This window comes from Ambystoma mexicanum, chromosome 1q, assembly GCF_040938575.1.
Source record: "Ambystoma mexicanum isolate Mex_15411 chromosome 1q, UKY_AmexF1_1, whole genome shotgun sequence".
Lineage (NCBI taxonomy): Eukaryota > Metazoa > Chordata > Amphibia > Caudata > Ambystomatidae > Ambystoma > Ambystoma mexicanum.
The window spans coordinates 1,322,259,270-1,322,331,358 of NC_090922.1; positions in this window are offsets into that span (position 1 = coordinate 1,322,259,270).

Consider the following 72,089-nt stretch of genomic DNA (forward strand, 5'->3'; position numbering starts at 1 on the left):
ACTTAAAGCCTTTATTTATTTGTGAGGCAACTGTGGAGTCCATTTTCAAATGATGAATGTCTACTAAATGTGAAAAACATTCATATTTAAACACAGTGTGGTCTAATGTCTTATGTTATGTATGTTTGTACAAAATGGAAGCATGCTTTTTATATCCCATGCACCCTAAATAAGTATGCACAGAGACCGCTATTTCCAATGTACTTTTAAATTGAAAAAGAGCAGCTTAACTTACATAAACAGACAATAATCCTGATTTTTAAAATGCTAAACAGAATAGTGAAGTATTGGCCCTAATAACCATATTTTTCTGTCTACCATAAGAGGAGGTATAGACCTCCTCTACATTACCACGCCAGAATTTCTGCTCATGGTAATTGAGCCAAAAACACATAGACGACTAACACTGCCTTACTACCACTTGTAATCCCATGGTACACCCACAGGACCAGGTGGCAGTAATGGTAACTGCTTTTGGGAGCAATTTGACAGATTTACTACCAAATTACCGCCAAACTTGGAATGAGACACAAAGAAAGGTAAGTGTTTACACACTACCCTTGCACTTTTCCCGTCCCCCCTACCCATGCACTTGCGCGATCTGAATGACACCTGGCCTATTAGGATCGTTGTTTGTCTCCCCTTGTTCCCCCCTCCCTGCCTCGTCGCGCCTTGAAACACTTGTGTATAGGTGCGTTACAAATGCCATATCATATCATATCAGGTGCCCTTCACCAATTGATTGGCCATGCGTATGGGGACACTGGGGAATTTCCATGCTGGCATCAGCATTAATTGTGATACATGATGTGTCCATTCCTGTTCACGGTAAGCTGTATTACTATTGCAAGGGCCTTAATCCTTTCCAAAGTAGACTACTGCAATGCCTTGTACCTAGGCACCAGCAAGCACAACGCCACTAAATTACAGACAATCTAGAATAATGTCCTAAGAGCGGCTCTAGGCATACCAAAATCCCACCACATCTCTCACGTGAGACGTGATACCAATTGCCTTTCCATAAATGACAGAATCAAGCTCAAATCTCTCAACCTTACTCATAAATGCCTGTCCAACAAGGCTCCCCTATACCTCACGGACAGATTCACCAAGCACACCTCAGCACGTCCCATCAGAAAAGCACAATCCAACCGTCTCAGAATACCCAAGTTCCCAAGTTCAAGCTAAAAATAACAAGAGGTGCTAGCTTTCCAGTCCTGGCTGCGCAACTTTGGAACTCTATCCCTGACTCATTAAGAGCCATATCTTCTTTCCATTGCTTGAATAAACAATTACAATTACAATGATGTGTCTTTTTGGATTTACATTACTTCACACATAGTCTACAGATATGTATATATATATGCTTAAAAATCCATCACTGCAACACAATTATTTGGGGGTCTTATAGAAACTTTGCACCATTTCAAGGGCAATTAGCACTAGGCGAAACATTTCCCTAGTGCAAAAACATATTCTTTCAATGGATTTTAGCACCACAGTCTTAGCTAAGCACTAGGGCAAAAGTTTCCCAGCCTCAAGAATGCACTGAAATAATCTGTTTTCTACACAAGATCAATTTTGCTAATGACATTAAGTTTTAGAATGGCAATTCGCACCACTGTGGAATCTAAAACATTAAGTGCCTCATTACACAGTCGGCGGTAAGGGTTAACGGTCACAGTTAATGGTACCGGTGACCGTTAACCCTTACCGCCTTACTACGAGGTCCCTTTGAGGGTTGGAGACTTTAACGCCTGCTTTTTGCAGGCGTTAAAAACCAACCCGCAAAGGGACCAGGGAGCTTATTACGGTACCGCAATTTGCGGTGCCATAATTAGCATCTTCCCCATTCCCATTATGCCCTATGGGGCAAAAATGGGAATGGGGGAAGGGGGAATTACCGCCCCACCAACCTTGGAATAGGGCGGTAATTCCCCTTTCCTCCAAGGCGATGCCAGTATTTTACCGGCATGGACCAAGGTGCTAATAGCACCTTGGTCCACCGCTGTCCGTGTAATGAGGCCCAAAGTCAGCGTAAGTTCATATGTTGTACAACTCAATGCACTGACAATCATGGCTGGTTATTGAACTACAGTTATGTTTACTGACATAAATTCAATGTGAAAAAACACATTTCCAGTGTTATAATTGCTCCTTTATAACATGCTTAATACTGGAATCCAGGATTCGAACCTGTGTTGCGATGCATTGTCTTGCTTCCAAGACAAACGCGTTGCCCCTGAGCTATGCCAATGTCAATTAAACGGAACAAAAATCTGGATTTTGTGTGATATTGAAACTGGACCAATACTGCATTAAACCTTTCTTTGAGTGTGATCAATTTCTCCTGAGCCATTTCTTAAACACATTCTGTGGCCGGAGTGGGTAGGATTCAGACTTGCTTTCACCCACCTATTTGGGTAGTCAAAAAATGTACCAGATGCTACAGCTAAAACCCATTTTTCGACCAATGACATTTTCATGATAGGTACCTCAATGCAAAAGTCACCAAAGAGAACGCAGCCCTCCACTATGGAAAAATCATAGCACCCCAAAGTCTTCACCGCGCCCATTTATAAGCAAAGCAACCTGTGGTGTTACTTGTAAGCACTCAGCAACTTCTCAAAATTGGGTCGTGTCAGATAGTTCAGTAGTACCTTTTTTCTAAATGCATCTTAAAGATAATTAATTGAAACAACACCGATTTCAGTTGTTTGCATAGAAATTGCATTACCCTTCCACCTTAATGAAGGTTGCAGAGAGATTCACAGTAGAACATGTGTATTACAGTGAATCACTGTGCTGAACATTACTTGCCACTGAGTCTTAGACAGGGTGACTACTGCCTGTGTTAGATATGAAACATATCCCTTGTATGGCATATCCCTTGTATGGGTGCTGTGCTGAACATTACTTGGCACCGAGTCTTAGACAGGGTGACTACTGCCTGTGTTAGGTATGAAACATATCCCTTGTATGGCATATCTCTTGTATTGGTGCTGTGCTGAACATTACTTGGCACTGAGTCTTAGACAGGGTGACTACTGCCTGTGTTAGATATGAAACATATCCCTTGTATGGGTGTAAGTGCCATCTCCTTGTGAATCAGAAGTTTCATGTCCAGTAGTGATACATTCAGGTGATAACCATAAAGAGGAGAACATATCTTCATCGACAGAAACATAACTGAGAAATGCATTTGAAATACATGTATTTCCAAGTAATTTCATTGAAAATCATTAGAAAAAAATGTAACTATGCTTGATTATATTTTCATATAAAAAGCCTTATTCATTACATGACTTAAATCACTTGAATGCATTACCAGACATATATTTTCCAGAAAAATAATAAAACAGGCATGTTCGAAAATGATAACATCCATTGAATGTCGTTCACGTTTTTTTTTTTCTTGGTGAAGCCAAATATTGAAGATAAAGCCTAGGTCTTTCAACAGGGAAATATAATAAATCAGAAAGATATTGGCAGTGGGGTTTGGGACAAAATTCAAGATCGCATTTATAAAGACCCCGAAATCATTTGATAGGGGATTGGTCTCCACAGTGCCAAATGAACTACATAGGCTTAATATGACCCAGTGACTGCTTGGACAGCAGTCTCATGGCTGTACTCTCAACATGGAACCCATATACCCATAGTAGAGTGTCTTCAAGGTCACACAGATAGCTTTATAATGGAGTTGGTTGCGTATGGTCATTGGGAACTGAGGGCACAATAGGTGAGGATCTTGTGTTGCACCCAGGCCTACCATGTGCTGCATCCTCCACCGCTCCCTTACTGCACTATATCCTCATTGTGGGGAGATAGTCTTACTATAGCATAAAGTACTGTACAAGCAACCAGCATATGATTAAATTAAGTCAGGGGTCTTGAAATCCTATGACCCCTTCATGATTGACTTTGCTAGCAAATTTGAAGTTGTAGCCCAAAATATCCGCAGAGCCAAAGGTAGCACCTCCTGCCTTATCGTGTGGCATTCATATAGCAAACACAGCCGCCCAACATAGGGACCCTGAGTTGTGTAGCAACTGTACTTTTAGCAGTGCACTTCTGAAAAGACACTCCAATGGCATATGTATCCCATAAAACACCTTTCACACTGAAATGGATACTCCTTCATCTTCCTTCCTTCATCTTCCTTCCTTCCTCTTTCCATGTTGAACTGGTTGGCCTCAGGGCAAACTGTCAGTGATCTTTACCTTAGCTTGACCACCTGGTGTAGGTCATTGTTCCAGTTTCTTGCTTTGCAATTGAGGTGGGGTTTGCTAATTCCAGAGAAAGTGGTGAAGGGTTACCAGAGCAGACACTCCCAATCCCTGGAATCCTTCTCACCCCCTTCTTCATGGATGTGTGGCATTGCTAGCTGACCTAGCTGCAGAGCTTTCTGACCTGTTCCCCTCAGTCTCCCCATTCAGGGAGCATGGGGAGTTTGATGAGGCCTGTGGGATGAGCAGGGGACCGGCTGTTGATGCCAGGGAAATATTACTGATGTCAAGGCTGTGGGCTTCCTTCAAGGCTCCTCTGCCAGAAAGTAAGCTCCAGTTGGATTCATCTCTGGGTATATTATCATGTTGGTTTTTTTAGGTGGTGCTGTGAGTGGGCGCCGGGAAACACTTCTACATATGCTATAAACCTCACTCATTACAATACAAGCAGGCTTGCCCACGGGCCCATTAAATAACAAGAAGTGTCATGACTAAGCCATTGTCGGCTGTGAATTACTTCTCGCCTGTGGGGGTATGCATTGCTCACCCATAAGTGGCACTCTGGACCAAACAAGAGCTGAGTGTCCTCTTCATAGAATAACCATGGTCATCCTGCTTTTTACATTTAATTGTACTTTCATCTCGTCCTAGAATTCTCTAACCTCACTTCGTGGCCCTCCCCTCCCTCTCCTAGACCTTATGTCTCAGCCCAGACTTTCTGACTTAATTATTATTGGTTATTTATATAGTACTTAATGCCATACCCTCGGACCTCTAAGTGCTTGACCAGGAATCGAACCACAGTTCTATGGTTTGGTGCTGATCCTAAGGAGTGCCCATTGCCCCTTAGCTGCTCTCTTACTTACAGCGTAAATCATTGAAATTGTACTCTCTCATAGCACGTTAATGCCTTATCCTGCATGAGCCCCTCCTATTCCTACCTTTGTGTAGTTAATCCTCTCACACTTTACCTTTTGTCATGTCACCCTCTGTATGTGTGGCCATTCCTCCTATCTCTCTCGGTTCCCCTTTAACCCTGGAAAGGTACCTCTCCCTTGGCCCCTCCTCTTCCTCCCTCTGCCAAGAGATCTATACTATAAAATTACAAAGGCCTGTCATTTGCTATGAACATTTATTTATTGATTTGGAAGGCGCCGAAAGCCTGTGGGCATCGGGCCGCCCATAACACTCATGCGGCAGGACGACCACCAAGCAGCAGGACAAAAGTTGCATTTAATTTAACAAAAACACCATTTAAACAGGAGGACTCTAGGGATTTGCATGGCTTATTAAATGCTTACCTTCTCATGATATAAAAGTCTCCTTTCTTATTTCGGTTGATGTGGGGTGCGGGGAGAATGATCCTAGCAGAGGAAGAAGTATTCGATCTGGGGTCTCCCACTGATATTGAGATGTTAAACTCCTGCAGCGTGCCTGATACTCTGCAGGCACCCCATCACTCCTTTCCTGGGCAAACTTATGGAAAAGCTGGCCATCTCCCAGCTTAATCTGCATACTGATTTTGGTTGTCACAACAACCACTAGTCTGACTTCAGAGCTGAAAGAAGCACAGAAACGGCTCCCCTGAACATCCGTGAAGACCTGCTCTCCAATCTTGACTCTAATCTCCCTTTTGTCCTCATTCTACTATATTTATCCTCTGCTTTTGATACAGTCAACTATGCCATCCTGCTCAATTGCCTCTGTGACAACCTGGGTATCATCGATCAGGCCCTGTCCTGGTAGATCCTCTTTCTCACTGACCGACACTGTTAGGTCCAACTGGGGTCTTTCCTCTCTTCTATCTCTCTCTCTACTTGTGGTGTTCCTCAGGGGTCTAACCTCTCTCCCTGGCTTTTCAAATACTTCTTGGCACCTCTTGACCACTGCATCACTTTTTTCTGTTTGAACTTTCAGTGTTATGCAGATGACACAAAGCTCTCTTTCAGACTCCCTCAGCCACCTCTTCTCCTTCTCCCTTACCAGACATTCTGACCGTAATTCAGGAATGGAGTGACACCAACGATATCTGTCTTAATGCCAGTAAGACTGAGATCCTCCTCATTGGGACACCTGCTCATTCCTTTCGTCTCTCTCCCTGGCCACCCACTCTGGGCCCTTTTCCTGCTTCTTCCTGTGAGGCTAGGAACCTTGGTGTCACCTTCAAATCCACCCTCTCCTCACATCTCTAATGTCTCTAAGAAGTCAAACTATCAGCTGCACCTTCTCAGAGGTATTCTTCCTTTTCTCACTTTCCTCCAGAAGCTCACTGTCTCCAGAGCTCTGGTCCTCTCTAGACTGGACAACTGCAAAATCCTCTTTCAAAATCTTCCTGCCTCTACTCTTCAACCTTTACATCTTATCCAGAACAGGGAGGCGAGACTTGTCCTTGACCTCATGCCAAGGGTTTCTAACTCTCCAGCCCAGAAATCTCTTCACTGGCATCCTGTGGCTGCAAGGATCAGGTTCAAGACCCTCTGCATCATCCACAAGGCTTTCTCGGGCCTGTGACCGCTCTACCTCCAACTTTCTCTTCCTAAACATCTTCCTTCTCGAGCTCTCCGCTCATCAACCTCCAACTCTCTGAGGGTCAGCCGCTTCTCCAAGCAGAGAGTTGGGGGCAGATCTCTCTACTCGGCTGGGGCATCCCTCTGCAACAGCCTCTCTGCCTCTCTTAAACTTGAGCGAAACCACCTCCGGTTCCAGAAGCAGCTCAAGACCTTCCTTTTCACTTCCGCTTTCTCTCTTCCTCTCCCCTGCTGACGTACCTGACTGCTCTGCGCATTGGTCACCTTGATACCCTCTGAACTTGGGCCCAGGCTCCTGCATGTACAGCTGCCCTTGCACTACCTGTGGGCTCCCCCAGCACTTAAGGGTCTGTATCTACAACCCTACAACCCCTTCTCTTTGCACTTATGAGCCTTTAGCTGCCTGCACTTATTGAGTTACCTGCACTTCTCTCTTCCCCTCCTGCACTGGCACTTCTCCCCTTCCATCTTCCCCGCTCTTGCACAACCTAAATGACACAAGGCCTAGTAAGAGCGTTGTTTCGTCCTCCCTTTGTTTCCCCTCCTTGGCTTGTCATGCCTAGAAACACTTGTGTACAGGTGCGTTATAAATGCCATATCAGATCACATCACACTACCCCTGGCCTCTTGTAAATAATGTATGCCTTTCCATATGTGCAGATTCTGCCTAGCTGGGATTGAAAGGTCAATGAGCCCTGATTCAGGTGCCAAGTGTTGATGGATGTGCTCTGCACAGTACCCTATAAAACAACTAAAATCAACACTTTTAGGCACCTTGAGTACTCCGCCTCCATCAATAACATCCCATCTCTTTAAAAAGGACTTGGATTTGAAGAGAACTGTACTTTTATTGTGCATTTTAACTCATGGGTTACTTCACCTGCAAAACTCACCTATTTTCTATGACTCAAAAATTAGTCATGGGCGCCCCTCAATGAGAACAAACACAGCAAAAAAAGTGTTTCAGCCTTGTTGTCCCTCATCAGTGAGGTGGAGCTGTGCCTCTCTGAGCACAGTGAGCAAGGGGTCCATGTCTGGATGACCCTAGGACATTTAGGGTGACTTATCTTAAGGCCCTTGAAAAAATTAGCCATGGGCGCCCCTCTATGAGGACAAACACGGCAAAAATGGCCTGTTCTATGGGATGGTACCCACTCTAGAGTCTGCAGCCACATATTATATCACTGTACCGTTCACAGATGGGAAATATCCATTTTCATATCTGTCTTTGCCCTGCCCACATGAGCAGTCCAGCACCGAAAAGCTATGGCAATTCCCTTCTGAACAAGAGTACCAACAGCAACCCCATACATGTGTTTCAGCCTTGTTGGGCATCATCAGTGAGGTGGAGCTGTGCCTCTCTGAGCACAGTGAGCAAGTGGTCCACGTCTGGATGACCCTAGGACACTTAGGGTGAATTATCCTAAGGCCCTTGAAAAAAATCTAAAAGTAGTATGGGCGCCCCTCTATGAGAACGTACATGGAAAAAATGGCCTCTTCTATAGGATGGTACCCACTCTAGAGTCTGCAGCCACATTTTAGCTCACTGTACCTTTCACAGATGGGAAATACCCATTTGCATATCAGTCTTTGTTCCGCCCACATGGATAGTCCATCACCGAAATGCTATGGCAATTCCCTTCTGAACAAGAGTACCAACAGCAACCCCATACATATGTTTCAGCCTTGTTGGGCATCATCAGTGAGGTGGAGCTGTGCCTCTCTGAGCACAGTGAGCATTGGGTCCACGTCTGGATTACCCTAGGACATTTAGGGTGACTAATCCTAAGGCCCTTGAAAAAAAGAGTCATGGGTGCCCACTCTATGAGAACAAACACAGCAACAATGACCTGTTCTATGGAATGGTACCCACTCTGGAGTCCGCAGCCACATTTTAGCTCACTGTTCCTTTCACAAATGGGAAATAACCATTTACATATCAGTCTTTGTCCCGCCCACATGGGCAGTCCAGCACCGAAATGCTATGGCAATTCCCTTCTGAATAAGAGTACCTACAGCAACCCCATACAGGTGTTTCAGCCACTCCATTCTCCTCTCAGCTGCATCATTTCTCTGTATCTGACAAGTCTCCCTACATATCTGTCTGAGTCTGGGAAGAGGAAATGGTATTTCTGTCACCCCGATATACTGACTATGGCTTGGTGTGCCAAAGCCACATGTATGTCTTTGGGAAAGTCTGGGGCAATGGGAATCTGGGATTTGGTATTTGGGATTTGGAGATGATCACACTTCTTCCATGAAAAATATCTGTCTGCAAGTTCTAGATTGTGATTCTGAACTCACCTGAATATCTTTTCAGTCTAGTGTTACTGCCCATGTTTATTATCATCTGCAGTCTACTCATTCAGAATAGACTGGCTAGTGTCAAATTCTCTTGGGAGCCAGTGTTCCATCCGTGTTTTGTACTCCCTACAGCAAAGAATATTTTTCGTTCTGATAAGTATGTATTTCTCCCAGTGACTCTTGGTTAATGGACTGCAAGCTGGCTAATTCATTCTTCAGGTGCTCAATCTGTGACATTGTGCCATTCAGATATTTCATTATTATTTCTGATTTCTCCCTCAAAGCCAAATGTCCTTCTATTCATTACATTAGCTCTTAGAAAGTCACTTCATTCTGATAATTCTGTGTTCATGCCTGCATTCATTACAAGATGAGATGATGTATTTCATGATCAATGTCGTGTCCTTTTCCTGTCCTAAGTGAGTTCCTTGCCTCTTAATGATATTTATATCATTACATAGCTCATCAAGTTCAGCTTGTGAATCTACATTTTCTAGCTGTCTCTTTACTCACTTTAAGTTGTGTTTTTATGTTCACAATTTCCTCTAATAAGGCATATGTATATTTGTATTGATCAGTTATTTTGGCTTTTAATTTATCTTGTATCTGTAGGTACTGGCTTAGAATGTCATTAGTGTTTAAAAGTTATCTTTCTAATCATTTGTTGGCTTCTCTGCTCACTTTCAGGTCCTCTTGTATTGTTTCTCTAGTAACACTTGATTGTCACACAGAGACTCATTCAATTGTCTTATCTCCTGCTCACACTGATCACTTCCTTGTTGGATGAGTAATAATTCTGCAGAAGTCATTTGAGCATTTTATGTAGATTAGTGCAAATGATGCACATTCTGAGCCACTCTATCCTCCACCAGCTTAAGGTGGAAGAAGAGATGGGCAGAAAGTTTAACAATCTTTTTTTTCTACTCCTTTGCTATGGAGGATGGATATAGAATTTGATATGCTTCATCTAGTGGGCAATCTGGTCCTACATTTCTATTTCTACATTTTGCACAATTTCTTTAGCTTTGTTTTTACATGACTCAATATCTTGCATCAGCCATTGCCCATGCAGGAAATATCAAGGCAGTGCATGATCAAGAGCTACGTTCAAATTGGCCCGGATGTTCTGTGACTTCATGGCCATGTTGTATGGCTGATCAAAAGTATGAAGTAATATATATTTTAATCACTGCCCTCCAGTTTAAATAAACAAACCATCTGACCTATTGTTCTAACTTCAAAATCTACTATTTTTCAAAGTATAACTCAACTAATTCTAAGCCACAATCACAGGCTATGCATTATAAGAGTATATGACAGGGACCACCTAATTCCATGAAATAATGAAACTTCACACACATCTTTGGCCCAATGCATATTTTGTGTTACCAAATACATGGGTGCGTGTCGACATCAGTGATGTCATCTACTAAGGATGAGGACCCATCTTGTTGTGATATTTGTAAATATGTCAGTCTTTTCACCAAGTGGCACTACCTTATCAAATGTTCCTTGTGCTTCCCTGAATCCAACACCACCCCATATTTTTTGGACACGATGTAGGCTGTATTTATAGTGAAAACTCAAATTTATTTTAATAAAAAACCTCAGAGGTGGTCCCCATACATTATGCAGGGGAATTCACTACAAAACGATACACAAATGTTGATAAATTATGTACACAATTAAAGTTCTACTGTCTCTGACTGTTTCACTAAATGTAATAAACACATTCAGTCACACAACAGAACTTTTCATTTCTAATTTTAATTCTAATAAGAGAATCTAACTTCAACACAATCTTATTCCGTAATTACATTGCCATTTTCCAGCTAATATTCAAGCTCTCCCCAGTTAACATTTGCATACAATTAGTGTCTTTATAATCATTCTGAAAGTTAAGAATATTTTACTTTCTCCTATATCAAAAACAAATATTGATACCAGAGATACCAGAGAAAGTTTGCATGCCTATCAATGCTATTCTGTTTTAATAGCAATCAGTCTCCCCTCCATGTAAATATGGTGTGAAATTTTAGTAGTATGGTCATGCAACATGCAATTGGAATATATGCTAATTCTGCTGGCTTGGGTTAGGAAAATATTGTTATCAATTTAGAACACTCAGTACATTCATTCACCCATTGCATATAGGAACATGGTTTTATGAATTTGTAGTGCTAGAATGGGCATCTCCCCCACCCCCACCTACTTAACCTCATGAATCATGTCCCACAGGTCCCACAGGTGCAGGGTTTTTTTAAATATTTTTTTTACATTTGTATAGCACACAAACAGCCCTTGGGAATCGTGGTACTGTTACTTGAGGGGAACTTAGTTACTTAGTTACAGGGAAAGTACAGGTTGGATATTCACTTACATGTTATACATTTATATAATTTGAGCACAGGTTTTATAAATATTTGCAGGTTATATGATTTTTACAGTATGCAATCGTGTGTGGTTGGTACGGGGTCTGGTCAGGTGAAAAGCATAGTTTTCACAATCTTTCAGAAAGCCATGTGTGATTCTTCAGCTCATAGTGGTAGTAGGGCATTTCATTGTAGGGATGCTAGATACGGGAAACTAGTGCCACCTGCTCTAACTCTTTTTACCAAGGGCACAGTGAGCATGTTTGAGCATGGCGTTCTGGTCGGTCTTACTGAGGTGGAGGTATGAATCCTTTGTGATAGGTAGGCAAGTACAGTGAGGTGGATGCACTTGTCAGTGCCAAGGTTTTGAATATTACCTGTTCTTTCATTGGGAGCCAGTGGGCTTGTTTCCTGGCAGCAGTGATGTGTTCCCTTTTGGGAAGGCCTATCGCTGCAAATTAGGATGGGTAAACTCCCTTTCACCTCATCATTCGCTTTTTAAATAACTATGGCTTTCCCAGGTCAAAGATTGCCAGGCAATTCTCCTTTTAAGATATGACTCGTGACTATGACCTGATTCAATTAACTAAAATGTTTGACTATACCTGTGAGTACCACATGATTTAGTTTATTTCAGCAATCATTTACAAAATGCTGCACTGTCTGAGCTTGGGCATGTTCTCTATTTTAAAAAATGCACAGAGAAAGCTTTTTTGTTCTAATTAAAATGCAAACTCTCTCAGATTTACTACAGTGAAAGCAGTATTTATCACACACTAGCGAACTACAATAGCCTATTCTCATTCTGTTAATAATAAATTATCACCCTCTGCTCCCTGTGTTGAGACAAATGTATGCATTCTACAAGAAGTCAAATCTCTGTTGTCTTTAAATACAAGAACATTGCAATTCACACACAAATATTAATACATTCTATTTGGAATGCACACTCTTAGTGGAAACCACCTTCCCAGTTCCATTCCACTCCAGTGGCTTAGCAGGACAATTATACAATGAGACGTATCAAATTATACTTGGGAAAATGTGTACAATCAATTTAGAATAGTTCCTTAATGCGAGTCAGGATGAACCCTCATGAGCTTTCAAGAAGTTCTCCGTCATTCTCTTTGCCTGCTTGGAAAGCAGATATGCTACAGGAAATATTCTCCTCATGAAGAGGGATAATGCCTCCAGGTAATATCCACAATCAGCTTTCACCCATTTGAAAAAGGTGTTATTTCTTCTTTGCAGCATTTTCATTTCACAGAGAGCTCTTGATATTTCCTGTGTGTTTCCCTTTATGATGGTTCATATTTACACATTTTTCTCATGAGTTTGTCACACTTGTTGACAGGTAAAATCTTTCCAATTGCTTCGCTCTTATAGCCAAACACTCCCCTATTCGTAGGCTGATGATAATTCTATACAGGTTAAATGTTTTTTCGCGACATGCCACATTGATGAAATTTCGATTTCTTTGATCCACCATCTTACACATGCCTTGATATGTGGCACGACTATGTACCATATTTTTTCATGAAGATATTCATATTCCATCATTTTAAAAATGATTTAAAAGCAAAGGTTATTTGAATTGGTGTCTTATGATAGAGGAATATGTTCTGGTCATAAAGAACATTTTGGTTTGGTTCAAGGTCATAGTTGTGGTTTTGTTAGCAGGATACATTTTTCAATGCATGAATAGTGTTGATTCAAATAGCCAATTTTTATCTTGCAGCCAAGGTCTACACTTAAGCGTAATTTCTAAGAAAAGTGAAACCCTCAGCTTGCAGCATTTCATTTAATGATTAGTCTGGATCGGCTGACAAGGGCATATTTTGTCTGTATCCATTATGATGTCCATCGTGTGGACTTTATGTTATGTTATAGGTCATTTATATAGTGCACTATCACCACCAGAGTGGTCCAGTGGTTCCATGGTACTTTGGCATCACTGAAAGGCAAGCTGACAGGTTGGGTTAGTAGGGCATAGTGGGAGAATGCTTATAGAGAGCTGTGATGTGCTGTTGACAGCTTCAGTTTGGTTATCACTGTTCGCTGAGCATAGGTGCGGATTCTCAGTCAGTAGGTTTTCGTGTTCTGGTGTGCAAGTCTATGTGTTGCTTGTTTTTTTGTTGCAGTGTAGTGAAGTGTGTGCGGTTTGCTGCGCGATAGATGTATTTGTGTTTGTGTAGAGTTTGAGGGGTGTATGCAGAAAGTTGAGATTTTTGCAGTTGGGTTAGTGGGTTGCATGATCCTACCTCCGTGCTTAAGACATCTGAGTTAAGTATCTCTGTTTGTGCCTCATATTATTGTGTTTCATGGGGTCACTCTCCAAATCCTGTATGGTTTGGGCTTGTTTACAGGGCTGTCTAACGATCTTTGTGACAAAATAGAGGAGATGCCTCCTTCACCCATCAGGCATAAAGTAGCGGGTATCTAAGGTTGTTGCCTCTGTGGTTTGGGTAGGCCCGCCATCACCTCCCAGATCTACTAGAGTGGGGTCCCTATCCTCTGATCGAGGGGCACTCCTTGGGTTAAGTTTGGCCATTACTGACTAGTCTTTTTGGGTCAGGGGTCTATTTGGGAGTTGGTGGTTGTTATTCATTTCCGTCTGGTTCTGTGGTGAAGAGGCGGGTTTTGTGTAGTCTTCTGAATTTTAGGTGATCCTTCGTGTTGCGTGTTTCTCCAGGTGGGAGGATGAGGATCCAACAAGTGTTTTCCTTACGTATGATTTTGCTTCCGGGTGAATGTTGGTGCTGGATCAGAGTGTTCTTGTGGGTTGGTAGATCGAGATTTTCTTTTGTAAGCCTTCACTCTATGGGCGTGATCAAATGTTTACAGAGGGACTTTCCCAAAGGTAAAACATGTTTGTAAATCAGGCCTTAAGTGCATTAATTTGCTGTTGTAGCCAAACCCAGTTTCCACAGACTGGATCATCATAAGAAAAATTACTAACCCTTATCATACTGAATACTACATTTTTGCCTTTGATGGATTTTAAAATGTATATACTATAAATACTTCTTCAAAATGGGTGGAATCGCTTTCATTAACTCAGGGGCCTGGTCCACATATCCCTTCATATTTTTGTGAACCTACTGTGTTTTCATGGTAACAGACACTCTTCCCAATGCAAGTTTCCTTGCACACTTAAATCTACCCCCAATGCAAACTGAGAAGAAGCAGAGTTTAGCATAAAGTCAGGGTAGCAAAAAAACAGCCAAACCAGACTTTTCTGAAGCTGTGTTAGAAAACCATGTATTTCCGTACTATTTACACAGTAATGTGTTCCCTATTTTAAAATATTGCATATACAAATTCCTATGGACTCACAATAGTCTTGTACATGTGCGTATAAATGAATCCCTGGTATTTATATGTATATTTTTCAATGAAATAACTTTGTTAAAGGACCAGTTATGGTAAGCTAAGCAACCATAATTCGTGCCACCACTGTGCACTGCTAAGACTAACACCCAGGACATCAAAGATGAGATCACACATGCACTAAATGTATTCCTACATCAAAACAATTTGTTCAGTATGCGACCCTAAAAATGATTTCTCTTTTTTTACATATACATATTTAGCAACCTGGAATGGCTATAAGAACATTTTTCTCAAGATGAAATGACTGAAGACAGTGACACTATTGTTACACAGTGCAGTTTTCAAAGTAAGTAAATTAATACACATTGTTTCACATGTACCTGACACAATTTTTTTCTTTAATAGTACATACAGAAAATAACAGCAATGGCCCAGAAACATAAAATCATGAAGACCTGCAACAACATATGAGACAACAAAGTGACACTGTGAAAATCATCTAGTGCACTTGGAAGATAAAATGGATCAACTATTGAACAATTTTCTTGATTTGAAACACTTTGTACAAAGACATATAATGGAAAATATGAAATGTCACTGCCCCACCTGCACCTGTACCCCTCCTCCCTGTCCCAGCCAACCATCCCCCCAAATGCCCATGACCAAAAACATTATGTTGAGACCTCAATCCCTTCCTCCCCTAACACCCTACCTCTAGAAAACCCTACCTCTAGAAAACCCCAACTTCTCTGTATATGTCTCCATTTCTGCTTCCCCCTCTCTTTCGTAATTTGTATATTTTTGTGTGTAAATAAAGACATATGTGTACTGTTGCTGAATGTGTCTGTGTTTAAAAAAGAAATCCTCTTTAGGTGTCCACGGACAGTGCGACTGTCCGGGATGTCCGTAATCAAGCAAAATGGAGTGTCCTTAGCCGAGTTTGTTCGCATGTTCGGAAAGTTGTGATGCACCTTTAGTTAGTTTGGGGACCCTTGCCCTGTCCGGCGAACACCTGTGCGCAAGTGCATTACACCCTCAGGGTCCTATGAACAACGTGCCTGTCTGGAACTGTCTGCCGCACACGTGTCACACTTTTAATTAGTTTGGGGACCCAACCCCTGTCCATAGAACATCAAAACGCATGCATACAACCGATCCCACGCAATAGTTGTCCTACGGACAGCTGCCCCATTCGCGAACGTCTCTGTGACATCATCATGTTACTGCACCCACGCTGAGCATAGGCCCTTGTCCGCGAGAACTGTACGGGCCCCTGGACAACAAAAAAGTGTTTTGTTGAGGAATCCAAGGTGTTTTACTGTGAATCTTCACCCTTGCACAGGTCCCAGACCATGTCCCTGTCAATCTGGATACTTTTTAGAAGCGCGTACCAGCACCCCTCTAAAAGGCCACACCCCAGAGCTGCTCCTCATTCTGTTTTTGGAGTTCCAGGACAGACATTGCTCCACATTGCTGGATTGATATTACCTGTCTGCAGTTTTCTGACTTCGTGGTGCTTCCTGACACCTTTGAGATGGCATCCATGGCTGCTCCTGCTGCTGGTGCTACTTCTGCCTCAGCACCACCGCCACCCCCTCCCCTTCACCACCACACCTTCCCAAGGGCCTGTAGAGGGGAACAGGAGTGGAGATGTAGAGAGGGATGAAGAGGAAGACGAGGATGAGGTATTGGAAGTCCCCACTACTACCGGCCAGCGTGAGTGTGGAGGCTCTTTACCACCGTTGGACGGGTACTGACGGCATGTGCAGAAAAGGTGTGCTGCAGTGAGTGCAACATGGTGCTCAGTTGTGGCAAACCGGGTCTTTACAGCTACGGGACCACTTCCATGTGGTGACAAATGAGGTTGTTTCACAAGGCAGCAGTTCGGAGGGTCTTCCTTTTCGATCAAAGTAGTAGGTTGAGTTCCTCTACAGCATCCTCTGTATCTCCTCCTGCCACCACAAGAGACACTCCTGTGGGGCAGTGCACCCCTGAACCAGCCTCACAGGCCATATGCGAAGTAGTAGACCTTACCTTTTGAGGGTCACTGTATTCTGCATGTTCTGTGATGCAGGACTCTGCAGGGGGAGTCATTTCAAAGTGCTTTCGAGGCTATGGTCTGGGAGAATGAGAAAGTCTGCCACCTACATAAGTGAGGCCCATCCAACATCTGCCCTTTCTTATCTCTGTGGTTGGTGCCCTTCCCTATCCTCCCTTCCCTTGTGTGTCGTGTATAAAAACACCAAAAAAATACAAAACAACAAAAACAAAAAAAAAAGGCTCTTTTCAGAGCCACCTTTCACAGTTTAAAAATAGAAGTGCCAATAAATTGGTGCAGGCCCATGTGCAACCTCTGAAGTCTGCGGACAGAGCGAGTGTCTGCAGACTTTCCCCAAAAAATGTTGGGTGGTCGCACCATCAAAAACATTGCACTCTTATCCCGGAGATAGTGGTGGCTCTGAAAAGACTGTTTTTATGCTGTTTGTTTATTTTTGGAAAAGTTGAAGTGGCCAACTCCTGCTGAAAAAAGACTTGCTACACTTCCAAAAATGGCTGCAATGCATTTTGGATATTTCGCAGAAAATTCTGATTGCCAACATCAGTAAGATGGACTCTGCGAAAAATGTTTGTACTACGATATGTAATATTTTCATTGTGAAAGGATGACATGCCAACATCTCTCAAAAAAGAGCAAACAGCCTTATTGACATTACGCCTTGCTTTCTCCATTTGCAGACCAAATGCAGAAGAGTGCAGCCACATTTGTCTCTGCGCAATACGAGAAAAAATTACTCGGGAGTTTGGAAAAATGTCAATAACTATCCCAAATCCCTCTTTCATTGCAAAATGCAACGAGATTCCAGTTACATGTCCTAAACAGTTCCCTCCACAATAAATAATAATAATGTCTGGATGACGGTGTGTCACCACAGTGGCACAAGGTGGAACCAAATCCAGCCACTTCATTCTGCGCATTCCATACCACTGCACATCCACTAGATAGAAACCAAGATCTGCAGCTACTTGATATTTCTGTGCACGCATCACAAACCAATGTATCCAAAAGTCTCCCAAAATCCTAAAAGACAGAGCCATAGTCATAGGCATCTGCTCATCTCTCAGCAAACAGATGAGCCACAATCTCTCCTTATTTACACACCACACCCAGGACACCTTATTGACCAATCCCCTGGCCTGCAGAGTCCCATTTCCATGCCAGGCATGCTGAAATGACCCGGATGTGGCATGCCCTGTCCGCGGACAACCGCGTTGTCCGCAGACCTCATAACCCAGGGACATCCCTTCTTCCCTTTCCACTTCACTCTCTACACTACTTCGTCATTGGGTACTGTTAAGCAGTCACACAACCACCCACCAACCACATCCAAGAACTCTATATCTAACTATGTCATCACAGTTCAGCACATTTGATGTACTGTTCTACACTCTGAGTGCAAATTTCATGTCATTGGAAAGCAACAACAGCAAAAACTACTGTAAAATTGTTCAAAATTTTGGTTTCCAGATTCATCCACATCTGCATACATCAACACAAACTACAGGTATGAATATGTTCTGTATAATACATTTGCAACTCTTTTGTAAATGCATTTGAACAGGGTACCTGCCACTTACCCTGCATAACCTAGCACACTGTCATTGGTCCCATCTCCTAAAATGAACTTTCATTTACTTACATTTCATTTACTTACAAAGCTGTGCCCTTACAAACTTTTCTTTTAATGCCAACTTCCATCATTTTCTGAAAATCTTATTTACATTTCATCAGCACTCTCTTGGACATGGAAAAAAACATTTTGGAATCATTTGTAAAGCAAATTGAAGTGGCAGATCCTATGTAAAATGCTCAGAATTCACACAGAGAAAGGAAACTGCATGTATGTTGTCATAACATTGCAAGTGCATCCTTTGCACAACACACAGAAAGCACCATTGTTGCAAAAACAAACAAGTGCTTGTCTGCATTGAAACAGTGCTATTTGAAATGTAGATAAATAAATCAAAGAACTGAAAGGTTTCCTTCATTCATGTAGCAAGCATCTATGTATAGAAAATTAATGACATTCCATGCATAGAAACATTCTCCTTTGCAATCCTGGCTAGAAATCCTTCTGCAAATTCTTCAGATCACATCACACTACCCCTGGCCTCTTGTAAATAATGTATGTCTTTCCATATGTGCAGAATCTGCCTAGCTGGGATTGAAAGGTCAATGAGCCCTGATTGAGGTGCCAAGTGTTGATGGATGTGCTCTGCACAGTACTCTATAAAACAACTAAAATCAACACTTTTAGGCACCTTGAGTACTCCGCCTCCATCAATAACATCCCATCTCTTTAAAAAGGACTTGGATTTGAAGAGAACTGTACTTTTATTGTGCATTTTAACTCATGGGTTACTTCACCTGCAAAACTCACCTATTTTCTATAACTCAAAAATTAGTCATGGGCGCCCCTCAATGAGAACGAACACAGCAAAAAAAGTGTTTCAGCCTTGTTGTCCCTCATCAGTGAGGTGGAGCTGTGCCTCTCTGAGCACAGTGAGCAAGGGGTCCATGTCTGGATGACCCTAGGACATTTAGGGTGACTAATCTTAAGGCCCTTGAAAAAATTAGCCATGGGCGCCCCTCTATGAGGACAAACACGGCAAAAATGGCCTGTTCTATGGGATGGTACCCACTCTAGAGTCTGCAGCCACATATTATCTCACTGTACCGTTCACAGATGGGAAATATCCATTTTCATATCTGTCTTTGCCCTGCCCACATGAGCAGTCCATCACCGAAAAGCTATGGCAATTCCCTTCTGAACAAGAGTACCAACAGCAACCACATACATGTGTTTCAGCCTTGTTGGGCATCATCAGTGAGGTGGAGCTGTGCCTCTCTGAGCACAGTGAGCAAGTGGTCCACGTCTGGATGACCCTAGGACACTTAGGATGAATTATCCTAAGGCCCTTGAAAAAAATCTAAAAGTAGTATGGGCGCCCCTCTATGAGAACGTACATGGAAAAAATGGCCTCTTCTATAGGATGGTACCCACTCTAGAGTTTGCAGCCACATTTTAGCTCACTGTACCTTTCACAGATGGGAAATACCCATTTGCATATCAGTCTTTGTTCCGCCCACATGGATAGTTCATCACCGAAATGCTATGGCAATTCCCTTCTGAACAAGAGTACCAACAGCAACCCCGTACATATGTTTCAGCCTTGTTGGGCATCATCAATGAGGTGGAGCTGTGCCTCTCTGAGCACAGTGAGCATTGGGTCCACGTCTGGATTACCCTAGGACATTTAGGGTGACTAATCCTAAGGTCCTTGAAAAAAAGAGTCATGGGTGCCCACTCTATGAGAACAAACACAGCAACAATGACCTGTTCTATGGAATGGTACCCACTCTGGAGTCCGCAGCCACATTTTAGCTCACTGTTCCTTTCACAAATGGGAAATAACCATTTACATATCAGTCTTTGTCCCGCCCACATGGGCAGTCCAGCACCGAAATGCTATGGCAATTCCCTTCTGAATAAGAGTACCTACAGCAACCGCATACACGTGTTTCAGCCACTCCATTCTCCTCTCAGCTGCATCCTTTCTCTGTATCTGACAAGTCTCCCTACATATCTGTCTGAGTCTGGGAAGAGGAAATGGTATTTCTGTCACCCCGATATACTGACTATGGCTTGGTGTGCCAAAGCCACATGTATGTCTCTGGGAAAGTCTGGGGCAATGGGAATCTGGGATTTGGTATTTGGAGATGATCACACTTCTTCCATGACAAATATCTGTCTGCAAGTTCTAGATTGTGATTCTGAACTCACCTGAATATCTTTTCAGTCTAGTGTTACTGCCCATGTTTATTATCATCTGCAGTCTACTCATTCAGAATAGACTGGCTAGTGTCAAATTCTCTTAGGAGCCAGTGTTCCATCCGTGTTTTGTACTCCCTACAGCAAAGAATATTTTTCGTTCTGATAAGTATGTATTTCTCCCAGTGACTCTTGGTTAATGGACTGCAAGCTGGCTAATTCATTCTTCAGGTGCTCAATCTGTGACATTGTGCCATTCAGATATTTCATTATTATTTCTGATTTCTCCCTCAAAGCCAAATGTCCTTCTATTCATTACATTAGCTCTTAGAAAGTCACTTCATTCTGATAATTCTGTGTTCATGCCTGCATTCATTACAAGATGAGATGATGTATTTCATGATCAATGTCGTGTCCTTTTCCTGTCCTAAGTGAGTTCCTTGCCTCTTAATGATATTTATATCATTACATAGCTCATCAAGTTCAGCTTGTGAATCTACATTTTCTAGCTGTCTCTTTACTCACTTTAAGTTGTGTTTTTATGTTCACAATTTCCTCTAATAAGGCATATGTATATTTGTATTGATCAGTTATTTTGGCTTTTAATTTATCTTGTATCTGTAGGTACTGGCTTAGAATGTCATTAGTGTTTAAAAGTTATCTTTCTAATCATTTGTTGGCTTCTCTGCTCACTTTCAGGTCCTCTTGTATTGTTTCTCTAGTAACACTTGATTGTCACACAGAGACTCATTCAATTGTCTTATCTCCTGCTCACACTGATCACTTCCTTGTTGGATGAGTAATAATTCTGCAGAAGTCATTTGAGCATTTTATGTAGATTAGTGCAAATGATGCACATTCTGAGCCAATCTATCCTCCACCAGCTTAAGGTGGAAGAAGAGATGGGCAGAAAGTTTAACAATCTTTTTTGTCTACTCCTTTGCTATGGAGGATGGATATAATATTTGATATGCTTCATCTAGTGGGCAATCTGGTCCTACATTTCTATTTCTACATTTTGCACAATTTCTTTAGCTTTGTTTTTACATGACTCAATATCTTGCATCAGCCATTGCCCATGCAGGAAATATCAAGACAGTGCATGCTCAAGAGCTACGTTCAAATTGGCCGGATGTTCTGTGACTTCATGGCCATGTTGTATGGCTGATCAAAAGTATGAAGTAATATATATTTTAATCACTGCCCTCCAGTTTAAATAAACAAACCATCTGACCTATTTTTCTAACTTCAAAATCTACTATTTTTCAAAGTACAACTCAACTAATTCTAAGCCACAATCACAGGCTATGCATTATAAGAGTATATGACAGAGACCACCTAATTCCATGAAATAATGAAACTTCACACACATCTTTGGCCCAATGCACATTTTCAGGGTAATTCATAGAATTCAGCGCACAAGTAGCGCACGCGGCTGGCGCACAGCGTGCGCGTGCGATAGTCTGCGCCAGCCGCGTGCGCCAAAACCGAATCCGGCGCACAGCGTATTCATGGATTTTAGGCACCCAAACCAGCCGTGGCGCAGAGTATCGCAGCGACCCTGCAGCAGCGCCAGTAACGCCCCCAAGAACGCCCTCGCGCAAGGAAAAGCCATCAAAATCGCTAAATCATCGCAAAGGGCTGCGCTAACCCTGGACCAGTTTACAGGGCTGCCAAACAAGGAACGCAAAGCGGGTAACGTGCATATCAGGGGTACGCGTGAAGTTATACACGCGATTAGCCAGGGTACGTGCATTACAGGGGTATGCGGGAAGTTTAACATGCGATTAGCCAGGGTACGTGTATTACAGGGGTACGCGGGAAGTTCAACACGCGATTAGCCAGGGAACGTGTATTACAGGGGTACGCGTGAAGTAGAACACGCGATAGGCCAGGGAACGTGTATCACAGGGGTACGCGGGAATCATCACACGCGAACAGCCAGGGTGCGTGTATTACAGGGGTAGCGGGAAGTTCAACACGCGATTGGCCAGGGTACGTGTATTACAGGGGTACGCGTGAAGTAGAACACGCGATAGGCCAGGGAACGTGTATTACAGGGGTACGCGGGAATTATCACACGCGAACAGCCAGGGTGCGTGTATAACAGGGGTAGCGGGAAGTTCAACACGCGATTGGCCAGGGAACGTGTATTACAGGGGTACGCGTGAAGTAAAACACGCGATAGGCCAGGGAACGTGTATCACAGGGGTACGCGGGAATTATCACATGCGAACAGCCAGGGTGCGTGTATTACAGGGGTAGCGGGAAGTTCAACACGCGATTGGCCAGGGAACGTGTATTACAGGGGTACGCGTGAAGTAGAACACGCGATTGGCCAGGGTACGTGTATCACAGGGGTGCGTGGGAATTATCACACGCGAATAGGCTGGGTGGGCCCTCACAGGTGTACCCTGTACACCCTCCACGGGCCCTGCAGGCAGCCCACAAAACAGGGGACTACCCTGCACACCTGATCATGTCCCCCTGCACCCCCATCCACCAGGGGCACCCTCCACCAGGCCCCCACCCATGTCTCCCACCACCCCCACCCCCCAGCAGTGCAGGGGCACCTGCCATCAGGCCCCCACCCATGTCTCCCACCACCCCCACCCCCCATCCACCAGGGGCACCCTCCACCAGGCCCCCACCCATGTCTCCCACCACCCCCACCCACCAGCACTGTGGGGCACGTGGCCAGCAGGCAGTCAGGCAGCAGCAGATGGCAGGTGGGAGCGTGCTCAGGGCTCTGGGGGACTGTAATTCGGCCTCCTGGCCAGGAGCGTGGTCTTTCGTGTTTGGACGCGTGGACAGCCTGATAGGGAGTGATTTAGCACGTGAAAACCCCACACTCAGCGAATCGCGCGAAAACCCGTCACCAGCATATGTGCGTCTATAGTTACCTGCACGTGCAGTGTCAAAGCGTGTGATTGGTGAAAATGGATCTACACGCAGGAGTGACAAAGCGTGTGATTGGTGAAAATTGATCTACACGCAGGAGTGACAAAGCGTGTGATTGGTGAAAAGTGAGCTACACGCAGGAGTGTCAAAGCGTGTGATTGGTGAAAAAGGATCCACACGCAGAAGTGACAAAGCGTGTGATTGGTGAACATGGGCCAAGCACGTACACGCCGTAAGTGACGCTGTACGTGTGGGCCTGTATATAAGGTAGTGTTGAACACCATTTCCTTGTACGTGCTTTTCGTGGAGAGCGAGTGGGTGAATTCTGTACTTCTTGTCGTTTCACACGCGATTTACTTCACGGCGTTTCCAGTTCGTACTCCCTGTTACCTCTGACAGCTTTTTCTCTTTTTCCTCTTGTACTGGTTTACCTGGGCCTGTTCCCTCAAACAGTGTCCCCTTCTACTGTTGTCCTGTCTCCTCAGACAGCGTACACATCTTCTTTTGGCGGGGGTGTTGCCAACCAAACGCGCTCATTTTTCACGCTCTTTTACCTGGCAGACGGTGAGTCACGCACGTATCTAACTTCTGTGCTTGCCCTGTGTGTAGCCTACCCCTTCAGAGGTCATTCTAGGCTGCGTGTGACACGCATACGTTCATTGTGTTACTGGATGCCACAGCGTAGTGCAGGGTTTTCCATCAGCACACGTGGTCTAGGAGGGGTATTGTGCACGTTCCTTAACTTTTCTGGGGTGCCTGTGCGTTGCGTGACCCGTCATCTTTCCCCAGGGGTGTCATATAGCCTTGCCACTGCACTAGGGTACGAATACCATCTGGTACCCAACCCCTTTGACACCCAATTGCCCAGGACAATTGTGCACACCGACTCCCATACGCACAATAACATCAGTGCCATGGTTGGGAGGCGTGCAAGCCGTAAGGGTGGCAAAGGTGGCCGAGCCACACGTGGTGGCCGTGGAGGATCCACTAGGGGACGTGGTTGTGACTTGCAGGGTGCCCCTGTCCCCCCCAGTCTGGAGGACCAGTCAGGGACACCCATGCCCCCCCCCCAGTTGAGGGTCATGTGGCTGATACCAACCCTGATCAGCCCTTGTTGGACCAGCCCATTGTGGCAGCAGACCTGTCCGAGGGTGATCCCATCGCTGACATCCAGGTCAGCAGGTCCACTGCACGTGCACCGGTGCACATTGGTGTCATCAGGGCACGCGCATCTATGCCAGATAGGTCATCTGCTGGCCCCCGTATCCAGGGTGTGGCTCCATCCACCCCACCTCTCATACACCCTGCCAAGACTGTGTCGGTCCTAGTTCATGCACCTCAGATCAGGCCTGACCCCATCCCACTACCCCCAATGCCTGCACCTACTCCCATGCTGAGTGTGCAATCCCACACACCCAGTACTGAGTCCACCACGGCTCCTGCCCCTAGTGTCCACAGCGGCGTAGGACACTCTGGATCCCCACCCCCTTCCAAGCGCAAGAGGAAGAGTGCACGTCCGGCACAGGCTGATGCCCCAGGCACGGCTGCACAGTCCGGCCCATCAAGGAAGCCAAGCTTCACAGACGCCGAACTGAATGCACTTGTTCAGTATGTGTCAGATCATGATAGGGAAATGGTCATCGTTGCAGGGTCCAAGACCACACATGCCAGACGCCAGGCACACTGGCAGACCATTGCTGACAGAATAAGTGCCCTTGGAGTAGTGAGGCGCACAGCTAGTGATTGCCAGAAGCGCTGGAATGACCTTAAGCGCAGGGCAAAGGATAAGCTGGCCTCAAGTCATGCCGCAACCTTGGTGACTGGAGGTGGGTCCCCAGCACAGGAAATAGAACTCACACCACACGAGTCCGTAGCTGGATCCTACGTCACCGAGGGACAACTCCAAGGTGTGGGAGATCTCCCTGATTACGAGGCATCATCCGGTGAGTGCACATGCATGTGTGTATTATCCATGTGCATGGTGTGTGTGTGAAGCATTCATGTTGGGTGCCTGTCAAGGGGGTGTGTGGCAGAGTTGATAGTGGCACCCATGTGCCTCATCCAGTATGTTCAGTGCAACACCATCTGCCCACAGCACTATCCCTACTGGCAACAGTGCACATATGGGCCGACACCATGGAAGTTGCCCTTGAATTGTCATTTTGTCACTACATTGTTGCTCATACTCCCCTGTCTATTCATCTGATGTCTTACATACCATTCCTATACTTTCCCCCAGCCATTCAAGTTTCATCTTCACATGCCTGACATGCAATGATACCACATGCTAATGCGTCCTCTGTATATAAATGCCAACCAACATGCTGTCATACTGTGGATGTTGCCTTGACATCCACCTCCTACCTGTGGGCTTTGGTACCGTCTGGTTTCGAGCCCCATTCCCTCACACTCCATGCTGCTCTTCATGGTCTATCTTCCATGACTTCTACAGTTCAGACCATCGTGCCCTACTCACGACACCTGCTTGGCAAAAGTCAAATGACGGCACCCTGCCCTCCAATGCGACCCACCCTATTGCTGACCAGTGCATCTGAGCCTACTCAAAGCTAACTCTCACTGACATCTGCTCATACATGCCTTTGCCTGTCCCATAGACCCTTCACATGGTCCCTGTCCTCTCTCCTTGCTCCTCTTCCACCATCAATGGTGGGACCCGTTGGGGTGTACTCCTGGCCTCCTTCCAATCCTCAGAGGCCACTATTGATGTGCATGGTAATGGGAGCGTCTCAGTCCAAGGCCCTTAGGCCAACCTCAATCTCCTTGAGAAATGCTACCCACATCTCATCAACTTCCTTACCTCTCCTGCTGTCCCCCCTCCTCTCTCCTCATCAATCCTGCACTGCCTCCCTGCACCCTCCCATGAACCTTCTCCGCCTCCCACTCCAACTCCTACACATGCTGCACCTCTAATCTCTAGCACTCCCTACAAGGCTGTCCTACAAGTCCTACAAGTCCTACAAGTCCTACAAGGCTGTCAACCTCCTCCACAATTACACTCCTTTCACTGCGGCTGCATCAGGCATTCCTCCGATATCTGTCACTTACATGAGGTTATGCACCTTGACATCCTTGGTCTCATGGAAACATGTCTGACGGCCAGCTCTGTCTGCATCCTTCACACACTCCTACCTGATGTTCAGGAGACCCTCTCCTTGGCCCGCCACTACTGTGCAGGGGGGGTGTGCCCTTGGCTTCCCTGAGGGTATTCCTGCCACTGTCACTCCTACTTAGACCTACTCCACTCTGGAATGGCTTGTGTGACGTCTCTCTCCACCACACCTTGACATTCACAAACTGTGCGTACTGTGTCTGGGAAAACTGGTCAAATGTACTACTTCCTTTCTGAGTGTCCTCACCTCTCCTCCTCACTCATGTCCCCAGACACAGAAATCCTCTTCCTTGGTGCTGTACGCATCCACCTGCATGCTTGTTGACGCCCCCATGTGACCTTTCTGTGACCTCAGCAACTCCCTCTCACCCTCTAGACTCCCGTCTGTCCCTACTCATTCTGCAGGGCACACTCTTGATGCTCTGATCTCATCTGACTTTCCCCTCTCCGTCCATCTCTGCACTCCTCTCTCCTGGAGTGATCACATTCTCCTATCCTCCCAGCTCACCCTCACCACCCCACAGGCAAAGCCACCCTCACCACTGTCACACACCTTCTTGGTATTCCGACCCATGAAGTGTGTGTCAGTCGAGGCTCATGCTGCCAAAATCTCCCCCCCATCCAGCTCCCCCTTAGGCTCACTCCCATCCTGACAGGGCCCACTCCATGCTCCACTCCATGTCAGGTACACTGGATGTCTTTGCCACGGTCATGACCACCTGTCTGAAGCCCCATGCCAATGCAGAGTCCTGGCATGACTCGGATCTTGTGAACCCAAACCACAGGTGCCGGGTGGCAGAGAGGGAATGTCCTGCATCATGGCCATCCTCTGGCAAACTGGCCTGCCACATGCTCCAAAGGCAATAGCGCCTCACCCTTTTCACCAAGATGAGATCCCCAATCCAAGGGCACATATCTGCGGCATGTGACAACTCTGCAGGACACATAGAAATCTGCAAGGACCTTGCCGAGCCAGATGCAGTGTGTACCTCCCCTGTCCCCTCCGAGCCCACAGCACTGCATGATTGTCTCTGTACCCCTATAGGCCACCCCCCCAGCACTTGTCTGCGCCTAACACCATCTGCCCTTGACGTCAAGTCCTACTTACCTTGTACAGCACTTCCAGCCGCCACTTCCCCTTGCACTTCATTGTGCCACCCACCCCTGCACTTGCGTGACATGAATGAGACCAGCACCAGTAGGATTGTTGACTGGCATCCCCTTCTGCCCCACCACCCCTCAGTGCTCCGCTGTACCTTCATACATTTCTGGACCGGTGCTTCACGAATGCAATATGAATCCTTTACAGGTGATGGGGAGGTGGAATCACATTGTTTACTGCATTTTGTTGATGTAGACAAGGCACTGTGCATCGTGGCAAATTTGGACTAGCAGATCCATGTACAACATGTTTACTTATTGATGTGACGATGCAATGTCAGGACCAGAGTGGTTGAAATCCAAAAAAGTAGCCCTCCTCTCCCTCTTCACTTGGTGGCTATGTCACATGCCATGTGTGTGATGGCATGTGCCTTTGACATGGCAATCACCGGCCAATGTGTGATGGCAGTGCTAGGCAGCATGGTGAGCAGGCGTTGCTCTCCAATCTGTACATTGTATGCCCTGAGCCTCCCCTACAGACCCAGTGATGGTGAATGCATAGGAGGTCTCCCAGTCATGTGGGACATGTGTCGTAGAACTACTGCCTCTGTTGTTCATCAGCCCTTGTTGCATGCCATGGTGCTAATGCCTGTTTCCATTTTTCTCTTTCATGTCTTTGCAGGGGACGAAGCACTTGTTGATGCTGGGGATGTGGTGGTTGAGCCGTCCCAGGAGGGCAACCCGGGCCGACCTACCACAAGTGAGGGACGTGGTGTGTTTGTGGGTGAAAACCCACAAGTGCTGCAGGTCGTGCTGTCGAGGGGTGTCTCTGGGGGTTCCTCCCCCGAGCAGTATTCAGGTGTAGACTCGGAGGATGACACCTATGTGCAGTCGCAGGTGAGTGTTCTTGGGAGAGAATCTCCTCTGTCCGACCCACCTGCAGCCGGGCCATTGCCCTCAATGGGGATGTCAGTGTCGGCAGATCAGCCTCCGGTGGTTACGGATGCAGGGCCACACCACCCAATCTCTGATCCTGTTCCTGGGGCTGCAGATCAGAGAGGGAATGCAGTCCTGCAGCCTGAGGCCTTGCCGGCACAGCAAGGCGCAGTCCGCCTTGCCCCAGGCAGGTGTGGTGCCCGTCAACGTGGTGGCCGTATGCCACCTGGCAATACCGTTTGGGAGCAATCCATCTACGGTATGGCCACCCAACAGGCAGCATCATCCGAGATGATTGCACAGGCCATGGATAGGGTGGCCACTTCCATTGTCCCCCCAGAAAGGCTGATGGAGCGACTGGAGCAGGCTACAGAGTCCATCTGCCAGGCACACAGGGAGGATATGTTGGTGTCCAACATGGACAGGCGGGCGGCACTGGCGACTCTGCGGGAATCACTTTCCATGGAGTCCCAGCGCCACAGGGAAGGCCTGAGGGAAGAACTCCGTCACCTCAGGTCGACCCTGTTAGAGCTTGAGGCTTCATCCCATAGAAGGACAGAGGAGCAGCTGGAGCGTCTGACACGGACGCTCTCGGCCGAGATGCAGGCAACTCGTGCGGAGGTCAGGTCATCCCGGGAGTTACTGCATGGGGACCTCCGCATGATTATAACCCAGAACCAGAACTACCAGACCCGCCTGCTTGCAGCCATGGAGGAGCAAACTCGTGCTTTGCGTGGGCTGCCTCCCATTGTCACACCATCTTCTGAGGCAGCTCCCCCACCTCCAGAGTCAGCTGCAGGGTCTGGCCAGAGCCATAGCGACTCATCTCCCACAACAGAGTAGCCGTGTGGGCCACGAGCCTATGGGGTGTTTTAGTTTCCCATGATCCACACAGGTGGATTGTGGCGTGCATCCTGTCCTCGGACCTCATAGGTGGCCCCCCCCCCCCCCGCCGGCCCTTTCATGGCCATTTTTTCTCAATTTTCTTTTTTCTTTTCCAAGAGTGTTGCCTTGTGTGGGTACCTGGGCATACACTGTATTGTGGCTGGGCACATGCAGGCTTGTCCTGAGTTTGGTTTAGATGCTTGGGTAGCAGACATCCACACCCCTCCTGCTTCCCTTTCCATGGGCTTGCAAAGGGTGTGCCCAAGTGACAGCAAATTACACGGTGACATTGGACTCCCATGAGCTGTTGGCCAGTCCATAGTCAATACTGTGTAGACATTCATAGTGTACATTGTTGTTGCACCTAACTATGCATGATGGTTTGATATGTGCCTCTACTTACATATGTTGCTCATGTTTTGCAGGTATTTCACACAGTTCTTCACACGGGCATACTCTCTGGAGTCAGACTACATGTCGGTAGATGTGCACTGACACTTTTGCGTGGCGCCATCACTGTACATCTGGACGGTGAGGACATACCAGCAGAATCAGGTAATGAGACTACCATTGATTACATGCATTGTGTCTTGTTTGGGTGGGCTTCAGGGTAGGTTGGTGTGTAATTTGATTGAAATTACTCTTACACAGGTGTGTAGCAGTGGCTCCAGCGCGGTTAGCTGTTCAAGTGCGGCTATGTTCCATTTGGGGCACTGCTATTTGTGACACCGGTGTCATGTTGTGATGGCCAGTTTGTTTGCTCTCACATACCATGACATGGTGTCCTCAGTGGCGGGACTGTGAAGGGGATGGGTGACATGGCAATGTTGTCATGTAGTGAATTGCCTGTGGCAATGCATATTTGATTGATGGAGTTGTGTCTTCTCGTTGTGATGCATTGCTGGTGTATGTGTAGGTAGGGGTGCACACATAGTGACACTTCCATGTTAACAATCTCAGGCTGATGTGTATCTGACAGTTTATTGTCGAGTAATTTAGTGACATTGTCAGGTAGTGTCATCATTGATTGTCAGATGGTATGTGCCAGAGCAGTGTGCACTAGCCAGCACTGTGATTCCTAGGTGAAGAAGTTGGCCACCAGTTGCGTACGGGCTGCCACCCCCCGTGCCCTTTCCCCTCCCATGCGCAGCGGGCGTGCATGTGGTTGTGGATGTGGGGGCACCACCATGTCCACGGGCAGGCCCCGGCGTGTTGCAACGTTGTGCAGGACACATGCTGCCACTATGATCCTGCACACTATTCGGGGAGCATATAACAGCTGCCCGCCAGAACGGTCAAGGGAGCGAAAGCGTGACTTCAGCACTCCGAATGTGCGCTCCACTATGCCCCGTGTTGCAATGTGGGCTGTGTTGTACCTTACCTCGGGTGGCGTGGTGGGGTTCCGGATTGGGGTCATCATGTGGGGGCTGATAGGGTAGGCACTGTCCCCTGCGGAGGTGGTGATGGGTATCATTAGTGGTGTTGTGTCATGACCCAGTATCTGACATGCATGCATGTGCAGTGGCATTCATGCTCACCAAGCAGCCATGTATCTCCATGCTGGCCAGCCTCCAGGTCCCGGCATAGTGTAGACATTCTGTAGATGAAGCTGTCGTGGGTGGACCCGGGATAGTTGGCATATACTGATGTGATTATTCCCTTGGCATTGCATACAACTTGCACGTTGATGGAATGCCAGTGCTTGCGGTTTCTATAGATGTGCTCTGTTGCCCTGGGTGGACGTAGAGCCACATGTGTGCAGTCAATTGCACCAAGCACTTTGGGGAATTGAGCCACACCATAGAATTCCTGGATGCACGTCCGCCTTTCTGCATGTGTCCTGGGGAGATATATGTGCCTGCGGACTGATGGCCGTGCAGTGATGATGTTCAAGACCTGGTGTAGGCAGCGTGACTGCGTGGCCTGTGACACACCACCCACTATGGCACTTGTCCGCTGAAAGGATCCAGTGGCCAAGAAGTGCAGTACATTCAGGACCTTCTGCAGGGGGCTGAGTGCTTGGGAGCACAGGGTGGGTGATGTGAGGTCATCCTCCCACTCACTGACCAGGTCCAGTATGATGTGTGCTGGAAACCTGTACCTCCCATACACCTGGTCATCAGGCATCCCGAATAGGCTGGTTCTGGGTGTGAATATTCTGGCCCTGACTCTCCTCCTCCTCCTCCTTTGGTAGCCCACTGCCACTGCTGCTAGGAACGGTATGTTCATCCTGGCATCTGGCTTGTTTATTGATAAGTGCGCAAATTAATGCCTTGTGCGTGTTCTAGGCGAGCGTGTGACCCTCGCACCCCTGGAATCTAGTTCCCACTCCAATAGCGTGTGGAAATTCCCACGCAGCAGGCATACAGGTGCGCTGACGTACTTGCGTGTGTAAGTGCCCGCGCACCCCTGTAATACACGTACATAGGCCAATCGCGTGTACGCGCACTTTTGGCCAATTACACGCGATGTAATACACGTACATAGGCCAATCGCGTGTACGCGCACTTTTGGCCAATTACACGCGATGTAATACACGTACATAGGCCAATCGCGTGTACGCGCACTTTTGGCCAATTACACGCGATGTAATACACGTACATTGGCCAATCGCGTGTACGCGCACTTTTGGCCAATTACACGCGATGACACTCTGACGTGCAGTATTTCCACGTGTGCTCCGTCATCACGTGCTGAGTGGGGAACGCCCGTGCGGATCACGTCAGACGCGCTTACGCGGTGAGGGACTCTGGTCCAATAGAATCGCGTATGCGTGCTGATGCACTTACGCGCTAAGGCCCTTTCCTCGGATTTCACGCTGACGTGCAGGAATTTCACGTGCCAAATCACTCCGTATCAAGCTGGCCACCCGAAAACACACGGAACACCACGCTCCTGCCCAGAAGGCCGAGTTACTGCCCCCCCAGTGCCCTGAGCAGCCTCCCACGTGCTATCTGCTGCTGCCTGCCTGCCTGCCTGCCTGCTGCCACCGTGCCCTGCCATTTGGTGCCTGCACATCAGCCATCTGCAGGGGTCCAGTTGCTGTGTCCACCCCTGCTGGAACTGAAGACTCCCAACTGGGATTACATCGCTCCACAGCCCAGCCCCAGGACCCAGTTGCCCACCCACACCTGCCTCTGGGGTTGCCATGTCGGGCACTTCGACATCTGGCACCAGTGGCAACCCCAGGCCAGAGGGGCAGAGGGGCACCAGCTTCACTGCCACCGAAGTTGGTGTCCTGGTGGAGCATGTCCTGGGGCAGTATGATGCCCTCTTTGGATCGTCCCGCGCCAGCAAGGAAGGACGGGAGAGGATCTGGGCCGACTGTGTGGTTGCCATCAACGCGGAGGGGGTGGCAACCCGCAACGTCCAGAAGATCAAGAAGCGCTGGGAGGACTTGAGGTCCAGGACCCTTGTGAAGGCCCGGCGCCTCGTGGAGGGGGGCCGTGGCCGCATGAGTTCCATCCAGAAGAGGGTCCTGGAACGCGTACGCCCAGCGCTCCACGCCCAGGTCCTTGAGAGGGAGGCCCGTCTGGAGTTGAGCGGTAAGTGTGCAAGCATTACTGTGTGAGACAGGGCATGTTGCGGTGTGCTGGTTCTATGATACTTGCCTGTATGTGTGCCATGGGCCATGTATGCATGTATGTGTGCAGGGACATCATGGTAATGCATGTGCGACCAGTGATGTGTGACCCACATGGTTGTTGCATGTGTTGAAATGTGGCATGGGGAGCCCTATGCAGATTTAGGACATGAGAGCATGCCAGTCTCTGTACCTGGACATGGATGGGGGTGAAGGATGGGTGCTGATGCCAGGTACATATATGGTAGCCATGTCTGTGTGCCTGACCTGCGTGTCTGTGACTTGTGCATGCCATGGATGCATGACACATGTGTGTGACAATGCACAGATTCTGTGACGCACCCAACTAACCCTTGTTTCGCCTGTGTTCGTTGTGTTTGGGGCCAGATGGATGTGACTGAGGTGAAGTGTGTGCATGTGATATGCATGAGCCATGATGCATGTGAGTCACATATCATTGAATGTTTCAAGAGTCAATTGGACATGCATGGAAATGTGCATGGCATGCACCATGCCTGTTACTGTGTGTGTTTTGCCTGGACTGACCCATGTGTTGTGGAGGGACATGATGGAAGTGTACTTTGACAGGGGTGCTCATCTGCTATTGCTTCCTGTCTAGGGGACCATTTTACAGTAGCCTGATGCTTGTGTCCTTTGTCTCCCTCTACGCAGCGGCTAGTGAAGAAGAGGGCGGAGACGGCGCTGTGGAGCAAGGCGGCGGGGATGCCCCCACGGCTGCAGCGGAAGGGGTGGGTGAGCCCCCACAGGGGCCTGCTACGGCGGGAGACGGTGAGGAGCCATCCAGGTTGGTGGTTTGCACAGAGGAGGATGAGGCCGACACTGGTGCACACATGGGGCCTGGTGGGAGCATCCCTGCTGGTGCAAGTGGTGCAGTCCAGGGCCAGGGGCAGGAGGCAGCACAGGTCACCGTGGAGGTGCCTGTGCATGTCGCTGTCCCTGACCCTGTGAGTGCACCACCATGCACCAGCAGGGATGCCCCGTCCCAGGCCCGTCCGCAGGTAGTGGGGATGTCCATGTCAACTGACTCCCCTCCACCTGCGGCCGTGGGAACCCCTGGCCGCGTGGAGCAGGTCCTGATTGGGGTCGCGATGCGCACGGCTGTGATTCGTGATGACGTGCGTGCTTCCCGGGAGGAGCACGCACGTCATCACGAAGTGCACCGTGCCGACGTGGCCCAATTGGGATCGGCCATGTTCGGGGGGTTCCTGCATGTGTTGGCCAATCTGACGGCCCTCTCCTCCTCTGTGCAGGCTATCCAACGGTCGTTCTCCTTGCCGTCTTCCGGCCCAGATGCCACCATGGCCCCCTGTGGACCTGCCCCGACCAATGCAGCCAGCTCGGTGGGGATCCGATCCCTGCCACAGTTGGGAGTCGGAGGTCCAGCAGGGGTGGACGACACAGCAAGTGGACCCCAGCAGATGGAAGATGTGCCGGCATCATCGGGCAGGGCACGTGCACGACGGCGTCGGTGGTTACCATCCGCCTGGATGCCGTCGTGCTGGCAGAGGCAGTGGCGTCGGAGGCAGCAGCGGGCTCGACGTGGGAGGCATCATGGCTCAGGGCCATCAAGATCAGAGGGGCAGGCATCGGCCGGAGGGCAGGGCAACCCTGGCATGGCGGTGTGTTCCGTGTGGGAGGAGTTTGGCCAGCGGATAGGTGCGGAGCGGCAGCGGGCGGAAGAGGAGCGGCTCGCCATGGCCAGGGCGGAGATCTCCATGCATCGGGCATTGAGGCGGGCTGAGTGCCTCGAGGAGGCTCGCAGGGATTTTGGTGAGCACATGGGGTTGTCCCTGCGAGACCTCGGGGCCAGGACAGAGTCCCGCCTCCAGGACATTGACATGGAGTTCGAGGATGCCCTGGCCAGCATCACCAAGTGAGCCGCAGGACTAGCCCGCTGCCTTTGTATATAGTTTTGTAGTTAGTTAGTGCTAGGTTTCCTTTATTTATTTTTATTATTTTGGACCGCTCGGACAATGGCCACTTTTTTGTACATATTTATTTTATTAGTTAGTATTAGGTTTCATTTGTGCTGTTGGGCTCATGGACCCTGGAACATTCCTGTATATATTGATCTATTTTGGGAGATACATTTTTTAAATTTTTTATTGTTTACACCATGACGTAATGGTTTTTCTTTGATTTCCTACTACATGGTTTTGCTTTGGACTAATTATATTGATTTTTTCATCCTTTGTTTTTTGGTTTATCATTTTTGTTCTCGGACATGGACCTTTTATTTACTTTGCCACATAGTTGTAAGTTTTATTGGTTTACTTGATTTGTGTTTTTAATACATTTTTATATTATCTTACACTTGTGTTATTTTCTCTTTGGTTTCTTACATGTCATGATATGGGTTTTGACATTCACTTGCACCCATTGTGTATGTGTGTGTGACAGACATGTGTTCTTTTGCATACTTGCCTTTGGGGTTGTGTCATGTGATTGCATTCACTATGTGGGTGCATGCAATCCTTGCCTGGGTGTTTGTGCTGGGTATGCTGGCCATTACTGCCATGATTGTGTATCGTCAGGACCTGGGGCCAGGGGGAAATGGGTGGGGGCCTGCTGGCAGGTTCCCCACAGTGCTGGGGGTGGTGGGAGACATGGGTTGGACATGGGTGGGGGCCTGCTGGCAGGTTCCCCACAGTGCTGGGGGTGGTGGGAGACATGGGTTGGATATGGGTGGGGGCCTGCTGGCAGGTTCCCCACAGTGCTGGGGGTGGTGGGAGACATGGGTGGGGGCCTGGTGGAGGGTGTCCCTGGTGGATGGGGGGTGGGGGTGGTGTGAGACATGGGTTGGACATGGGTGGGGGCCTGCTGGCAGGTTCCCCACAGTGCTGGGGGTGGGGGTGGTGGGAGACATGGGTTGGACATGGGTGGGGGCCTGCTGGCAGGTTGCCCACAGTGCTGGGGGTGGGGGGGGTGGGAGACATGGGTTGGACATGGGTGGGGGCCTGCTGGCAGGTTCCCCACAGTGCTGGGGGTGGGGGGGGTGGGAGACATGGGTTGGACATGGGTGGGGGCCTGCTGGCAGGTTCCCCACAGTGCTGGGGGTGGGGGTGGTGGGAGACATGGGTTGGACATGGGTGGGGGCCTGCTGGCAGGTTCCCCACAGTGCTGGGGGTGGGGGTGGTGGGAGACATGGGTTGGACATGGGTGGGGGCCTGCTGGCAGGTTCCCCACAGTGCTGGGGGTGGGGGGGGTGGGAGACATGGGTTGGACATGGGTGGGGGCCTGCTGGCAGGTTCCCCACAGTGCTGGGGGTGGGGGTGGTGGGAGACATGGGTTGGACATGGGTGGGGGCCTGCTGGCAGGTTCCCCACAGTGCTGGGGGTGGTGGGAGACATGGGTGGGGGCCTGGTGGAGGGTGTCCCTGGTGGATGGGGGGTGGGGGTGGTGGGAGACATGGGTGGGGGCCTGGTGGAGGGTGTCCCTGGTGGATGGGGGGTGGGGGTGGTGGGAGACATGAGCAGGTGTGCAGGGTAGTTCCCTGTGGTGTGTGCTGCCTGCAGGGGCCGTGGAGGGTGTACAGGTAATGCCTGGGAGCACACAGCCATATCGCGTGTGGAACTTCCCGCGCACCCCTGAAATCCACGTACCCGGCCATATCGCGTGTGGAACTTCCCGCGCACCCCTGTAATCCACGTACCCGGCCATATCGCGTGTGGAACTTCCCGCGCACCCCTGAAATCCACGTACCCGGCCATATCGCGTGTGGAACTTCCCGCGCACCCCTGAAATCCACGTACACGGCCATATCGCGTGTGGAACTTCCCGCGCACCCCTGCAATCCACGTACCCGGCCATATCGCGTGTGGAACTTCCCGCGCACCCCTGCAATCCACGTACCCGGCCATATCGCGTGTGGAACTTCCCGCGCACCCCTGAAATCAACGTACCCGGCCATATCGCGTGTGGAACTTCCCGCGCACCCCTGCAATCCACGTACCCGGCCATATCGCGTGTGGAACTTCCCGCGCACCCCTGAAATCCACGTACACGGCCATATCGCGTGTGGAACTTCCCGCGCACCCCTGAAATCCACGTACCCGGCCATATCGCGTGTGGAACTTCCCGCGCACCCCTGCAATCCACGTACCCGGCCATATCGCGTGTGGAACTTCCCGCGCACCTCTGAAATCCACGTACCCGGCCATATCGCGTGTGGAACTTCCCGCGCACCCCTGTAATCCACGTACCCGGCCATATCGCGTGTGGAACTTCCCGCGCACCCCTGAAATCCACGTACACGGCCATATCGCGTGTGGAACTTCCCGCGCACCCCTGAAATCCACGTACCCGGCCATATCGCGTGTGGAACTTCCCGCGCACCCCTGAAATCCACGTACCCGGCCATATCGCGTGTGGAACTTCCCGCGCACCCCTGAAATCCACGTACCCGGCCATATCGCGTGTGGAACTTCCCGCGCACCCCTGAAATCCACGTACCCGGCCATATCGCGTGTGGAACTTCCCGCGCACCCCTGAAATCCACGTACCCGGCCATATCGCGTGTGGAACTTCCCGCGCACCCCTGTAATCCACGTACCCGGCCATATCGCGTGTGGAACTTCCCACGCACCCCTGAAATCCACGTACCCGGCCATATCGCGTGTGGAACTTCCCGCGCACCCCTGCAATCCACGTACCCGGCCATATCGCGTGTGGAACTTCCCGCGCACCCCTGCAATCCACGTACCCGGCCATATTGCGTGTGGAACTTCCCGCGCACCCCTGAAATCCACGTACCCGGCCATATCGCGTGTGGGACTTCCCGCGCACCCCTGCAATCCACGTACCCGGCCATATCGCGTGTGGAACTTCCCGCGCACCCCTGAAATCCACGTACACGGCCATATCGCGTGTGGAACTTCCCGCGCACCCCTGCAATCCACGTACCCGGCCATATCGCGTGTGGAACTTCCCGCGCACCCCTGAAATCCACGTACACGGCCATATCGCGTGTGGAACTTCCCGCGCACCCCTGAAATCCACGTACCCGGCCATATCGCGTGTGGAACTTCCCGCGCACCCCTGCAATCCACGTACCCGGCCATATTGCGTGTGGAACTTCCCGCGCACCCCTGAAATCCACGTACCCGGCCATATCGCGTGTGGAACTTCCCGCGCACCCCTGTAATCCACGTACCCGGCCATATCGCGTGTGGAACTTCCCGCGCACCCCTGAAATCCACGTACACGGCCATATCGCGTGTGGAACTTCCCGCGCACCCCTGAAATCCACGTACCCGGCCATATCGCGTGTGGAACTTCCCGCGCACCCCTGAAATCCACGTACCCGGCCATATCGCGTGTGGAACTTCCCGCGCACCCCTGCAATCCACGTACCCGGCCATATCGCGTGTGGAACTTCCCGCGCACCCCTGAAATCCACGTACCCGGCCATATCGCGTGTGGAACTTCCCGCGCACCCCTGCAATCCACGTACCCGGCCATATCGCGTGTGGAACTTCCCGCGCACCCCTGCAATCCACGTACCCGGCCATATCGCGTGTGGAACTTCCCGCGCACCCCTGAAATCCACGTACCCGGCCATATCGCGTGTGGAACTTCCCGCGCACCCCTGAAATCCACGTACCCGGCCATATCGCGTGTGGAACTTCCCGCGCACCCCTGTAATCCACATACCCGGCCATATCGCGTGTGGAACTTCCCGCGCACCCCTGAAATCCACGTACCCGGCCATATCGCGTGTGGAACTTCCCGCGCACCCCTGCAATCCACGTACCCGGCCATATCGCGTGTGGAACTTCCAGCGCACCCCTGCAATCCACGTACCCGGCCATATCGCGTGTGGAACTTCCCGCGCACCCCTGAAATCCACGTACCCGGCCATATCGCGTGTGGGACTTCCCGCGCACCCCTGCAATCCACGTACCCGGCCATATCGCGTGTGGAACTTCCCGCGCACCCCTGAAATCCACGTACACGGCCATATCGCGTGTGGAACTTCCCGCGCACCCCTGCAATCCACGTACCCGGCCATATCGCGTGTGGAACTTCCCGCGCACCCCTGAAATCCACGTACACGGCCATATCGCGTGTGGAACTTCCCGCGCACCCCTGAAATCCACGTACCCGGCCATATCGCGTGTGGAACTTCCCGCGCACCCCTGCAATCCACGTACCCGGCCATATCGCGTGTGGAACTTCCCGCGCACCCCTGAAATCCACGTACCCGGCCATATCGCGTGTGGAACTTCCCGCGCACCCCTGTAATCCACGTACCCGGCCATATCGCGTGTGGAACTTCCCGCGCACCCCTGAAATCCACGTACCCGGCCATATCGCGTGTGGAACTTCCCGCGCACCCCTGCAATCCACGTACCCGGCCATATCGCGTGTGCAACTTCCCGCGCACCCCGGTATGCACGCACACGTTTATTTTTTCTCTCAGCGCGTGTCTGTGTTTGTGGGTACCCCTTTGTACGTCATTTGTCCTGGAGGGCCACAGTATTGGACATTGATCATGTCTGTATATAGGTGCTATTTGTTGGCGCACCTTTTAGCGCACATTTCTTGCAGGCGCAGAGACGCTACCGCCTGCTTTCTTGTGGCGGTCGTGTTTGTGCCTGTTTGTGCCTGTGCGCTGCTTTGAGCGTGCGCTTTTTTGCCCTATTCTATTCCATGAATACGTGTTGTATGCGAGCGTGTGGGCGTTCCGCGCACTTGCCTCCTATACTTTCCCGTGCCGCCCACATTCTTCCCCATTCCGAGTGTTGTGCCCCATTTTATTCCCCATTCCGAGTGTCCCGCCCTGTGTTCCGCCTACTTTAGAGCTGTGCGCTGCGCTCGGAGTGATAGCGCAGTGGCCGTGGCGCACGACGTTGGTTGACCTGTGCGCCGGCCTGCGCCGCGCGCTTTTTCGGCGCACGTCCTCTGCTTTTCTTGCGCACGGACTTCCATGAATCGACGTGCGCTGGTTTCCCTGCGCTTTTCGCTAATTTTCGGCGCAGCGCACGTATTGGCCCCTCTGCGCCGGGATTTTCGGCGCACATTTATTCCATGAATCGGCCTGAAACACCAAATCCATGGGTGCGTGTCGACATCAGTGATGTCATCTACTAAGGATGAGGACCCATCTTGTTGTGATATTTGTAAATATGTCAGTGTTTTCACCAAGTGGCACTACCTTATCAAATGTTCCTTGTGCTTCCCTGAATCCAACACCACCCCATAATTTTTGGACACGATGTAGGCTGTTGTTACACCCCGCCGTGCACATCACTCCAGAAGACGGGCTTGTTCTTTAAAAGGTACGCACAAACATGTTTTCCTTCCTTATGGTATGCGGCGCTTCATTCCCCCATTCCTTTCACAATGGAGATTGCGGCAGGGATTGAACAAACTACGAGTACCATGATGCTCCACTGCACTCATGTGCCCTGCGCCTCCAATCACCATGCTCTGACGTTTTGCTTTCTCTTTCGGATAAATGCAGTCTTTTCATTCAGCTCGCTGCTTCTGATTGAAGTTGCTGACGCCTTTGAAGTTTCGTCTTCGTCCTTTCTTGACCTTTGCCTGCCTAATGGACCGTCTTATCTGCTGCTTTGTACTTTACTGCCAGGTTAGTGTACCAGGACCTATTTCTTGTTTTCACGGACTGCCTTGCCAAATCAATTTTGTACTTCTGCTGCACGCACGTTAACAGGACCCTTTCAAGTCTTGCTCCTAGCCCCGAACAGCACATCTAACAGGATTACCGTCTGGGATTCATTGACATTTCTATCAAGTCTGATATTGGACATTGGGAATTGTGTTTACCTTTCTTCAACAAGTGCACAGGGGGACGCTGCGCAGAGTGTGCACCAACCCGGAACTAGTGCGCTCCTCGTGCCGTTCGGGTTAGAACCCCCACTAACATTCCCATTTATTATTTTATACTGCCGTTTGTTTCACCTTGGATTGATCCCAACACTACTAGTGGTAAGGAGTGTTTCTTTCCTATTCCAACCTATTGTCATAGTTCCTTGAATAGTCTTGGCAGGGATATTGTCTTGAGGTAGAAATAATCCATCCCCGGTCTGCATTTATAGAACTCATCTCTTCTTCTTTATTTTTACAGCTGGTAAACCGTGGCGGTGTGTTCTCCCCGCTCTTTTGGGTGATCAGGCTCTTGTACTGTTTTAATCAGTAGGGGGTCATACCATTTTAAAGATCTATTCCCTCACAGACAGGAGGCTCGGTTGGAGGCCCCATCCGAGCTCTTCAATCAAACCCTGCGAATACCGGTCCTGGTCACCTCCTTATCCTCATCCTGGTTGGTGAGTAACAGCTGTATTTATAGTGAAAACTCGAATTTATTTCAATACAAAACCTCAGAGGTGGTCCCCATACATTATGCAGGGGAATTCACTACAAAACGATACACAAATGTTGATAAATTATGTACACAATTAAAGTTCTACTGTGTGACTGACTGTTTCACTAAATGTCATAAACACATTCAGTCACACAACAGAACTTTTCATTTCTAATTTTAATTCTAATAAGAGAATCTAACTTCAACACAATCTTATTCCGTAATTACATTGCCATTTTCCAGCTAATATTCAAGCTCTCCCCAGTTAACATTTGCATACAATTAGTGTCTTTATACTCATTCTGAAAGTTAAGAATATTTTACTTTCTCCTATATCAAAAACAAATATTGATACCAGAGATACCAGAGAAAGGTTGCATACCTATCAATGCTATTCTGTTTTAATAGCAATCAGTCTCCCCTCCATGTAAATATGGTGTGAAATTTTGGTAGTATGGTCATGCAACATGCAATTGGAATATATGCTAATTCTGCTGGCTTGGGTTAGGAAAATAATGTTATCAATTTAGAACACTCAGTACATTCATTCACCCATTCCATATAGGAACATGGTTTTATGAATTTGTAGTGCTAGAATGGGCATCTCCCCCACCCCCACCTACTTAATCTCATGAATCATGTCCCACAGGTCCCACAGGTGCACGGTTTTTTTAAATATTTTTTTTTACATTTGTATAGCACACAAACAGCCCTTGGGAATCGTGGTACTGTTACTTGAGGGGAACTTAGTTACTTAGTTACAGGGAAAGTACAGGTTGGATATTCATTTACATGTTATACATTTATATAATTTGAGCACAGGTTATATAAATATTTGCAGGTTATATGATTTTTACAGTATGCAATCGTGTGTGGTTGGTACGGGGTCTGGTCAGGTGAAAAGCATAGTTATCACAATCTTTCAGAAAGCCATGTGTGATTCTTCAGCTCATAGTGGTAGTAGAGCATTTCATTGTAGGGATGCTAGATACGGGAAGCTAGTGCCACCTGCTCTAACTCTTTTTACCAAGGGCACAGTGAGCATGTTTGAGCATGGCGTTCTGGTCGGTCTTACTGAGGTGGAGGTGTGAATCCTTTGTGATAGGTAGGCAAGTACAGTGAGGTGGATGCACTTGTCAGTGCCAAGATTTTGAATATTACCTGTTCTTTCATTGGGAGCCAGTGGGCTTGTTTCCTGGCAGCAGTGATGTGTTACCTTTTGGGAAGGCCTATCGCTGCAAATTAGGATGGGTAAACTCCCTTTCACCTCGTCATTCGCTTTTTAAATAACTATGGCTTTCCCAGGTCAAAAATTGCCAGGCAATTCTCCTTTTAAGATATGACTCGTGACTATGACCTGATTCAATTAACTAAAATGTTTGACTATACCTGTGAATACCACATGATTTAGTTTATTTCAGCAATCATTTACAAAATGCTGCACTAACTGTGCTTGGGCATGTTCTCTTTTTTAAAAAATGCACAGAGAAAGCTTTTTTGTTCTAATTAAAATGCAAACTCTCTCAGATTTACTACAGTGAAAGCAGTATTTATCACACACTAGCGAACTACAATAGCCTATTCTCATTCTGTTAATAATACATTATCACCCTCTGCTCCCTGTGTGGAGACAAATGTATGCATTCTACAAGAAGTCAAATATCTGTTGTCTTTAAATACAAGAACATTGCAATTCACACACAAATATTAATACATTCTATTTGGAATGCACACTCTTAGTGGAAACCACCTTCCCAGTTCCATTCCACTCCAGTGGCTTAGCAGGACAATTATACAATGAGACGTATCAAATTATACTTGGGAAAATGTGTGCAATCAATTTAGAATAGTTCCTTAATGCGAGTCAGGATGAACCCTCATGAGCTTTCAAGAAGTTCTCCGTCATTCTCTTTGCCTGCTTGGAAAGCAGATATGCTACAGGAAATATTCTCCTCATGAAGAGGGATAATGCCTCCAGGTAATATCCACAATCAGCTTTCACCCATTTGAAAAAGGTGTTATTTCTTCTTTGCTGCATTTTCATTTCACAGAGAGCTCTTGATATTTCCTGTGTGTTTCCCTTTATCATGGTTCATATTTACACATTTTTCTCATGGGTTTGTCACACTTGTTGACAGGTAAAATCTTTCCAATTGCTTCGCTCTTATAGCTAAACACTCCCCTATTCATAGGCTGATGATAATTCTATACAGGTTAAATGTTTTTTCGCGACATGCCACATTGATGAAATTTCGATTTCTTTGATCCACCATCTTACACATGCCTTGATATGTGGCACGACTATGTACCATATTTTTCATGAAGATATTCATATTCCATCATTTTAAAAATGATTTAAAAGCAAAGGTTATTTGAATTGGTGTCTTATGATAGAGGAATATGTTCTGGTCAAAAAGAACATTTTGGTTTGGTTCAAGGTCATAGTTGTGGTTTTCTTAGCAGGATACATTTTTCAATGCATGAATAGTGTTGATTCAAATAGCCAATTTTTATCTTGCAGCCAAGGTCTACACTTAAGCGTAATTTCTAAGAAAAGTGAAACCATCAGCTTGCAGGCATTTCATTTAATGATTAGTCTGGATCGGCTGACAAGGGCATATTTTGTCTGTATCCATTATGATGTCCATCATGTGGACTTTATGTTATGTTATAGGTCATTTATATAGTGCACTATCACCACCAGAGTGGTCCAGTGGTCCCATGGTACTTTGGCATCACTGAAAGGCAAGCTGACAGGTTGGGTTAGTAGGGCATAGTGGGAGAATGCTTATAGAGAGCTGTGATGTGCTGTTGACAGCGTCAGTTTGGTTATCACTGTTCGCTGAGCATAGGTGCGGATTCTCAGTCAGTAGGTTTTCGTGTTCTGGTGTGCAAGTCTATGTGTTGCTTGTTTTTTTGTTGCAGTGTAGTGAAGTGTGTGCGGTTTGCTGCGCGATAGATGTATTTGTGTTTGTGTAGAGTTTGAGGGGTGTATGCAGAAAGTTGAGATTTTTGCAGTTTGGTTAGTGGGTTGCTTGATCCTACCTCCGTGCTTAAGACATCTGAGTTAGGTATCTCTGTTTGTGCCTCATATTATTGTGTATTATGGGGTCACTCTCCAAATCCTGTATGGTTTGGGCTTGTTTACAGGGCTGTCTAACGATCTTTGTGACAAAATAGAGGAGATGCCTCCTTCACCCATCAGGCATAAAGTAGCGGGTATCTAAGGTTGTTGCCTCTGTGGTTTGGGTAGGCCCGCCCTCACCTCACAGATCTACTAGAGTGGGGTCCCTATCCTCTGATCGAGGGGCACTCCTTGGGTTAAGTTTGACCATTACTGACTAGTCTTTTTGGGTCAGGGGTCTATTTGGGAGTTGGTGGTTGTTATTCATTTCCGTCTGGTTCTGTGGTGAAGAGGCTGGTTTTGTGTAGTCTTCTGAATTTTAGGTGATCCTTCGTGTTGCGTGTTTCTCCAGGTGGGAGAATGAGGATCCAACAAGTGTTTTCCTTATGTATGATTTTGCTTCCAGGTGAATGTTGGTGCTGGATCAGAGTGTTCTTGTTGGTTGGTAGATCGAGATTTTCTTTTGTAAGCCTTCACTCTATGGGCGTGATCAAATGTTTACAGAGGGACTTTCCCAAAGGTAAAACATGTTTGTAAATCAGGCCTTAAGTGCATTAATTTGCTGTTGTAGCCAAACCCAGTTTCCACAGACTGGATCATCATAAGAAAAATTACTAACCCTTATCATACTGAATACTACATTTTGGCCTTTGATGGATTTTAAAATGTATATACTATAAATACTTCTTCAAAATGGGTGGAATCTCTTTCATTAACTCAGGGGCCTGGTCCACATATCCCTTCATATTTTTGTGAACCTACTGTGTTTTCATGATAACAGACAATCTTCCCAATGCAAGTTTCCTTGCACACTTAAATCTACCCCCATTGCAAACTGAGAAGAAGCAGAGTTTAGCATAAAGTCAGGGTAGCAAAAAAACAGCCAAACCAGACTTTTCCGAAGCAGTGTTAGAAAACCATGTATTTCCCGTACTATATACACAGTAATGTGTTCCCTATTTTAAAATATTGCATATACAAATTCCTATGGACTCACAATAGTCTTGTACATGTGCGTATAAATGAATCCCTGGTATTTATATGTATATTTTTCAATGAAATAACTTTGTTAAAGGACCAGTTATGGTAAGCTAAGCAACCATAATTAGCGCCACCACTGTGCACTGCTAAGACTGACACCCAGGACATCAAAGATGAGATCACACATGCACTAAATTTATTCCTACATCAAAACACTTTGTTCAGTATGCGACCCTAAAAAATGATTTCTCTTTTTTTACATATACATATTTAGCAACCTGGAATGGCTAGAAGAACATTTTTCTCAAGATGAAATGACTGAAGACAGTGGCCCTCATTACGACCCTTGCGGAAATCGGAAAACGATGGCGGAAATGCAATACCGCCATCGAATAGCGCTCGGTGCGACTATGACCCGTCACCGCAAAGTACGAAGCCATTAGCGACACCGTAGTGAACGCCAACGCTAACTGCACCAAGCACGCGCGCGCGCGCCATGCGAAACCGCAAACACCACCATGGCGCAACGGTACGCCAATTCCGACCCTAGCGGACATGTACCTAACGCCATCAGGCATGGCGTAATGTACCATTCCGCCATGGTGAGAAGTACGGCATCGCGAATCAACCGTAAACGGCCCCACTGAGTGCCTGTACACCGCTCCCTGCCCACAAAGTACAACTCCCCGTAGGTGCAATGAAGCCACAATGCAACCATTGAAATGTACAAGTCACCCATGCATGGCAACGAACAAAAGAAACACAAGAGGGGCCAATGGGAGCTGCAGGGCACAGATGGCACGAATACAGAAGCCATCCCAATGGACATGACCACAGTCCCCCACCAAGAAACGCACGCAAACACAGGCACCTGTGACCAGCCATATTCCGAGAATCACATCATTCCACCAGTCCACCTGGCTGACCGGCATCTGTTACACAAAACCCAATCCCCCGCCCCTGAGCATGACAACATTCAAACTGTCATATTGGCAGCCCCCATCCCTGACCTCACGGGCTTAGTAGGCAAACGCGCCCAGTACAGTACCACGCAACTAAACTCCGAAGCTGGAACCCAATGCAGATCTCCTCACAATACATCGCCCCCCAAATAGGCATATGCCACATCACTTGCAAAGAAAAACGCTACACGGGCCAAATCAGAATAGAAATTTAATGCACATCAAAGTCACCAAGCCCATACAGCCATCAGGCCATGAACTCCTAAACACCAATCACCATTGTGGGCTGCATCCGCAAGAAATGACCAGCCACTACTTGTGTGTCGTCCTGTTCCCTCATGGTACACAGAGCCACATTCACGTACGAAAAGGCAACATGGAAGCGCACAGAACCGCAGGGCCGTCCCAATGGGGAGGCACTAGTCCAGCTGAAAGGCCGAAATGTTGCTCCGAGCCACCAGTACTGCGTAAGGGCATGTGGGCCATTGGCGATCGTCCCATAAGATCGTAATGCTGCTCCACTGATTAACACGAAGCAGCAGGTGTCGGGAGTAAAACCCATCTGCAGGAGTGGCATACAGATGGCAGTGGCAAAAGGGGAGGAGATACCTGTCAACCAAAAGAAAAGAAAAAGAACAGAATGGCCATCAGAACTACATTCCAACAACTCACTTCAATGATCACACGAAATCCACAGCCATATGCATGCTAGCCCACTCCAAAGGATCATCACCACCCCAAAACCACTTGCGACTCCTAACCATCTATATCGAGGTGCAAACACCATCACAAACGAGTGTACCTGTGCATGCGTCTGTCAAAACAGAATCCATCAGATGGGAATGTTAATGTGCATGGACACAAGTGTCTGAGGGCGTGTCGAGACAGGGAGGGCTCAACAAGGCCAGATAGACGATGGTCCCACCATGGCAGCCCTGCATCACATAGCGTAGGGGAGGCGGATAGATCCCAAGAAGCCCTGTACATGGCAAACTCTGTATCAAATCACCTGCCCATGCATCCATTCATCATTCCCTCATCCCGGAATCAAAACGCCTGAATAATTACTCACATAACATTAGAAACATCCATTGAGTCTGTGCGTTATGCAGCCTGCAAAATCCACAGTGCCCCAGCCCGTAATTCCAGTGTTGTGAAGTAACATGTATGTGGGAACGGCCGGCCTCATCGCCCACGTAGCAATTGCGCATCCCAAACTATTCATATCAATCATTGCTTCCTCGCCATGGGCCCTGTCTCAAGGACATTGAACAACAGAACGTTATATTTGCAGTCAGACCTGTGGGCATCTCCTCGCCGCTAGCTGGAAACCGAAAGCGCCGCCCTTGGAATTCCACATTTGCAACATCACGCCGAAAAGGCATCTGTGGCCGTTTGAAATCACTAATTATTCCATCGAGTGCGGCTGTGTGTGAAAATGGCAACTGCCTTCACCCACAAATGGGACGCCCCGCCCGTCATTGCAACTCGGTACAGTGATGCATGAGGGCCCACCGTTACTCGAGTACTACGTTCCACTGACCCTTCACAAGTCTGTTCGCGACTGCACAGATAGTATGTGCAACAATGGGACCACAGCAGAATGAACATGTCAACCAATGTTACACGGCCATCGGGTACAAATACATGATTGCAATAGCAAGATGCCATTCCCAGATTTGCAGCGTTGTGCGCGGGACGTGCTCGGCCAAAGGGGAGAGCAGCTTGCACAGGTGGAATTAATCACCACAGGTGGAGGCCATACAGCCTGAAAACACATAAATTGCACAGCCAGTCTCCTCCCACAACCACACCGAAATGCTACCGGCAGGACTCGCGATGTTGGCCCTGGGGGACCTGATAGCACTGCAACTACTCCAACTCCAAGAAGAAGACGAACACCAACTGCTACCGGCCGCACGAAGGAGACGCAGGAGGAGGAGGAGGCCAAGGCAGGGCCAGCAAGGGCCGCCAGCACAGCCACTACCACCACGCAGGCAGCCCGCAATCCCACGCCTCCGAGCACATCCGTTCAACCTCACTGATGAGCAGATCCACACCCTCTACCGTCTGGACCGGGACACCATAGCCGCCATTGTGGACATGACACAGGCTGACCTTGTCAGCATGATAGATAGCCCAACCGCCATCCCACCCCTACTGAAGGTGGTGTCTGTACTCCACTTCCTGGCCACAGGCACCTACCAGCACACAGTCGGACAGTTGCATGGCATTTCTCAGCCACTGTTCTCACGGACACTATTGCAAGTGCTCGATGCCCTCCTGCAGCACGCAGACGACTACATCTCTCTACCACGCTCGGAGCAGGAAATTACCAACACAAAAGTGGGATTCCATGCACTTGCCGGCATACCGGGTTGCATTGGTGCCATCGACTGCACACATGTGGAATTGGTCGTCCCACATGCCATGGAGGCCCAGTACCGCAACAGAAAACAATTTCATTCCCTGAATGTACAAATGGTGTGTGACTCCAACAGGATCATTACACATTGTTGTGCCCGATTCCCTGGATCAACCCATGATTCTATGGTCTTGAGGAACTCTACAATACCACGCTACATGGAGCGACACGCAGGGAACAGATCCTGGCTACTCGGTGAGTCTCATTACATGCATGATTATGTGGGGAATGTGATTTGGCAATGACCTGGCAGGAAGGGGGGGGTGTGCGTACGTAGCAATGGCATTCCACATCATACGTTTCTCGTCCACATACAGGTGATGCTGGATATCCACTGAAGAGATGGCTCCTCACACCAGTCCGGAACCCACGGGACCAGCATGAGGAGGACTACAACCATGCCCACTCACGTACCCGTGTAGTCATTGAACAGGCATTCGGCCTACTGAAGACTCGTTTCCGCTGCCTCAGCAGGTCTGGCGGGGCACTCCTGTACCGCCATGAGAAGGTTGCAAAGATGGTCATGGCATGTGTCATGCTCCACAACATGTGCGTACGTAGAAATGTGCCCATGCCCCCTGACGCAGAACTGCAAGCACATGATGATGGTCATGATGAGGGTGGGGATGTGGCAGCACCTCATGGAGTCTGCGAGGCACCGGAGGCCCGTGACATTCGTCAGCATCTCATTGATGTATGCTTCTAGCACTCACGCCTGGTGGCTGATACATGGACACGGGACTCGTGGCACTGTGCGTGTCTGGGACATGCACAATATGGACTGTACGCCTATGATGGCCTAGTACACAGAAATCAATGTCCACACATCTCATTGGTTGATCGTGCACTTTTTATGGCATATGTGATGTCATGTTGAACACCCTATCGACCCGCCACCCAAGTGAGCCCAACACACCCCCTCCACCCTCCTACCTCCCCCACGAACCCCAGTGTCCAAAGATGCTCATTGTCAGTGGGCTGTCGCTATTGCAAGCCCCCTCTGCGGGTATCAGGGGCACCCCTGCCTGTGGAGCGCAGGTTCCTTCCAGATCTACGTTGGGGGCTGCCCTGGACGGAACTTGCAACGGATGATGTGTCTGCCTGCTCACGTCCATGCATGTCCCTAAGGGTTTGCGAGAGCTCAGTGAGCACACGGCGCACTGCGGCAAGTTCGGCACATACGTCTTTGGACGTCGCATGCAGTTCCCCCCTCAGGCTCTCGGTGCTTCTCTCCATTTGGACTCTCAGGCTCTCGGTGCTACTCTCCATTTGTGCCCTCAGCGTCTCTGTGCCTCTCTCCATTTCTGCCCTAAGTGTCTCAGTTGATGTTTCTATGTCTGCCTTAGTGCCCCCACATTCATCGGCATGGTCCTTGAGGAGCGTGGCCATTTGCTGCTGTTGCACGATTAACTGGTCGAGGGACTGTTGCCTCTGCTGGGCCATGCCCATTTGCGGGGGTGTCACAGAGGGGCTGTTGTCCTCATGTTGCCTTGCCACAGGGCTTGGGGGGCATGGCCAGTCGTTGTCTTGTGGGTGCCCCTGCGTGGTATCCTCATGTTGTACGGGATGGGACAGACAGGGGGATTGGGACAGGTCATGGATGGATCTGACTTCGACATCCCCGTTTTCTGTGTCGGAGCATGCTGCCATCAATGGGGTGTCACCTATGGTGCTGCTGCCACCAGAGGCAGTGCCTTCTGTGGCATCCATTGGGGGGACCTGTGGTGGTGGTGTTGTGGGCATGCTGGCTGCTGGGGTGCCTGTTGATGTTCCCTCCTCTGTGCTGCCACCTGATTTGTGCTGCTGCCGTGTCTTGATGCGTGCAGCTGAGGTGGAGGGTCTCTGGCCGTTGGTCTTGGCCCTCTTTGCAGGTGTGCTGGTAGGGGTGTCCTGTAGCTCGTCGTTTGGATCGGACCCTGTGGTGGAGTAAAGGAGGGCGAGGGTTAATGATGGGTCTGTGGGAATTGGAATGGCATTGTATCACATGCTCTGGGGTGGTACCTGAGGGTGATTTGGGTAGGGTCCTTGGAGGTGCTTTGATTTGTGTGTGGAGTGAGGGTGCAGTTGTTTGGCAGCCTGCAGTTAGGGTGTGCCTGCTGCACGTGTAGTGCTTGTATTAGGGGTTTTTAATTATTTATGTATTTATTGTGGGTTTTAACGTGCGCTATCAGGCCGATGTGTGTGGCCGTTCTCCTGGACATGTGTTTCTGTTGCACTATGTGGACGCATGGTACTTCACATGGATGGACTGTGTGGATTTGGCATTGTTTTATCTGGTACACCTACCTGAATCTTCGGATGTCTGCACTCCTTTCTCCATCCCTCCGACTCCCTCTATGCTCTCCATTCCGATGGTGGAGGCACAGATTTCTTCCCAGGGGGTCAACTTGATGGGTGATTCAGGACCTCCCCCGGTGGCTGTGGCAATGTTGCGGTTGGCAGAGAGTATGCTGCGGACGCGTATCCGCAGGTCGTCCCATCGCTTGCGGCATTGCTGTGGGGTGCGGGGTGCGGTCCCCACCGCACTTACCCGCTGTGCCACCAGAGCCCATATGGTCTTCTTGTTTGCAAGTGCCGTTCTGGTCATTTGCGTGGAGAAGACGACGGCAGCATTCTCCTGGAGGGTCTCTGTTAGCACGGTGAGTTCCTCGCGGGAGAAGTGGACCTGCCGCTTGCGGTCGCACGCTTTCTTCGCTACTTTTCCCATTTGTCTTGGTTTCGCTAGGGTGGGTGACGGGTTGGGGTGTGTTTCAGGGTAGTGATTTTAGTGGTTGTGTGGTTTTAGTGGTTTTATAGGTGTACGCCGGGATGTTTCCCGTTCCGGGCCCATGTTTTAACTTCCGTTTCCGTATATTTCCGGTCACCGTACTTTCCGGTAGGCGCACACTGCGGTGACCGCTAAGAGGGGTGGCGGTATTGCACCTAGGGCGCCGTACGGCGGCGGTGTGGGCCGTTTTGGGGTCATTTCCGCCATCGCGGACTTTGCACTTCCGCCGTGGCGTGGTGCTCGTGCCCGATGGGTCGGAATGGGCCGCACTTTGCTCCTTCGTGCAATGGCGGAAACGCTATTTACGCTGTGGCGCTCCGGTCAGTCGCTTTCCGCAAGGGTCGTAATGAGGGCCAGTGAAACTATTGTTACACAGTGCAGTTTTCAAAGTAAGTAAATTAATACACATTGTTTCACATGTACCTGACACAATTTTTTTTCTTTAATAGTACATACAGAAAATAACAGCAATGGCCCAGAAACATAAAATCATGAAGACCTGCAACAACATATGAGACAACAAAGTGACACTGTGCAAAATCATCTAGTGCACTTGGAAGATAAAATGGATCAACTATTGAACAATTTTCTTGATTTGAAACACTTTGTACAAAGACATATAATGGAAAATATTAAATATCACTGCCCCACGTGCACCTGTACCCCTCCTCCCTGTCCCAGCCAACCATCCCCCCAAATCCCCATGACCAAAAACATTATGTTGAGACCTCAATCCCTTCCTCCCCTAACACCCTACCTCTAGAAAACCCTACCTCTAGAAAACCCCAACTTCTCTGTATATGTCTCCATTTCTGCTTCCCCCTCTCTTTTGTAATTTGTATATTTTTGTGTGTAAATAAAGTCATATGTGTACTGTTGCTGAATGTGTCTGCGTTTAAAAAAGAAATCCTGTTTAGGTGTCCACGGACAGTGCGACTGTCCGGGATGTCCGTAATTAAGCAAAATGGGGTGTCCTTAGCCGAGTTTGTTCGCATGTTCGCAAAGTTGTGATGCACCTTTAGTTAGTTCGGGGACCCTTGCCCTGTCCGGCGAACACCTTTGCGCAAGTGCATTCCACCCTCGGGGTCCTATGAACAACGTGCCTGTCCGGAACTGTCTGCCGCACACGTGTCACACTTTTAATTAGTTTAGGGACCCAACCCCTGTCCATAGAACATCAAAACGCATGCATACAACCGATCCCACGCAATAGGTGTCCTACGGACAGCTGCCCCATTCGCGAACGTCTCTGTGACATCATCATGTTACCGCACCCACGCTGAGCATAGGCCCTTGTCCGCGAGAACTGTACGGGCCCCTGGACAACAAAAAAGTGTTTTGTTGAGGAATCCAAGGTGTTTTACTGTGAATCTTCACCCTTGCACAGGTCCCAGACCATGCCCCTGTCAATCTGGATACTTTTTAGAAGCGCGTACCAGCACCCCTCTAAAAGGCCACACCGCAGAGATGCTCCTCATTCTGTTTTTGGAGTTCCAGGACAGACATTGCTCCACATTGCTGGATTGATATTACCTGTCTGCAGTTTTCTGACTTCGTGGTGCTTCCTGACACCTTTGAGATGGCATCCATGGCTGCTCCTGCTGCTGGTGCTACTTCTGCCTCAGCACCACCGCCACCCCCTCCCCACCACCACCGCACCTTCCCAAGGGCCTGTAGAGGGGGACAGGAGTGGAGATGTAGAGAGGGATGAAGAGGAAGACGAGGATGAGGTATTGGAAGTCCCCACTACTACCGGCCAGCGTGAGTGTGGAGGCTCTTTACCACCGGTGGAAGGGTACTGACGGCATGTGCAGAAAAGGTGTGCTGCAGTGAGTGCAACATGGTGCTCAGTTGTGGCAAACCGGGTCTTTACAGCTATGGGACCACTTCCATGTGGTGACAAATGAGGTTGTTTCACAAGGCAGCAGTTCGGAGGGTCTTCCCTTTCGATCAAAGTAGTAGGTTGAGTTCCTCTACAGCATCCTCTGTATCTCCTCCTGCCACCACAAGAGACACTCCTGTGGGGCAGTGCAGCCCTGAACCAGCCTCACAGGCCATATGCGAAGTAGTAGACCTTACCTTTTGAGGGTCACTGTATTCTGCATGTTCTGTGATGCAGGACTCTGCAGAGGGAGTCATTTCAAAGTGCTTTCGAGGCTCTGGTCTGGGAGAATGAGAAAGTCTGCCACCTACATAAGTGAGGCCCATCCAACATCTACCCTTTCTTATCTCTGTGGTTGATGCCCTTCCCTATCCTCCCTTCCCTTGTGTGTTGTGTATAAAAACACCAAAAAAATACAAAACAACAAAAACAAAATAAAAAAGGCTCTTTTCAGAGCCACCTTTCACAGTTTAAAAATAGAAGTGCCAATAAATTGGTGCAGGCCCATGTGCAACCTCTGAAGTCTGCGGACAGAGCGAGTGTCTGCAGACTTTCCCCCAAAAATGTTGGGTGGTGGCACCATCAAAAACTTTGCACTCTTCTCCGGGAGATAGTGGTGGCTCTGAAAAGACTGTTTTTATGCTGTTTGTTTATTTTTGGAAAAGTTGAAGTGGCCAACTCCTGCTGAAAAAAGACTTGCTACGCTCCCAAAAATGGCTGCAATACATTTTGGATATTTCGCAGAAAATTCTGATTGCCAACATCAGTATGATGGACTCTGCGAAAAATGTTTGTACTACGATATGTAATATTTTCATTGTGAAAGGATGACATGCCATCATCTCTCCTCTCAAAAAAGAGCAAACAGCCTTATTGACATCACGCCTTGCTTTCTCCATTTGCAGACCAAATACAGAAGAGTGCAGCCACATTTGTCTCTGCGCAATACGAGAAAAAATTACTCGGGAGTTTGGAAAAATGTCAATAACTATCCCAAATCCCTCTTTCATTGCAAAATGCAACGAGATTCCAGTTACATGTCCTAAACAGTTCCCTCCACAATAAATAATAATAATGTCTGGATGACGGTGTGTCACCACAGTGGCACAAAGTGGAACCAAATCCAGCCACTTCATTCTGCGCATTCCATACCACTGCACATCCACGAGATAGAAACCAAGATCTGCAGCTACTCGATATTTCTGTGCACGCATCACAAACCAATGTATCCAAAAGTCTCCCAAAATCCTAAAAGACAGAGCCATAGTCATAGGCATCTGCTCATCTCTCAGCAAACAGATGAGACACAATCTCTCCTTATTTACACACCACACCCAGGACACCTTATTGACCAATCCCCTGGCCTGCAGAGTCCCATTTCCATGCCAGGCATGCTGAAATGACCCGGATGTGGCATGCCCTGTCCCCGGACAACCGTGTTGTCCGCAGACCTCATAACACAGGGACATCCCTTCTTCCCTTTCCACTTCACTCTCTACACTACTTCCTCTTTGGGTACTGTTAAGCAGTCACACAACCATCCACCAACCACATCCAAGAACTCTATATCTAACTATGTCATCACAGTTCAGCACATTTGATGTACTGTTCTACACTGTGAGTGCAAATTTCATGTCATTGGAAAGAAACAACAGCAAAAACTACTGTAAAATTGTTCAAAATTTCGGTTTCCAGATTCATCCACATCTGCATACATCAACACAAACTATAGGTCTGAATATGTTCTGTATAATAAATTTGCAACTCTTTTGTAAATGCATTTGAACAGGGTACCTGCCACTTACCCTGCATAACCTAGCAAACTGTCATTGGTCCCATCTCCTAAAATGAACTTTCATTTACTTACATTTAATTTACTTACAATGCTGTGCCCTTACAAACTTTTCTTTTAATGCCAACTTCCATCATTTTCTGAAAATCTTATTTACATTTCATCAGCACTCTCTTGGACATGGAAAAAAACATATTGGAATCATTTGTAAAGCAAATTAAAGTGGCAGATCCTATGTAAAATGCTCAGAATTCACACAGAGAAAGGAAACTGCATGTATGTTGTCATAACATTGCAAGTGCATCCTTTGCACAACTAACAGAAAGCACCATTGTTGCAAAAACAAACAAGTGCATGTCTGCATTGAAACAGTGCTATTTGAAATGTAGATAAATAAATCAAAGAACTGAAAGGTTTCCTTCATTCATGTATCAAGCATCTATGTATAGAAAAATTAATGACATTCCATGCATAGAAACATTCTCCTTTGCAATACTGGCTAGAAATCCTTCTGCAACTTTAACTAATGTATTCTTCAAGAGCAATTACTGTGGAATTAACACACATATGTACTAACTTCCTTTGTTTGCAATTGCAGTGAAGACCACAGTCCCCAAAGCCAGTGGCACCTCAAGTACAAAACAGAACCCAGAAGAAACCTACTTTTCGCAGCCAACAAAGTAAGTTCAATACTGTTGTAGTGTTCTACCTATTACTCAGACAGTACAATAAACTTGTATTGTACAACACACAATTCTATCAACCCAACAGCATTTGATTCACTATTACTGAATGCACCTCAGCAGGTGCATACTTTGTATTATTATCTGAACTCCAGTATAGTAACACACAGATAGGAATACAGCCTTCTCAACCTAAACTAACAACCAATTGCATAATCACACTCCTCTACATGTATGCCTACTCTCATACTGAGACACTCATGCACAGTGCACACATATACAGTGCACAACCTCCCGACCCACAGTGTCTGTTCAACAGACACCAAAGAATGCCTACTAAAAAGCAACTCTGTAGAAAGCAACGCAGAAATAGAGCAGATCAAACTAAAAGCGTACAAAATAGGCATAATGCAGTCACTAAGGCAAACTGAAGTAGCTTGCAGGAAACAAACTCTGACTCCTCTTTCAAAATGTAAAACTAAAAGGAAATGTATTAAGAAGACTGCAATTACGCCTAGTGCTGACACTGCACCTATAAATCGTGATGTAGCCACAAGTAAACATACCAAAAACATTATTTTGCAAAAAATGTTCCACCACAGAGTCCTTCAGAACCTTATAAAAACAGGGCACAAATCACGCTTAACCCTTAAAACCTACTGCAGAAAACTAATCCTGGAACCTCTCATCGACAGTGCAATCCTTCTCAAAAGGAAATTATTTATATCAGTTTTAAACAGAATGAAAGCACCAACAAAACTAATTACTAAACTACAACAAGAAGTTCACAACAGACGGAATATCAGCAAACATACCTTTGGAAACATCTGTACAGGTGGGTGGTATCACACCACCAGCACATAACCATATTTCAATGAAGAGGCATACAAACAAAAGCAAACAAACCAAATTGCCATACATAGCAGTGGGCGAGGTTATGAAAAGATAGACAATATCATTATAGAAGAAGAAACATTGATTTCAACAATAACCCCAGCAAACTTAGCATCAACTCTCCAAACCACTGAATCAATACACCCTGTCTAAAAATGGCCATGCACATCAATGTGCAAAGTGCACAAACAAACTTTCAAATCTTTGCAACAGTTCCTCAATCAATATGTAAAAGCCAAAGACAAAGTAAAAATGAAAATGCTGCAAACTATGGATTCCTGTCCAGTGTGTGAATAAACAGAACTATGAGGACATTCATTAGCATGCATTTCTGGACCTGCTTGAAAAGGCACGTTCCACCATATAAAATATTTAGCAATGCACCATTCTGGTGTAGGAAATCTTGTTCATAAACTGTGCTATGCAAAAAGCCCTGCTTTAGCATTGGACCATTTCAATAACATTCTCCTACATGGTACAGCTAAACAACTCCTCAAAGAAATAGACCACATCCAAAGCAAATATTTTTGAACTGAAGACGACTATCAAAATCCAGTAACTTTAGAAAAGAATAGCAACACCCTTACTGATGTAAACCTTTTATTACACACATACAAAAAAGAAATAGCAAGGTTCAAGCACACATCTGATGAAGTACCAAATCAAGTATGTGTGTGTTGCTGCAGAACTTTTTATACAAAGAGCATCAAAACTATAGATATAATGCACAAAATAGAAGACAATGAGGAATCCCAATGGTTCCAATTAGCTCTCTACCTTATAGCAGAAAACAATTATGAAATTACCAACCCCTCAATACTGTGTACATACTGCAAAGCAAAACTGGACAATAATGAAAATCCTTCACGAGCAATCAGTAATAACTCACTGCCAAAACCACTCCAACAGCTTAACTTACATGAGAGCATTATAATCCAAACAGTACACCCTTTTCAAGCAATAATATGCCTTCAACCAAAAACAGCAATGTTGCCTCCCTCTGAATTGCCATTAGATCTCAAAGAAAATGTAGATACTCTAGGGGTACAATGGTCAATAGATCAATCTTTGATTATCCTAGTGAATGGTGTACCTACAAAAAACAAAAAAAATTGACAGCAACTAGTAGACTTAAACAAAGTTAGAGAAGCCCGGAAATATCTTAAAGAAAACAATGAATACTACAAAGAAATAAACATTGAAGAGAACCTGAGAGAAACTGGACAATTTGAACTTCTACATCCAACTTCAACCTCCTTTATTTTAGAACAATACACAATTCACCCACTGCACTCCAAGGACACCACAGATGATGCACTGGAAACATATCAAATGCGACAAGCTAAAGGATCTCCAATCAACGTATGGGAAAAAGTGTAGAAGCACAAGCCTTTCCTCTACTTTTTCGTACTGGAAAAGGTGGAAGGTACGATGAAAGATGCACTCAAATAACAGCATCAGAATACCGCTCTTTATGAACGTATTCCGAAGACCCCAGTTTCAGACAAAATGTCGAATACATATTCCACCTCCTGTTTGAAAGTAAACTAACAACTCTGTGTTATGGAGTTGCACACACATTGAAAACAGGTATCTATTTTCAAAACATGTCTGCTACGCAGCAACTCCAAAAGGTCCAAGACAAAGATCAAGTTTTACAGTCCGGTATTACAAATCTCTTGGCAAATATGCGTGGAACGAAAGAGTACTTGTTCCGACATCATGCAGATGTACGGCGTATGCTTCTCAACCTTGGGTCACCCACATGGTATGTCACTTTAAGTTGTGCAGCGTATGCATGGGAAGACTTGCACGACTTTCTACGCATGGCAAACAAAAACAAAGCAGGTATAAACATAAAAACACCAGGAGTACTCTGCTCTCTGGAACCTGTAAATGTATCGAGGTTCTTCCATCATCGCTTTATAGCCATGCTGCCCTTTATTTGTAATAAAACAAATCCTCACCTCGGAGAGATGGAACACTTCTTTTTGAGAAAAGAATATCAAGCCAGAGGAGCACCACACATCCACATGCTTTTGTGGATTAAAGATGTTCTAAAATTTGGTCATGAGAGTGATGCCACTGCCGGTCAGTGTAGCTGGGAGTTGGAGCTGCCGAGAGAATTCTAAGAAGATTCGAGGTCTGACTACGTGCAGTGTCCTGGCAGGGACTGGCTGAGACATACCTAGCTGCAGGAAAGGTGCTGGTGAGCCAATGGCGAGGTGACCCTTCTAAAAGGCAGAGAGTCAAGAAATAATTTCATGGGTGAAAATGAATAGATGAACAATTTATTAGGACCCCTCTTACAGGCTAATTGGCAAGGTGTCAGACTGCACAGAGATGGCATAACTTCTTTAATCTTTTAAGGTACCGAAAGATTAATGAAGTAGCCAGGTTTCAAAACTTTGAAGGGAAGTTTGTCCCTTTAGAGTGAGGGAGGAGGGGTCATAATGTAACCATCCCTGCAATGTTAAGCAAGAGAAGAGAGAAATCAAATAAATAAATCTATAATGCTTTTATAGGGCTTTCATAACAACTGAATTATTATCTTATAAACTAAGAAAAATATATAATTATTCTAAAGTTGTATTAATAATGTAAGATGTGTTGTGCGCATGTACCCCATGATAAAGGGTTTCTTTCTTTGTGATTATACACATGCGTATGATGATAAAAAGTATGAAGTGGCCATTATTGTGTCTAGAGCCTGTCATTTTCCTTGCATCTAGAGGTAAATGGGCATTATGAATAAAAGGCACCCGTATGACGCCTGAAGATGCCTACCTAAGGTCCCAAGATAAAATAAAAGTGATAGAAAGGAAGAGTCAGGCTATTTCTTCCTACAGTTTCCTATGTATACATGTGGGGACCAAGCTGTTTTACTTCTTGTAGCTCTTTCAACCCTGCTCTGTTGTAACCACATTTGGGTATGCTGGGAGCTAGTCCACCTCCGCTTATCCTATCCCATCATGAAGAGATTGGCTTTCCCACATCCTCTGAGGATTTGATAGTGAATAGGAGTCTATCAATTGTTCTATGTTACGTTGTTTGTTGAGCTATCAGTTGGAAAATTGAGTTTTCAATCACCTACATCTTCTCCTCATTCATTCCTTTTGTCTAGTCCTGCAGAATGCAAGTTATAATGTGCTTTTATTACAAAGTTGTTTAGTTCTTTGCAGGTAGTGACACAACTGCCCTTAGATCCCTTAATTCCAATCTTAGCTGTGTACAAATATCATGTACAAATGATACTACATCTAGCCATAGCAATATCTGATTACCTAACAATATTCTGTCTCAGAAACAGTCTGTGGAAATGGACATTGTTGAGCATACAAAATGGCTACACAGTGGAGTCTCCTAGCATAGAAGGTGTTACAATATACAGAACCTGTAGATACAAATATTGCTTTTCCAACCATTTCTTGTTCCACTATTTCTAGTGCTGGCCATATGTTGAATCTGATTCTCATATATGTAGCTCCAATGGAAATGTTATCATAGACTTGGGCAACTTTTGTTCTAATTTCACAGTTATTTTGAATGACATACTCATTGGGCAACTTTTGTTCTAATTTCACAGTTATTTTGAATGACATACTCATTGTTAGGCGACATGTGGTTATCCAGTCCCAATTCCATAACACACGTTTTATTTTCAGCATATTTCCAATGAAGATTTCATTCACAGCCATCTCTTTCAGAATACCTTTGCATTTGCATTCAAACTCTATTAAGACCTTAAAACTCTTATTTAATAATGTGTACTTTAAATTCACATGCAAGGTGTTTTTAGTTGGCACTAGAATTTTTTAATACAAAAATAATGATTGCCAACTTAAATACAGTGATAATAAAGCAAGTTTATATCTAATGATTGGTACACAGAACCCTGATGGTAGAAACAATGCTCCCATCCATATAATTGCCTCGTTATATTTAGAGATGTCCAAACCATAGTCAGAATCACCTTGAGTTTATATAATTTTATCATGGGTATGTACGTAAATCTCCCATATTCATTATGTATGTTCATCATTTGTGAGATAAGCATTGACATCGTCAATCTTTTCCACTGCTGTTAAAATCAGTCTTTTCTTCTTTAAAGTAAAGGCCATTATTAAGGATTGTGTAGCATTTGCCACTAAATCATGGCAAGATAGAACATTACAAAGTATATTCAACAATCTCCGTAATCTGATTGGGGTGGAATAAAACATGATTAAATCATCAGCGTAAGATAACCGCTGCATCTGTGGATGACCAATCCCCAGTGGAAAAGAGTGCTCTGACATAAAGTAGTCACTCACATTGGACATGCAGAGATTAAATAGGGTGGAGGCAAAGCCTTCTCTTAGCCCAATGTAAATTCTAATCTTGTTTGAAAGTAGACCACTGATATTTATTCTCACTTGTATATGATTTTCATTATGTAACAATGCCAAAATAATCAGTAGGCCTATTTGCAACCCCCAATATTGTAATTGTTACTACAATAGTTCCCTGTTAAAACAATCAAAAGCATTTCTTAGGTCTATGCAAGCTAAATAGATTGGTAGATATAGCATCTTGTGTGCTCCCTGAATGTGTAGTTGAATGCAGAATATAGACATAGGAATATGGAATAGAAAGTGAGAGAGAGGACAAATAGAAGATGGTTGGAAAAGAGGACTGCTCAGAAACTGCTCGTGTGGCTTTTATATATAAAGAGATAAATACAAATGAATTAAAGATGTGTACCTGGTTCTGCTCTCATTATTATAATAGTGGCAATGAGGGCCCTGTCAGCCGTCCACATCGTATTCTGGCTCCTCTGCTCTAACGACTGAACAGATGATGGACAACGCAAGTATCATGCCTCTCATATCACCAATCAGTACCCAGAGATGACTTGTGCTGGTTTGGCACTGAAGAATTGTGGGGAAATTTGCATAGCAAGCAGGGCAGATGCTGATGGTCGTACACATGGCTTGAGTGAAGTGAAAGTCGATAGCCACGCAACCCTCTCCTGTGTCTAAGAGGAAAGAACCTTGTTATGTCCTCTGTAGTGTTACCTGCAAACAGTCAACAAACCCTGATTATGCTCTGAGACCGCAATGTTCGGATGGAAATATAGTGATAGTCTTGCTGGTTATTTCCATACGATAAGGAAAGGCTTGGACAAGTAGAAAACTAACAGTATAAGAAAGAGGCAGAAAAAAGACAATGGGGGTGCCAGGTTAGGAGCTGCTGGAGATAGGAGTGACAGCACCCAATCAACTCCCAACATGCTGCATAACATAACTCCTTCAATGATTCTTCTCCCTTCCCATGGAGATCCGCCGGTCGCCTGGAAATAGTGGAAAAAATCTTTTCAGAATGATGTTGTGGCAGATGCAAATTATGGCATAGAGAGGAAAAAAGTTGTATTAATGCATTGCCTGGACATGGCGTACTGAGACAAATTGGATGATCTCCCAGATCTGAACGAATATGAGAAGGAAGTGCATTGCCATAAAGGATAAACATTATGAAACCAAAACTAGAGTAATTTTAAAGAGATACACATTTGGGAAGAGGATACAAAGGGATGATGAATCTGTAGTGCAGTTTATAGCAGTTTTTAGGGGCCTTGCCAGCACGTGTAACTTTGGTCAATATATGGAAGGAAGACTCAGAGACCACTTTATGCTAGAATACTGGGACGGTAAGATCAGAGAGCAGTTGTGTACTAAAGGAGATTCTCCTTTAGATGAAGTCCTACGGATAGCTAAGGAGGTTGAACACACCAACAGATGTGTCCAGGTAGTAGAGAAGAAGTCCCTGCAATCTAAGCTATCAGAAGAAAAGGGAGGTTATTGCTCAATATCTGTGGACAGTCAAAAGTGAATGTTGTAGTCATCAAAGGACAGATTTTACTCCTAACAGGCACAAATGTTTTGTGTGGGACATCTCAAATTCAAAAGTGATGATTTAGATGTGATACTGTTGGGTCACTTTGAAAATAGTCAGCATTTGCCTACTCTTTAAACAAGGTACAGAAGTTGCAAAAGACAAGGACATCTAACCAAATGATGCTGGTCCCGAACCATCAACATTGTGGAACACATGAATAAGTACTCTGAAGAGGATGTGTTTGCAGAAGGAGATGAAGGATATTTCGATGGTTGCAGGGACAAAGTAATGATAACTGGAAAAGCAGTTGAAATGATGATTGACTCAGAGGCGAAATGCACCCTTCTCCCAATGGTAGCATTTGACCACCTTTTTGCAGATCAACAGTTAATGGAAATGGACGTTAAACCAATAGCCTTTGGTGGCGAGAAAATAGCGATAATGGGATAGTTCCAGGCTAGTTTTGAATTCAAGGGGAGAAAAGTCACATGCAAAGTCTAGGGCCTCATTCTGAATGGGGCAGTAAGGGATACCGGGCACCGGTAAGGAGACCGGTGCCGGTAATCCCTTACTGCCCTACTACGAGTTCCCTTAGCGGGTCCCTCCTTTAACGCCTGGTTTTACCAGGCGTTATGAACGGGACCCGTTAAGGGAAATCAGAGCAAATAACAGTACCGCAAATTGTGGTACCGTTATTAGCTACTTCCCCCTTCCCATTGAACCCTATGGGGGCTCAAATGGGAATGGGGAATAGTTTTTTCAATGGGGACTTGCCGGTCCCGCAATGGTCGGACGACACCGGTAAGTCCCCATTGAACGAGACCGGTGCCTGTACCATTATTGGAGTCAGTCATGGTGCAAATAGCGCCATGACTACCTCCAATCTCGCAATGATGCCCTATGTTACTGAGAAAGATACCACTCCTCTCTTAAGATGGCTACAACAAAAGAGACTTGAGATTAAGCTGAATACCAATGTGTGTGAGACAGTAATGTACTGTAATGTCACAATATAATTTGTCCGTTTAGTAGAAAGCCAGAATATCTGAAAGGATTTCTGCAACAAATCAGAATGCGAAACAGCTCCAAGCCTGTAGTACATGAAGTCAGAAAACTCCTCATGGCCATTAGAGGGAAAGTAAAAGAAAAACTTTGTAAATGGGAGAACAATGGGATCATTGAGAGAATTGAAGCAGCTGAATGTTTCACCTTTAGTTATTGGGACTTCGGTTAATAGGAAACACAAACTCTGTGTCGATTTCCGTTTGCTCAATACATGTATCTTACCAGATGGCAATCCATTACCAAACATTTCAGAGGCATTGTCTACATTAGGAGATGCCCATGTATTTTCTTCTCTAGATCTCTCCTCTGCATATCATCAGATAAGACTACATCCATTTTCTAAGGTGTCTATGTCATTTCAACAACAGATTTTCTTTCAATTTGTTTTTTTATGAATATTTTTCAATGAAAAAACTAATCAAAATTGATTTTGTAAAATTTTTGAGGGGTTCTCCCAAACACCCCATCCCCCATTGTTATTTCTCTATTCCTGATCCCCCCAACCCTTATATGCCCTTCCCCACCCCACCTATATTTTAAGATGATTTTTTCATTGAACATTTTTTCTTTAAAAACCATCGAAAAAAAGACTGTCGATGAAAGGACATTGTACCCTTCTAAGGAGTTAACCGCATTTATCATGCCGATGGAACTGTTCCAATGTGTGCTTGTTCCCTATGGCTGAGTCACAGTCAAATCAGTCTTTCAAAGAATCATATATGAACGAGGAGTCGTATGTTTCCATGAAAATATCTGGGTGTATTGTAACAACCCAGAAACTAATGATGCCAGATTGAGCATAATGATGAAGGTCATAATGGAAAGGGGGCTCACTATCAAGTGAAGAAAAATGGAAATGTAATCAATACACAATAGAGTAACCGAGACATACAATCTCAGTGAAGGGCATTAGTCCATTGAAGGATTTGGTAAACAACATTAAAGTTACACAAGAGCATGATGATAAAGATAAACTGCGATCATTCCTAGGAATGGCAGTATTTTATTCCAGATTTATTCCAAGTTTTGCAAAGAAGACAGATAAAAGGAGACTAAAACAAATATTAACTATATGTGGATTGTGCAAGGGAGCTTACGATGGTTAAGGATGCAATGGACCAAACTCCTTCCCTTAGAAACGTTAAGATAGGGAGACAAATGGGAATCTTGTTTGGAAGAAGATGAGGCAATCAGGTGATAGCCAAAGGTGAATTTGTAAGAAAAAGTGAATATATCTAAAGAGAGCATAGTGGGAATAAATGTGCAGGGTTTGTGGCCTATTCAGGAAAAACTGCAAGTGGTTGGGGAATTTGTCATGAGAAGTGACAGATTGATACCACTTTTGGAGTGAGGGAAAAGATTATCCATGTGGCCCATGAAGGTCGCCAAGGTATTAACAAAACCGAACAGAGAGTGAGATCTGAATATTGGTGGTCTGGGTGTGACCTAGAGATTGAAAGAGTAGTAAGAAATTGTATTTCATGACATTCCATGTCTCTGCTACTGTAGTATACTACCATTTGTACTTGCTCGGTTTTGAAGTGTTGATAATAAAAATTAATTTAGGGAAGTACCTAATTTTGTCGAAAGCCTGTTTGATATTTTTGCAGTCGACATTCCCTGTCAGCCCAGTCTTTTAAATCTCGCAATTTCTCATATTAGTGCCATGCCATACATGAATTACTTGTAAAATCCATTAATGCAATTGGCCTATAGTTCTTAGCAGATGTTCTTTCACCCTTTTTGTAAATTGGATTTGTAATATAATGTATCCACAAGGTGTGTATCTTATTTACTCCTATTATGTTTTTAAATAAATCTACTGATACTCAACCCCATCATTCAGGTTGCTCCTTAAGGACCAAGAATTAAATGCCAATGGAGCCCATGCCTGCTGATCATCTGGCCTTCCTTTTCAATGAAATTACGTCCGCCTTCAGAATATCATGTTACCATTTGTTGAAATGTTGGATTTGAATAGTTGAATACTTATTACTAGAAGATGCATAAAATACGTCATAGTAACTTTCCCACACAATTGCAAAGTTAGGGTTCCGCTGTTTGTCAGCCATTGGGGTTGGTTCTGAGAAAGAGTGCTGAATTATTCGGGCAAATAAATCAGAGCATTCTTTCTTTGTGCATTCTTTCTACAACCTACTTATGTGACCTAAGCAAATTTTTTATTTGTATTACATAGTAGTTTTCTATGAAAAAATCATTGTTTCTTCCAACCAAAACCCATATCTTTCTACAGAGGTCCCTTTTTTAATTTGGGTATTTATGTCAACAGCATTTGCATGTATTTTTCTCACAGAATCCTGGGAGCAATGATACGGAACCTCCTTTAAATGATGCAGGATGTTAGGCAGAATTATATGCAGTACCCTTTGGGAACACCACACACAATTAAGACTACAAGTGACAGTACATATTCACCTTTGGTAAAAGCCCGTACTACAAAGTAAAGTGGTAGCAATGGCTGAGTAGCCAGACTTATCTTAAGAGTAAAGTGAGCAGTATCAATAGTTACACAAAGGACAGCAATTACTATGGTTCAAACAAACACTGACTCAAGGTTTCTGAGTAAATAAATATACATTTATTTACACATCAGTTACAAAACATTTCACTATTATCAAGCAGTCAAAAATCACAATCTTAATACACTACACCACACCCAATAGTTTCTTGACAAGTTAAGCTCAAAATGAAGTGTGAGCAAAATGGCACTACAGTAATTAAAAAAGGAGGGAAAGACAAAGTTAGAGAAAATTTGAGCAGCACCAACAAGTAAATAAGAAGGGCAATCTAGAAAAAGTAACTATAGTGAGGAAATCAAATCAAGAGGCCTGGCCCAAAGACAATGGACCAAACTCTTTGCAGAGGATCACAGAGTTTAGAGTAGTTCGCGGTTAAGTCTTTGCCAAGAGTTCAGAACAAAGTTGGCCGGACGGAAAGTTACTTTAAAGAATGGAGAAGGACAAGCCCTCAGATTGGCAAGAGATATCAAGCACTTTTACAACGGTCGGATGGAACATATGACCGGATTTGAACAGTACCTTAAATGGAAAAGAAGGCTGTAGCAGAGGCGGATGTTCCTGGCAGGTCCTGCAGGCTCACAGTTCCTGAAGCGACTGTCAGACTGACACGAATTAGGAAGACTGGAGGGCCCTGCACTGCCCAGGGAAGAAACCAGCAGCAGAGCATAGCAACAAATAAAAGGTGCACTCCTTAAAACCCTAGCAGGGTCCGGTTCTCCTGGCTATCCGGGCCACTGTAGCTGTGCACAGCAAATTCGACCAGAGGAGGGAGGCCTGGCTTGCAGTTTGGTGAAATGGTTGTTCCCACCAGCTCAAGGGGAGAAGATTCCTTGCAGATCTTCCCTGTCGTCAAAGTTCGGAGAATCGGACCCGCAACAGGGCTTCACCGGGAGGTTCAATCGTGGTGGAGGTCCTCTTCTGTCAGCTTATCTTCCGTTCTCTTGATCCAGTGGCGACTCTGCCTTCTCAGTCCCACAGACCTGCTTTTTTATGCAGTTTTCCCCCATTCACACATCCTGGCTGTCAATCACACAGCAGGGTGACTGTCACGGCGGACAGTCACCACAGCCAATCACACAGTGCGACATGGGTGTCCAAGGAAGTCCTGTGCAGGGAGTCTCAAACTCCTCCCTCACATCCGCTCCCCCTCAGACATTCAGGTGCCTAAGGAGGGCTTCTGTGCAGAAGCCCGCCAAAGGACGGCGCACAAAGGAACCAAACCTGGTTTGGCGCACAGAGCAAACACGAGAAAGACTTTTAAAAAAAGAAATGTGAATAAACCCAGCTGGAACCAAATAAAACTAAATATGGTCCAGCGGGTTTAAGTTCGAGGCTACTAAGATAGCCTAAAATAATACAAAGGCCATTTAGAAAAACCGTGGTAGGAAAAATAGGGTAGATACCACTGCCACCAGACAAATCCTAATTAAAAGGGATTGTGCTGGGTCTGCGGATTTAAAAAGACTAATAAAGTCAATGGCAACTTTACATGTTCTGGGAGACAGTAGTCAGTCCCAGAAAATGCAGTTTAAAGTAAGAAGTCTGAAAAAGACAACCCTGTGTCACTGCACTGAAGCTGCTGTGTAACACACAGTAAAAAGATGATGCCAATGGAGTAGGTGAGGCTCCACAGTCTATGAACACAAAAAAGTTAAACACACACAGCAAAACACATTTAAGAGTGGGAAAAAAGGCCCTCACTCTTACCAGGTGAAAGAAATGAATCCTAGAAATCCAGCAAAGCTGCTGCTGTAGATAAGGGAAATTAGCCATTCTGGAGAATTCTTCCTAACACTCGCTCCCCCCAGACTAAGGGACAGGAGGATTTAATCCACTCCTGGATGAATCTCTTTACTCTAGTCAGTTATAAACATCCTAAAGAGACCATCAGCATTTTGGTGGTGACATCTTGACCTGTGCTCAATGGTGAAATCAAACCCTTGCAGGCAGATTGACCATCTTAGAAGTTGTGGGTTCTCCCCTTTCATTTGCATTAACTATCTCACGTGTTGGTGGTCTGTTTGAATCACAAAAGTAGATCCATACAAGTATGGTCTAAACATCTTCAAATACAACACAATGGCAAAACGTTCATGCTCTATGGTTGCCCACCATGTTTCTGGTTCCTTCAGTTTCCTACTGATGAAGCAAATGGGGTGCCCCCTACCTTTCTCATCCAGTTGACTAAGGACTGCACTTACACCTGTATTGGATGCATCTGTCTGCACAATGAAGAGTTGGTGATAATCAGGAGCTCTTAGGACTGGAGCTTGACAAAGGACTTTCTTCAGGTTTTCAAAGGCTTGAGTGCACTCATCATTCCATCTAAACGTTTTAGGGAATTTTGGAGAGTAGATCACATTCAAGGGAGAAGCTATGGATCCATCGTTTTCTATGAAATTCCTGTAGTACCCAGTGGGACTTAGAAAGGCTCTCACTTGGGGTTGAGTAGTAGGGGTGGCCCAGTTTTGTACAGCTTGTACTTTGCTAAGCAATCGCCTTATTTCACCTCCTCCTACCTCATGACCAAGGTAGACCACTTTGCTCTGACCAATTTGACATTTGCTTGCCTTTATGGTCAGATGGGCCTGCTCAAGAGCCTGAAAAACATATCCTAAGCGATCAACATGTTCTTTCCAAGTAGGGCTGAACACTGCAATGCCATGCAAGTATGCATGCCAAGCAGAAGTCCTCCATCCCTTTCAGAACTTGATTGATCATCCTTTGGAATATAGCAGGTGCATTCTTTAACCCAAAACTCATAACCTTAAATTCGTAGAGGCCTGTTGGGTTTGAGAATGCGGTTTTCTTGTTGGCATGGTCTGTCAGGGCTATTTGCCAATAGCCTGACATCAGATCAAATGTACTGAGGTAATTGGCTGCACCAAGTTTGCAACCAGTTCATCTGTCCTTTGCAAAGGATGGGCATCAGTCCTAGTGACTGCATTTAAAGCTCTATAGTTCACACAGAATCTCAACTCCTTGGATCCTGCCTTTGGTACTAGAACAACTGGACTAGGCCATGGACTGGTAGAGGGCTCTATAACCCCGAGATCAAGCATCTTGTTGACCTCTCCTTTGATGTGGGATCTCACATGTTCTGACATTCTGTAACCTCTGCTTTCCACAGGTAAACAGCCACCAGTGACAATATCATGCTGGCCCCAAGGGGTCAGGCCTGGTGAAAGTGAAAACAGGGAGGCAAACTGATTTAACAGAACTTTGCACTCCTCCTGTTGTTCAGATGTCAGTTGAGAGGAGAGATTGACTCCTTCTATGTTCTCATCTAAAGATTGGCCTCTGAGGAAGTTAGGTAGAGGCTCACTCTCCTCCTCCTCTTGAGCTAGAAGCAAAGCTCCCACTTCTGTTCTTGAGACATATGCCTTTAAACGGTTGGTGTGAAAGACTCTGGGAGCCTCCTTAGGTCTGCCTAAGTCCACCAAATAGTTCACCTCTCCAAGTTTGCCCACAACCTTGAAGGGTCCTATCCATTTGTCCTGCAAGGACCTCTGCCTTGTTGGCACCATAACTAGTACAAGCTGATCTTGAGTAAACTCAACCATGCTGGCCTTCTGGTCATGCCAATGTTTGACCAGAGCCTGACCTGCTCTTAAGTTATCACTAGCTTCTGCCATCATGTGTGACATTCTCCTCCGGAGACCTATCACACATTCAGGCACTCTGACTGGCTTGAGGGAAGGAGCACTCTCCAACCCTTCCTCAATCTGGCCCAAGGGACCTCTGACTGAATGGCCATAGACAAGTTCAAAAGGACTGTAACCAACGCCCTCCTGAGGGACTTCTCCATAAGCACAGAGAAGGCATGGCACTAGAAGGTCCCCCTTCTTTTAAGTGGTTCCGCTAAAGCACCTATCATGCTCTTCATAGTACGATTAAACCTCTCTACCAGTCCATGTGTCTGTGGATGATGGGCTGTAGACAACTTGTAAGTGACACCACAGTTTTTCCACATGGCTTGCATGTAGTGGGACATCAAATTGGATCCCCTGTCAGATATCACTTCCTTAGGAAACCCTACTCTGGTAAAAAATACCAAGTTGAACCTTAGTCACAGCCTGAGCATAACAGTTCTCATAGGTATGGCTTCAGGGTACCTTGTAGCATGGTCTACTACAAAAAGGATAAACCTGTTCCCGGAAGATGTGGGAGGGTCAAGGGGGCCGACAATGTTGATGCCCACCCTCTCAAAAGGAACTCCCACCACTGGGAGAGGCACCAGGGGTGCAGCATTCTTGGCTCCACTTGTGCCAGAGGTTTGGCAAGTGTGACAGCTCCTACAGAATGTGTCAACTTCTGAACCCAGCTTAGGCCAGTAGAAGTATAAGGAAAGCCTTTCCTTGGTCGTTTTGAAACTCAAATGACCAGCCAAAGGTATCTCATGGGCCAACTGTAGGAACTGGAGTCTGTTTGCTAGGGGAACTACAAGCTTTTTTCAGTCCCCAGGGATAGACTCAGTCTGTTCACTGTAGGAGAGGCCAACTTCCCAGTGCAACCTATGCTTCCCAGGCTCTTGTCCATCGAGCTGAGAAGCTGCCTGTAGGTGAAGACCTTCAAGAGTAGGACACTCTCTTTGTCCTTTGCTGTAGTCTGCCCTGTTGGGTCCACCTTCTGCCAGTAAAGACTGAAGCTCAGGATAGTCAACAGGGTGGAGACCTCCAACTAAAACAATGCCTTCCTCCAGGTCTGACTCTTCAGAAACAGGATCAATCACACAGGGTTGTACCTCACGCCCTGCCTCAGCAGGTGGTGGAGTCATAGGTGTGAATTTGTACAATCTTGGGGATGTCCTTGTTGGTAGCACAGGGGTATATCTGTCTTTTTCTTGGAGGTCTTGGGTTCCCCTTTGTCTCTTTCTTTCCAGAAATAGCAGTGAGCAATACCTATTGAGTGGGGGTGATAGCTTCCTCTATCTCCTCCCTGGAGAGCCTCTCAAGGTCCTCTTCCTTGCAGGCCTAGTGAGCTCGTGTTTCCTTTTACTGGGTGGCCTGGGGGTACTAGACACAACTCCAAGAGTTTTCAGGTCATTACCCAATAGGACTCTCCCAGGCACTTCACTCTGCCCACTAACAGGTTTCTTGACAGTAATATCATTACACTGGATGAGAGCTGGTAACTGGGGAAGCATTTGTACGGGTCCTCCAGCAAACCTAGTTAGGCGTTTTGGTGCCTTAGCAACATCTTCCACCTTGAAAAATGATTCATCTACCACAGTTATGCTGGCTCCACGTCTCGGATGGCAGGAGTCTCCTGGCCATTCACAAGAACACTATCTTTATAATACTCTTTAGTATTATCTGGGATGGAATTATAGAAATCTAAATTCTGTTGTTCCCACAAGCCCAGGGACACTAAAGAAACACTAGCTGAGACTCTCATGGGTTCATCACCCAGTAGGTGAAAGTTTCCACTTGCCATGGGTACTTCTTCCTCTGGGGAGAAGGCTAAGGAGACAGTGTGGACCCTTGAAGGTTTACCCTTACATCTGGGATCCCCTTTCACATGGTTAGTTGACCCACAAACATAACATTTCCCAAATGTTTTGATGATTGGGGGTTTGTTCTGACCTCCATCTGGTTTGGGTCGAGATGGTGCACTA